We start from the raw sequence: 72,089 nt of genomic DNA on the forward strand, positions 1-72,089 counted from the left end.
CCAGAAAGGGGAAAAATATTGTGCTCATGAGCTCTTTGCACAAAAATGCCGAAATAAACACACGAGAGGACCAGAAATCAACTGTGATCCTAGACTACAATGCCACCAAAGGGTGTGTGTTGGACAACTTGGACAAAGTCATGGGGTCCTACAGCACCAAGCAAATGACTGGCTGCTGGTCAGCTTTTACAACATGACTGATGTATCAGCCTGCAACCCATTTGTCATTTGGACGGAGATCTCTCCTGAGTGGAACGTGTCAAAGCTGTAGAAGAGGCACAGCTTCCTTGAGGGGCTGGGGAAGGCGCTTGTGGTACCGCATATACAACGGAGGCAGCAAATGCCAAGGACCCCAGCTGCAGCAGCTACAGTGAGGGAGGCCCAGGAGAGGACTTCACCTAGTACATCAGTGCGTGAGGGAAGTGTGTGTGTGTGTGTGTTTTGGGATACACAAAAAAATCATAGTAATCATCATCATCTTCATTCTAGTTTGCTGCTGGGGGACAATGGAAGAGGAAGAGGTGCCAGGTCTGCAAGCCTTCTGTTGATGTCAAGATGAGCATGACCTGTGTGAAATCTGCAAAATTCATTTGCACAAAGCACGCTGTGATGATATGTCCCTCACGTGCTGGGTACAGATGCACACACATACACCTTGCTCATTTCCACCGATTAATTTTTTGTGTATTTCTGGTTCTAAACATTGCATAGGGTTTACTATCAGAACGTGATGACATGTCACTCGTGTGCTGTGGAGACTCACAGACACACGCACCGTATTCATATTGCTAATCTCTTATTTTGTTGTATTATTTTGGTTCAAAAACAGTGCTTTAATAAAGTTTACATTCAATTCAAATCCTCATGACTCATTTGTCTTGATTTTAAGCTAATGGGTCAACCTGACCCCGAACTGAGGAGATGTCTTGTGTTAATTTACATAAAAAGAAAAAAAAATCAAAATGTATGTAACCCCCTTGCACCACCATTCCTTTATCGGTATGCCAGGAACCTGAGCTCTTTATAATGGTGTCGCCACCTCTTTTGTTGGCAGGTACACTATAGTCCACCTTCAGCCTTTAAATACATAAGTCAGTCACTGTTACTCAGATATTAAGAAAAACAAAACTCTCTTTACTTAACTGAAACATGAACAGTTTTCCAAACTTGAGATATTTACAAATCTATACACAATACATAAAACACAAACACTAAATTATTTATAACTATACATATATCATATGTCCGAACCGACTGGTGGGCTCACCCGGACTAATTTCCACAGTCGCCAAAAAACAAAAGCAGAAACTGGCACCTTCACTTGAAAATTTACTCAAACCTCTTTGAAATAAAAAAAAAACACCGACCTTGTCTTATTTATTCCTCTTTATACTCGGGCACCTCCTTTAGGCCTCTAGTCTCCCTCTTTCTCAAACACCCTCTCTGCCCGCTGATCGCCATTTCTTCACTGGTGTCCTGCTGTCTTTCACTTTATCACCCAACTTCTTTTATGTTTTTGCCATTTGCTAGTTAGTTCTTCTTTCTTTCCGTCTTGTTTCGGCGTTTTGCCTCAACAGCGCCTCTCTTTTCTCTTTCCGTCCTGTTTCGGCGTTTTGCCCCAACAGCGCCTCTCTCTTTTCTTTTCTCTTCTCTTTCTTTCTTTCTTGTTTTGGTTGTTTTGCCTCAACAGCGCCTCTCTTTTCTCTTTCTTTCTTTCCATCTTGTTTCGGCGTTTTGCCTCAACAGCACCTCTCTTTTCTCTTTCTTTCTTTCCGTCTTGTTTCGGCGTTTTGCCTCAACAGCGCCTCTCTCTTTTCTCTTTCTTTCCATCTTGTTTTGGCGTTTTGCCTCAACAGCGCCTCGCTCTTTTCTTTCTTCTTTCTTTCTTTCTTTCTTTCTTTCTTTCTTTCTTTCTTTCTTTCTTTCTTTCTTTCTTGTTTCGGCGTTTTGCCTCAACTGCGCCTCTCTTTCTTCTGACACCACCCCCGCCCCATCAGGCAACACTTATATATATATATATATATATATATATATACTAAGCTTTACCCAACCCCCACAACTGGTACCCCATTTCACTCAATAAACTTTATTTACACAAACTCGCAGTTATGTATTCCTTTTGAAAACCTGACCCAGGTTACACCTACAATAAAATAAAAAAAAATCAATGTCATGTAAAACTATTGTATTTTATGTGTAGGTGTTTCCAATGTACATTCATAAAAAAAAAAAAAATTAAATGCATTTTTTATGAAAAAAACGAGTGAATTATTCACATTGAACCATGATCTGTGAGAGGCTAAGAACACCATTGCACTAAATATTGATTGAAATGGTTAGTAATGGAGTTAATAATGAGATATAAACAATGTTTATTGGGATTTTTTGGTTTCTGACACTTTTGGATAAGTAAACATACCCCAGGTCAAACTGACACAGGAACATCATTGCTGTTTCTGAAAAACGAACATAAAACGTAAGTGCTCTGCTATTTAGATTAGATTAGATTAGATTAGATTAGAAATTCAAATGCATACAGCAGTAGAAACATAAAAAAACAAGAATACAGACTCACAGGGCAGATAATAAAAATAATACTCTAAATCATTCAATCAATCAAGTGAAGATTGTAGCATTATTCATTTAATTAACTGGTGTTACCACAGCACAGACACACAAGCCGGACACCCACCTGACTCGCCCTTTATCCCTCTAACACTCTTCTTATCACCCTCACTCCTTTATCACTTTCTCTTTCTCCTTTTAACCCCTCAGACTCCATGAAGATGACAGATTTAGAAGTTACAGTTGCCACTTTGAGGCCTGTAATGCAGGCTGGAGGGGCTGTCAGCCTGGGCCTTCATTTTCCTCTTTGCACAGACTCATGCCAGATGACATGCTGTGCCTTCAGTGGTCCTGAGGGACTTGTAATTTAATTCTGGGAATGTGTGTGTCAATGGAAAGATAAAAGTGTTCACACGTATAAAATCTGATTTGCACTTTAAACGACAATAGTGATGGTGAAGTCAGTCAGCAGACTCATCTCCTCGAGTTTGGGTGACAATGACAAATCTGACACAAGGAAGGAGAAGAAAACAAGATGTCTGTTAAAAAGACAGCACTGTAGTCACTTCTGTCACTGTGTGTTTCTACATATGCAGTAGTCACTTGTCAATGACTCATGACAGTTTGTGTGTATAGTGCCTTTCAGTAGTGTTGCCCATTCAGGGTAACATACCCGTCTTACTTAACAGGTGATATTAAAATGACATTCAGGAGTCAGAGAAGTTGATAGAATGTCTGCCTGAAACATGTGTAGCTGTGAATCAATACTGACCCCTGCTGGTCAAACTAGTACTTGTAGGACTAAACTGTCACCACCCCTTACTATGACACACAGACATATATCTGATTGGCTACACAAAGATTAAATAAAACCTAATAATAATAAATAAACCATGATGAAGATAGTGCCTGTGTGTGGAGCTGGCCGTCTGTGTTTGTTTTGGTCTGTTTTATTTTTGATTGTACTGTTTACATCTCTTTTTTGCTCTTCTATAACTGTTACATTCTTTAAAACATATGAGCAACAGTTCATGACATTTTTAAATATGATCAAGCAGGCCAGAATACTTGCTCTCCACCTTTTCTGCCAGGTATACCAGCGTACCTGTGCTGTAAGCTCTGCCTAAAGCCCTAAAGGGAGTGCCACAGAAGATGAGGGGCACATCGAGCTACCTGGCAGCTGATCATCACTGCAGTTCGTCATACGGTGGTTTCCTTCTGCTCTCTAAAGCCTACGTATGAATGGATCCTGCCTGTTGATTCGCCTCATATCTACAGGAGTTGAATGATAACTAGGAACCTCTGCATGTTGTATTGTGCACCCCATCTGTCTGGCAAATTGATTTGATTAAAAATGGCACTGGTCAGTGCTAGATCTCTAGCAAACAAAACATTTATGTGAAATTATTTCTTCACCTCATAATGTTTGGATTTTTTATTTGTGACTGAAAATTGGCTGGCCGTCGGTGAGTAAACCCCTTTCACTGAATTAGCACCAGATTGTATGTTTTTTTACTTCCTCTAGGCCTGTTGGTCAGAGTGGTGGATTAGTGACGATATTTAAAAAACGTTTTTACTGTCAGCAGTTGACAATTGAAACTTATTCCAGCTTTGTACTCCTGGTGTTTAAAATGGGCAAATTCATCCATTCATCCATTATCCAACCGGCTAATATCCTAACTACAGGGACACGGGGCAGCCAGCATAGGGTGCAAGGCAGGAAACAAACCCCAGGCAGGGCCCACAGCAACAACATCCTGTTTTGTGTGCAGTGGTGTATCAACCACCAGCATTTAACAAGGACTTTCTCTGAATTTCTGGCACTAAATTATAGCAGTCTTTTACATCTTGGAGATTTTAATATTCACGTGTGCTGTCTGAGTAAACCTCTGGTTAAAGACATTTTCATCTTGTTGAGTTTATGAGATGCCCAACACATGAACTTGGACATTCATTTGATCTTGTTTAATCGTATGGTTTGCTAGTTTGTAACGGTGAAATCAGTGCTTTTGTGGTTACATGCCTGTTATAACTGAGGCTTCCTTATCCTGCCATACAGTCAACATCTGTAGTCTGACTAAGTGAAACTTTACTACTGCTGGCAAGTTCTCCACAGCTTTTATGGATGCTGTGTGATTCTCCCCACCTCAGTTGAGCCCTGACATTTTGGTTAATGACATTTTTTCTATATATTTTAGACTCTGCTGGTCAATTTAAGGTCAAAACCTGAACCTTAGCCGTGATTAAATGATGTCCTCCTACTCTCAGGTTGGCATGTAGGTAAGCAGAGCGTAAGCAGAAAACAGACAAGCTTCAGGTGTCTTTTTGATGTTGTAGTGAGTGAAGTTGGGCTGCGGTAGGTGGACAGGCTGGCACACCCCTCTAGTTATATTGTGTATTAAATATTAAGAGTTACACTGTAGAACACATTAAACTTTATATTTGAGTGTTTGGAGGCACTGGTGTCACACTGTCCGGAATGCGTACATTTCTGTTTTCGTTTCGTGATCGCCATACGGCACTTCCCTCTTAGGACAATTCGCTCTAAACAGTTTCAGCCAGTCAGTGCCTTCCAAACATGCAGCAGGACAGTGTGAGCCTTCATTGTTAGCGGCGTTAGACGGTGTGGAAGACCGTTCTCTTGTACTAATTCATGTCTGAGAAGTAAGCTTTACAAAACCAAGTAACAGCATGCTTTGTTTTAGCAAACAGAAAAATGTTTGTGCAAAGGACTCAAGGTCTGAGCAGTCCACACATGAGTCTGCCTTATCACGTTGTCCCTTAGCTTACATCTGAACGCCATAACAAAAGGAGCCAAGAAATCAAGTTTTACAGGGGATGTTAAAAGGGCTCAAGGTTTGTGTATAATAAATGTGTTGACTGTTACATTTTATAATGATATTAAATCACGCATTCTAGGGGTATAAAACTGGACCCCACCCAACAGATGGGGTTCAGAAGAGCCCTGACGCTGTCATGTACATTTGATTGTCTGCTTTTCTGAAACTCTTCTCACCGTGACTCTGAAAAATAAAGCTGCTTTATAACCATACCTGCTGTCTGGTCTGAAACCTTCGTCCACAACGGGCTCTTTATTTCATTTGCTGTATTTAGTTTGAGTTGTTAGACTATTTACTGTTAAGTACTGTTTGAGCTACCGTTTACTACAACATGTGGCATACTTAGTTCTTAAATCGATATGGAAATGCATACACATGCCTCTTAAATGATATACTGAAATGCCTACATTTATAGTGTCCGTTTTAGGAAGCTGTAGTGTTAACTTGTTCCCGTTATTATGCATTATAATTCCTCACTGTCACATAGTTTTCGTTATACTGTACTCACGAGTCCCGCTTCACTGAGATTTATGCTGTATACGTAAACATTTTAAAGGGAGCATTTATTGAACTGACTGTAGTAGTCCTGTCATCTTCCCAAAATGACTCAATTTATATGATATTGACAGTTAATCATAAGATCAAAAATAAAGGAGGCTGTGAGTTTGTATGGACTGTGCTGTGTTTTTTTTCGTCACATCGTCTCAGTAGAGAATGCGTGCCGTTAACGGAAACGGCAACCTTCCGATTGCCAGTGCTTATCTCTAGCCTCAGAGCCACCACTCTACCCAACCTACACTTGGCGTAAAGCCACGCACTTTTCCACGGTACCTCATACCTTGTCGTACGCAAGTTCTCCACTCGGTTTTGCAGACTGGCGGCACCCAGCGTCAAAGCAGTGCTACTGTTCCTGTGTGGTTACTCTTTTATTTTCCTGGCGCGGCTTTATAAATACACTAAAACTAACCTCATTTTGTTTATTAGTGTAATGCATCTGATTGTAATCAACTTGTAACAATATAATGATCCAGAGAATAGCCATCGTATTCCAAATACCATAACTGCTTTTGCGTTGTTTCTCTCACTGCACCTTCTTCTTTCAGCTGCTCCACTCGGAGTATTTATATCACTGTATCTGAGTGTGAATCACAGCAGCAGCTGATCAGAAAGAGAATTATCGGTATACAGCTTCAAGGACACGCTGTCTCAGCCACGGCAAAACGTTTTAAAGCCTTTCCTGTACGGACCTCGCGGTTCAGAAACAGTTTCATCCCAAGAACTTTAAATGCACTCAATCAATTGCTCCTTGTAGTCCTGTTAGGACTTATAAGTACAATCACCCCACTGTAAACTTGCACTACAGTTATAATATCGCACAACCTGAGCCACTTTGTAACATATGCGCGATATCATTTTTAAGATTTACATATGATATACAGATATCACTTTTTAAGATCTAAATGCAGTCAAAATATGTTTGTGAAATTTCAATGTTCCTTAAACGTTTTGAAGAATCGGCGCTAAGCTTACAGATGGCTTAACGTCTATTACAGAGCTGATTGTGTGGCGATCAGTTATTTGGAGAATATTTTGTGCCGTTAATAATGTATGCTGTTCTGAATGACAGCGCACCAGCTTTTTTGATATTTCCTAGGCCAGTGTGTCTCAGTTTGTTCATTAATATATTTTGACAGTGTTTAATTTTAATTCTATCAGAATTAGTATAAACATACTGTATTACCCATGTTCATTTCCCGTGTAGATATGTAAAGTTTGGATAGAATAAATTTAAAAAGTTACAACACATAAAATAGTTATGGTGCGTTGATTATAATTAACAAAATTAATCCTTTGTCTGAAATGTTCTACTTTGTATTTTTACATTTGGCAATGGAATTCTTCAGTTTACAGTCGATTTATTCCACTCCTGCAGGTTCATTGTAAGTATTCATTGCATTTGCCCCCAGTGTAACGCATGTCAGTGTAACTGAGGGGCGGCAGACAAGCTCACGTAACAGGAGATAAGACACCTCATCACCTGGATGCCAGGCTCTTCCCATAAATATTGCCATCTTGTGCTTTCTCTCATTATTGCCATGTCACTACTATTATTACTGAACACGTAAGTAGAGGAAATGTGTGTCTTATTTTATGAATGACAGGAAGGACAGTAAAGCCTTGAATGAAACTCAGTGTTGATGCTTTGGGTAACACGACAGGTAAGGAGCAGAGAACGTTAAATGTGTCAATGACTGCAGGGGACTGCATAACTGGAGGATGATTTAAGAATACAAAAAAGACAAAAATGTAGTCTTTCAATAATTCTATTTATATTAATGATTTATTCTGCTGTGCAGATCGGACGACTCCTTCTTTACTGATGAGCAGCACACAAAAGACAGCCAATGTGCATTATAAGGCACACAGGCTTAAGAGACAATTTATGTGGCATTGCTACAAACTGGTGCATACATTGGAGTCAGCGCAAGTCTGTCAGTTAGCTGGCACACATGTTGAATTCAGTTGGCACACACTGGATTCATTACACCTCAATCAGTCCGCTGGCGTGACCACTGCATTGAGTGCAGCTCCCTTAGTCAGAGGGGCGGGCACGAGAATTGGATTCTGCCAGCGGGCACATTGGACGGCCTGTGCACTCGCATTGGATTGAGCACCACTCTGTCAGTTTGGAATGTAAAATTGCACACAAGTGAGCGTTAGACAGCCTATATGTGCAGAAACACAAGGGAAAAGAAATATGAAATGAAGGAATTCAGTATAGATACAATAATTTTAAAACAACTTGTTATTATTCATTTTAATTGTCTGTATTTTAAATGACCAATCAGGAGCGTCTTATTAAAATGTATGCTTAGAGGACCTCACTGCTTTCGGACGACAGCTTTACAGCAAAAGGCCGAGTCTGTTGTTTTGATTTTTTAAAAGATTTATGAAGAGAAATGTATTTTCTTCCTCATATGCTTATTTGTAAATAGGTTATACCTGATATGATTAAGAGTTTAATGATATCAAACCAAAGTCAACACTAACCTCTGACTGCTAAAACGGAGAAGATATAGTTATTTCCATCTTCACTCACAGCCCTGACATCATTAGAACAATCTGGATGAGAAGAGGCCATTCAGCCCAGCAAAGCTCGCCAGACCTAACCACTCAACTCTTCTGAAAAAGCATCAAGTCGAGTTTTGAAAGTCCCTAAAGTCCTACTACCCACCACACTACTTGGTCACTTATTCCACGTGTCTGTGCTTCTCTGTGTGAAGAAAAACTTCCTAATGTTTGAGGGAAACTTACCCTTAACAAGTCTCCAGGGGCCTCATGTATAAACGGTGCGTACGCACAGAAATGTTGCATAAGAACTTTTCCACGTTCAAATCGCAATGTATAAAACCTATAATAAATAATAATAATTTTTTGCATTTATATAGCGCTTTTCTCACTACTCAAAGCACTGAGCAATTGCAGGTTAAGGGCCCAACAGAGCAGAGTCCCTTTTTGGCATTTACAGGATTCGAAGCGGCAACCTACCGATTGCCAGTGCTTATCTCTAGCCTCAGAGCTACCACTCTACCCAACCTACACTTGGCGTAAAGCCACGCACTTTTCCACGGTACCTCATACCTTGTCGTACGCAAGTTCTCCACTCGGTTTTGCAGACTGGTGGCACCCAGCGTCAAAGCAGTGCTACTGTTCCTGTGTGGTTACTCTTTTATTTTTCTGACGCGGCTTTATAAATACACTGAAACTAACCTCATTTTGTTTATTATTGTAATGCATCTGATTGTAATCAACTTGTAACAATATAATGATCCAGAGAATAGCCATAGTATTCCAAATACCATAACTGCTTTTGCGTTGTTTCTCTCACTGCACCTTCTTCTTTCAGCTGCTCCACTCGGAGTATTTATATCACTGTATCTGAGTGTAAATCACAGCAGCAACTGATCAGAAAGAGAATTATCGGTATACAGCTTCAAGCACACGCTGTCTCAGCCACGGCAAAACGTTTTAAAGCCTTTCCTGTACGGACCTCGTGGTTCAGAAACAGTTTCATCCCAAGAACTTTTAAATGCACTCAATCAATTGCTCCTTGTAGAACTGTTAATACTTATAAGTACAATCACCCCACTGTAAACTTGCACTACAGTTATAATATCGCACAATCTGAGCCACTTTGTAAAGCGCGTATTTACATATGATGACGGTATCATTTTTAAGATGAAATGCAGCAAAATATGCTTATTACATTATACAGATAAAACTTTAACTTCATTTAAATAATCTATATTCTTCACTGGGACTGTCGTGAAGGATAGAATAATTAAACATGTACTACGAAGAAATTTCAATGTTCCTTAAACGTTTTGAAGAATCAGTGCTCTAAGCTTACAGATGGCTTAACGACTATTACAGAGCTGATTGTGTGGCGATCGGTTACTTGGGGAAAGAAAAGCAAGGACTGCAGTGACGGCTACGCCAATATATATTGAATATAAAACAGAAAGAGAAAATAACAACACAGCTAAAAACGCAGCAACAAATTTCGGCAAAAGTTAAATGCTTGTGTCATGAGCACGATGTGGCCATCCACCGTGCATAAGCTACCTTATTGACATTGATTCTTCCTCTGCCCAGTGCCACCACAAGCCTAGAGCCACCCATGAGTACTGCTGCATTAAATTATTTCATCGAAGGTCGCGCACAATCACTGCTCCGTGAAAGCCATGTTTAATAACGTGCTTTAACTTCTATCATCATAAAAATGATATCATGTATAAATCTCAGTATTTTAGTTATTCAGAGAGCTGTAATATCATGAATGTCATGGACTCTGTGTCCAGTTGGAGGAAGAGAGCCAGTTTAAGAAGCACGTAGTGATTCACACTCATAGAGCACATAGAAGATCAAATACAAAACAAAGCATTTAACGTGCTACTTTAATTACGATGTGATTTGAGAAACTGGTTAATTAAACGATTTTAAGATGAAGTTTATGATGTTCTACTTTAATGACAAAATAAACTACGTGATTAAAGTGGAAATGTCGAGATTGAAGTTGACTTTTCGTGCTTTTTCCCCACTGTGTGCCTTTTTTTCTCTGTACCCTAATAAGCTTTCATACGACACTCAGACAGTGGGCTACAACTCGCCTTTTCACGGCAACTTTGATATGTGACTTCTTTTTTATTTCCGGCACTGTGCGATTTTGTGAATGTGAGCTTTCAAGTTTCTCCAACACGCTATGTCACTCGATCAACTTCATTTTGTTGATTATACCACGGTTTATTTGAACAAATAGTATGTTTTTCCTTTGCCTCCACTTGGTATTTGCTGAAATTCTTATATTTTCCTCCGTGCTTTTCCCATTTTCCGGAGCTTAAGGGCAATTTATATTCATTTGCATATTCAAAGAGGCGTAATTCTTGGAGGATTTGGGGCGTTACATAAAGCGCGTGCACAAGCGTTAGTTTTCACGCTGATCGGGATTTATGTAGCGGAAGAACATGGAAGTTGGAGTACGCACAGATTCCTGCATCTGGATTTTTCTGTGCGTAAGCACATTTCGGCTTTATGTGCTTACGCCATGTTATAGTGCGAGTTCTACGCACGGCGTTATACATGAGGCCCCAGGTGTGTCTCTGTATTCTTGATGAACTTATCTACAGTCTTGATCCACTGAACTAATTCCCTTGATAATTTTAAACACTTCAATCAGGTCTGCTCTTAATCTCCTTCTGTTCAAACTGATAAGGTTCAGCTCTTTTAATTTTCTCCTCCTTAGCAATCCTGGAATCAGGCTAACCATTCTCCTTTGGACTTTTTCCAGCACTGCTGTGTCTTTTTTGTGGTGTGAAGATCAAAACTGCACACCGTACTCCAGCTGAGGCCTCAACAGTTTGCTGCTCAGCTTCAGCAGAACCGCTTCGGACGTGTTACTCTTCTGTGGACCACCTTCAGTGCTGATCTTCTAGCTTTTCCCTGCCTTTTCCAAAGATGTGTCCTGTGTGAGGGTGGGTGTGAGTCTGAGTCTACACTGCAGTGGGCTGGCATCCCATCAAGGACAGGTTTGTGCACCCTCTGCATCTGGAGCAGACTCCATCTCTGCAACACCTCAATTTATTATTATTATGTGGATTTGAGAAATTGAATTTCAGAAATAATTTACTCATCCATCCATCCATTAATTTTCTAAAGCCACTTTTCCAGGAAGAATCGTAGAGCAGCTGACGAAAATTTTTGGACTTTATGGACAAATTCTGTGATAGGAAATTTGTATTTCTATTCTATTCTATATTTTTTTTATTTTGAATGACTTTTTTACTAATCATAAGTTGGATTTCATGTGCCTGATGGAGACTTGGCAGCTCGATTCTGATTTTACTAATCTGATAGAATTGTGCCCCGAGGACTGCTCTTTCATAAGCACACCGCGGCACACTGGCCGTGGAGGTGGGATCACCGTGGTTTGTAAGAAGTGTCATTCTGTTACTACCATTTCATATAAGACTTTCGAACTTCATATTGTTAAAGTTGGGCGTGCAACCTCAATATGCTGTATTTTAATTTATCATCCACCTGGTGCGTTTAGTTCTTTTCTTGCTGATTTTCAAGATTTTGTATCCACCATTATTAAGCTGGGTAGAATACTAACGCTTGGTGACTTTAGCATCCATGTGGATGATATTTTATGTAGTGTGGCTTCCAAATTTTTGTGTATCACCGACTCTTAATTTTGTACAACATGTTGTTGGCCCTACCCATAACGGGGGGACACACATTGGGTTAGTTTATCATATGGAGTTACCTTGAATGATGATTCTATTTGTGATGTAACCTTTAGTGATCATAAGTGTGCTTTGTTTGACCTGTCCTCTAATTTAGAGTTGTCACCTTCTGTTAGCTCTAGGTATACTCATTTCATGAATGAGTCAGCGATTAATCAGTTTGTTGATTTGTTTGTGCCATCTGATACAGGTAGTAATGTTGATAATGTTGAGTTAGCAGTTCAATGTTTTAATGACCATTGTACTGATATTTTGAATTTGATTGCTCCTTTTAAAATCAGGCAGCGTTCTGTTACCCACTCAGTTCCTTGGATGAATGACTTCATTCATAATCTTTAGGTGTTCTTGTCGAAAAGCTGAGTGCCTATGGAGGTCTACTAATCTGGACGTTCATCATTCTCACTTAAAGGAATTACTTACTTCTTTTAATTCTTTGGTTAGGGATGCTAGAGCAGTTTATTTTTCTAATCTAATTCAGAACTCACAATCGTAATCTCAAATACTATTCACAATATTATTTCCCCTACTTGCTCTGTCATTCAGGTTTTTTTTCTGACAGTGACTGTAATAATAATTTTCTTACATTTTTTATTGACAAGGTTAATGTTGTTCGGGCTCACATTGTTCCAGCTGCCTTATCTAGTGATCTCATTCACTCTGGTTCTGAGTCTTTTGTGTTGTCAGATATTTCATTTTCTGATCTTTCGGACTTGCTCAGAAAGATGAAACCTTCATCCTGTTCTTCTGACCTGTTGCCAATATCACTAATGTTAAAAACTCTGGCTCTGCTTTGGACTGGTTCTCCTCTTATTGGTTGGATAAGAGTTTCTCAGTCGGTGGAGCTGGTTTTTCATCTGACTCTGCTCCTTTGACATGTGGAGTGCCACAGGGCTCGGTTCTTGGTCCTGGACTTTTCTCTTTATATTTTCTTCCCCTATCACAGATTCTTAACTCTTTTAAGGATCTCTTGTATCATCTATATGCAGATGATATACAACTTTATTTTTCATTTAAACCTAACCAAATTAATACATTGGCCACTTTGGTTGATTGTCTGTCTCAGGTTGACGCCTGGCTCAGTAGTACAGTGGGATGCAAAAGTTTGGGCAACCTTGTTACTAGTCATTATTTTTCTGTATAAATCGTTGGTTGTTACGATAAAAAATGTCAGTTAAATATATCATATAGGAGACACACACAGTGATATTTGAGAAGTGAAATGAAGTTTATTGGATTTACAGAAAGTGTGCAATAATTGTTCAAACAAAATCAGGCAGGTGCATAAATTTGGGCACCACAAAAAAGAAATGAAATCAATATTTAGTTGATCCGCCTTTTGCAGAAATGACAACCTCTAAACGCTTCCTGTAGGTTCCAATGAGAGTCTGGATTGTGGTTGAAGGTATTTTGGACCATTCCTCTTTACAAAATATCTCGAGTTCATTCAGGTTTGATGGCTTCCGAGCATGGACAGCTCTCTTTAACTCACACCACAGATTTTCAATTCTATTCAGGTCTGGGGACTGAGATGGCCATTCCAGAACGTTGTACTTGTTCCTCTGCATGAATGCCTTAGTGGATTTTGAGCAGTGTTTCAGGTCGTTGTCTTGTTGAAAGATCCAGCCCCGGCGCAGCTTCAGCTTTTTCACTGATTCCTGGACATTGGTCTCCAGAATCTGCTGATACTGACTGGAATCCATGCGTCCCTCAACTTTGACAAGAGGCCCAGTCCCTGCACTGGCCACACAGCCCCACAGCATGATGGAACCACCACCATATTTTACTGTAGGTAGCTGGTGTTTTTCTTGGAATGCTGTGTTCTTTTTCCTCCATGCATAACGCCCCTTGTTATGCCCAAATAACTCCATTTTAGTTTCATCAGTCCACAGCACCTTATTCCAAAATGAAGCTGGCTTGTCCAAATGTGCTTGAGCACATTTAGTTGTCCCACGCACTTGGCTATAAACCTGTGAGGATTGTGCTTTTCAGTCTGTGGCATCAAGAGTATGGAATAGCCTGCATTATGGTCTGCGTGCAGCTGAGTCTGGTGATTTTTTTTAAAAAACAACTGAAAACATTTCTTTTTTAAACAGGCTTTTAATCAGTGCTGAGTAGTTCCTGTTTGCTAATTTATTACTAGCAGTTACTAGCATTGCCCGGTCTTTTCAAATCAAAACCTCGTAGGAGAGAGTATACTGCATTTCATATCCTTTTTACATTGTAAGGCCCATTTTTGGCCATCTTTCTTTTGAGGAACCCTGGACATAAAAAGTTAACTAAAATTTTAAAATTACTTACATTAAAAAAATAATGGTTGTGAGTGTCAAAAAGAGGAAAATATGATTAAAAAAGTAGAGTAAAATCATTCCCTGATTTAAAAATAATTTTGAGAGAGAGAGAAATTAGTTCAGCTAACATGTTATTGCAATCCTTGATTGTAAACTACATTCTAACTTTCCTTTCCAGGTGCAAAAATAAACACATTTTTTGGGGAACCTATCCTTGAACATGCAACATACAGCTGCCCATGTGTAAAACATGATGATCTTAAATCAACTTTTCAACTACAGAAAGCTTTCTTTGAGGAATTCCTCGTATAGTATTGAGGAACCTCAGGATAAAGCAATGTCCTTGTAAAAGGATCTTTTTGACACAATTAGAAGAATGCTGTCAAACAACCGTAGGGTTGTAAATCCTAGGCTCCGCCAAGCTGCTTTGTTGCTGCTAATGTATCTTCCCAACTGATACTGCATCACTTCATTGTTTTTTCTGTTATTGGTTATGCCAGAAACAGCCACATCACTACCTTTGTTTACATATTTGCAAACATACTTTATTGATTTTACACTGTTACAGTACTCAACGTTAATATATGCCTGGAACAGTTTGGAAAGCAGGGGTGAAAATGGCACAACCCATCTGTTGTCAATTACTATTTCTGTGTTGCCACGCATCTTCAGTTTCGTTGTGAACCCTCCATATTCTAGAGCCCGTCGTCTGTATTGAGAATAACCGTCATCACCAGTTTGTGTTTCTTTAATCAGTTCTCTTGGATGTTTCTGCACTTTCGTTCCATCATACATGGCGAGTTGGGGTTTAGATTTACACATGGTCTATGGATCATATTTTTGGTCACCACTGCGAAAAAATTGGGATCTTCTCTTGGGTTAGGGAGCACAGCAGATATAACGTCATCAATTTTTGTGGGCTGGGTTTTTTCTGCCAACCAAATTAAATTGTATGAGTTTGGCAGTCTGGACTTTTGATATTCAATAGTGTACATCCAGCATCTTGGAGCTCCAAACACATGAGCCTTTGTTATAACATTGATTCATTTCAATTGTTTCTGTCTGAACACTCTCGCAATTAAGTCGTGGCGGTCACAGGGTACTTGACCGTTTGTGAGCATTTCATTTATCTCTGTCCAAGCCGGATTGCACATGAAGGTGATGAATAAGTCCGGTCTCCTGTACTTTCTCATGGTCATAGCATCTTGAGTATATTCGTGCATGTGTCTGGGACTACCTGTGAATGTCACTGGCAGTATGACCAAAGTTCCAATGTCTTCAATATTACTATCATTTGCCACAGCATCTCTCAGGTGAATATATTCTTCAACTCTTAGTTTACTCTGATTTAAATTAATAAAGACGCTCACTCTCAATTTTTGCTTACATATCAACGATGAACGGATGGAATAATTGCCTACAGTTTAATATGTGGTTCTGTTCAGTATCTCGAATCATTAGCCTGTATGCATAGAAATCCATTGCTGAATCTTTCTTGTTCGTTGTTTCATCTGTTGCTGGGTTGACATGCCTTAGGTTAAAATGATGTCCATCTTCACCTCGGGGGAATATCACTGGGTACTGTAGAGCATCATAAGATCGATGTGTTTCTGAAATGCGCTGCAATGAATCAGCTCATCGTTGGATGAAAATATCACGTTGATGAAATTCGTCGCCTGATATAAGCACTGCAACTTCGTCTGCTTGAGGTGCATTGAAGCATCGTTCGTGCTCACCTGCGGGTCTTTGGTCTGCTCTAATGACTACTTTATATTCATCGTTTGGCAAACGTTCCAATGCTGTTTTAAACATCTTAATAAGATTATTGTGCTCATGAAACATCCTTTGTAGGTTCAATGCAATCTGACGCCTTGCTCCCAGGATGTAGTTGCATAGTTGATCAGCTTCCAGTTGTTCATCTCCAATAAAATACAGTTGTAAGAATTTTGGGGCTTGATCAGGGAGGGGCAATGATCCCGCCTTGTGGTAAATCTGACCTTTCACAGTTAAAGTCGATGGAAAGCCGGGCCATTCAACTATTGACGTGGCACCAAAAGATGTCATTTGGAAACATGAGTTGAACCTTCTGATGTAATTAAGGAAATGCTTTGACTCCGATGTACAGTATCTTATAATGTGTAAGACAAAAGTTCATCTGGGGGTGATTCCAATCGGGATAGTTTCACTTTCCCATTTTTGCAGCACATTCCAGGAAACTCTGACTTAAACTTATTGGCTTGACAGTAACTACAAACTATGTCCATTTTCCCGAATGTAACACTTGTATGTTGTGAGTAGACCTTATGCTGGTCATAGTGAAATCCTTCCAACAGCAAGCTAAAATGTTCGGCAACCCTGGTCATTCTGGCTCACCCTCTTATGTGTAAGGCGAATGTCACGTTGTTGTTCAGTTTCTAAAACTCTAGATGTAGTAGCTTTTTCCCTCATCTCCTGAAGTCGACCCTCACACTGTTGTGCTGTCTCTGAAGTTCTTTAGGCTCTCTCTCTCTCTCACATTGTCGCAAGACGACCACTCCGCTCCTCGGGAGTTTCTTGTCTTCGCAGTTCTTTCTTTACGTTTCCTTGCAAGCATTTCAAAATCGCAGCAGCCGTTTGGGGGGTTTGTAAAAGTTGTAAAATAGCCTATCTTTTTTTGGGGTCCCTTAAACGTATCTATGCCAAGTGTCATCAGAATCGCCTCAGCCGTTTGGAAGGTTATCGGGAACATAGCAGAGCTTCCCAAGGGGGTGCGAGCAACTGTTACTGGGGGTGCCAGAATTCATCGAGGATGAAAAATGAAAAACATTATTTGTACAAAATCTTAATTTATCTATCCATTCCTAAATAATTTAATGGGCAGGTTATTTTATATCAGTGCAATACACTGCTTGTTAAAACGGATGACTTCCGTTTTTACGTGCACTTAGTGCTGCATGGGTATTATGAACTATCGTATCTGTTCAAGTTCTATTTAAATTTTAAATATAAGTAAGTTTTATTCAGTCGACAGAAATATCTTTGGTAGGAATGTAAGTTAAATTTAGTCATCATTGCATACATTTTTCTTCACCATAGAAATTTAAAGACTAAATTCAACTTACATTCCTACCAAAGATATTTCTGTCGAATAAATAGAACCTACTTCTATCCAAATAGAACTTGAAAAGATATATTTTTTCAAATCTGACAGCGCATTTTAAATCGACTTGACGCGCACTACATTGAGCCCGCGTGCTATTGTGCTCTCGCCTGCCTGCCTCAATAAGTCACCGTTGCTTCGCTCTAACTTTTTTTACCATTCGGTTAATCATGGCTAATCACGAAAAAATTAGAAAATGGAAGGAGGATAACACTGAGTATGGCTTTACCAAAACAATTATTGATGGAGAATAAAGTATCCATTATTCATAAAGCTTCAATTGGTGATCTGTTTTTCTGCGCTAACCTCATATTTGTTTCATGCTTCTTCTCAAACCAAGGGGGTGCGAAATCGGCCTCTTCCGTCACAGGGGGTGCGAGGGTAAAATTAATCGGGAAGTGCTGATATATACACACGTTGACGTTTATATATAGAGATTTTTTATTTATATCTATATATACTAACTGTGTAATCAGCACGGGATCCAAGCAAGTATTGAAATAGTCAGAACTACTCTGGGCATCTCTCTTGTAGGAGAATTTGTGTTGCCGATGTGATCGCATCATTTGTTTATTAGCAGCTAAGCAGCTGTCTTTCTTAAGGGGTTTTGTTTAGCCGGTGTGCTGGCCTCGCTTCCCTGTTCTCGGAGCTGGAGCCCATATCGCCCTCTGGTGGTCATTCCGAGGGTCAACTGGATGACAACACACATACAAGACTGCAAGATCACCCCCAGCCTACCCAGAAGGGGTTGGGTTATGGCTGATTTCACCCTACAGTATTTTTGGTCGACCATTAAAAAACATGTATTTCATGAAAATTGCTCCAGCTGTTCGGACGTCATGCTGGAACATACATACACACATTGACTTTTATATATATATATATATATACACACTGCTCACAAAAATTAAAGGAACACTTTAAAGAAACACATTAGATACATCAGATCTCAATATGAAGTTGGATATCTATACAAATAACGACAGGGCAATGTCTTAGGAACAAAAGGATGCCAAGTCTTTTAATGGAAATAAAAGTTTTCTGCCTACAGAGGGCTCAATTGTGTAGACACCCTAAAATCAGAGTGAAATGAAGATGTGGCAGGCTAGTCCATTTTTTCAAAAACTTAATTTCTGCTACTCAAAATGCTTTTCAGTATCTTGTGTGGCCCCCACGAGCTTGTATGCATGCTTGACAACGTCGGGCCATGCTCCTAATGAGACGACGGATGGTGTCTTGTGGCATTTCCTCCCAGATCTGTATGAGGGCATCCCTGAGCTGTTGTACAGTCTGAGGAGCAACCTGGCGCCTAATGGACCGAAACATAATGTCCCACAGATGTTCTATTGGGTTTAAGTCAGGGGATCGTGAAGGCCATTCAATTGTTTCAATTCCTTCATCCTCCAGGTACTGCCTGCATACTCTTGCCACATGAGGCCGGGCATTGTCGTGCATTAGAGGAAACCAGGACCTACTGCACCAGCGTAGGGTCTGACAATGGGTCCAAGGATTTCATCCTGATACCTAATGGCAGTCAAGATGCTGTTGTCTAGCCTGTAGAGGTCTGTGAGTCGCTCCATGGATATGCCCCAAGATTATCACTGACCCACCACCAAACCAGTCATGCTAAACGATGTTACAGGCAGCATAATATTCTCCACGGCTTCTCCAGACCCTTTCACTTCTGTCATGTACTCAGGGTGAACCTGCTCTCATCTGTGAAAAGCACAGGACACCAGTGGTGGACCTGCCAATTCTGGTATTCTATGGCAAATGCCAATTGAGCTCCCCGGTGCTGTGCAGTGAGCACAGGGCAGTAGACATTTGGGCCCTCAGGCAACCCTCATGAAGTCTGTTTCTGATTGTTTGGTCAGAGACATTCACACCAGTGGCCTGCTGGAGGTCATTTTGTAGGGCTCTGGCAGTGCTCATCCTGTTCCTCCTTGCCCAAAGGAGCAGATACTGGTCCTGCTGATGGGTTATGGACCTTCTATGGCCCTCTCAGCTCCCCTAGAGTAACTGCTTGTCTCCTAGAATCTCCTCCATGCCCTTGAGACTGTGCAGGGAGACACAGCAAACCTTCTGGCAATGACACGTATTGATGTGCCATCCTGGAGAAGTTGGACTACCTGTGCAACCTCTGTAGGGTCCAGGTATCGCCTCATGCTACCAGTAGTGACACTGACTGTAGCCAAATGCAAAACTAGTGAAGAAACAGTCAGAAAAGATGAGGAGGGAAAAATGTCAGTGGCCTCCACCTGTTAAACCATTCCTGTTTTGGGGTCATCTCATTGTTGCCCCTCTAGTGCATCTGTTGTTAATTTCATTAACACCACAGCAGCTGAAACTGATTAACAACCCCCTCTGCTACTTAACTGACCAGATTAATATCCCATAAGTTTCATTGACATTATGCTATACTCTCATTAAAAGTGTTCCTTTAATTCTTTTGAGCAGTATATATATATATATATATATATATATATATATATATATATATATATATATATATATATATATATATATATATATATATATATATATATATATGATGATAAGTCCAAAGTTGGTCCATTCATCAGAGAACTTATGAACACTGAACTGCTTATCAGTTTTCGAAATATAATTGAACTACAGTTATGATCCAGAGGAAGTCCCTGGTAATGTCAGTCCCAACCTTACTTTACTTTGTGAAGCCTTCTAAGGTTGATCATTTCCCCATTTTTGTGGTAACCAATGCCAATGCCTACATAATAGTCTTTAAAAGCCTTAGTGAACATGGTGGAGAACATCAGGCTTAACAGCGTCAGCACCAAGACACAGCCCTGCTTAACTCCATTTAAGAGAGTGAAGGACTCCTGTGCATCACCATTGTCTTGAACTTTAGCTTGATTAATATCAAGAGAGTGCCACACCATGGTAATGAATTTCTTTAGTCATGATTATCAAAAACCTCTTTCTGCTAACAGTGTGGATAGCCTTAGTCAAACTGATACAGCAACAAAACAAATGAACATTTTGCTCCTGTCATTTCTCTTGTAGCTGCCTAACAGCAAACACCATATTGTCAGCCCCACATTCTTCCCAGAATCTACACTGAGCCTCTGGAAAGAGTTCCCGGTTAAGATGTAAAGTAAGGTGATGAAGAAGCCTGAGGAGAATCTTAAATGTGACAGACAGTACTGAGGTTATCACAGAACTAATGATGTTCCTTGTGTGACTGATGCCTCTTTGAAGTTTTGTGGATTTGTATCTTGCTCCCACATAATTTGGAAAAGCTGTTCTCTTACCACTGCACCACCTTCTCTGTAGACTTAAGCAGGTATTGCAACTCACCAAAGTACTTTACTTACTAACCATACAGAGGGAACAGAAGGGAGGAAAAGGGAGCCCACCTCCTTCAAATAATCATTCATTGCCCCCCTGTCACCAAACGTTTGTTGCAGACCTGCCAGTAGAGCTTCACTAGGCTGTGGACACCTGGTAAGAAACTGAGACTGAAGAAGTCATTAGATGACCACACATTTCCCACAGCAAACAGCAGTCAACTTGACCACAACAAAGAAACTCTGTAGTACTTCTACCATGAAACACTGAATGATGCAAAGAAATGTCAAATTGAAGTTCATCTTAAAAAGAACAGCTCATTCAGCCTTCATCAAATCCACCTAAACCAGTTAAGGCCTGTGGGAGTTGAAGCTCATTTCCTGACAGGCAGAAGTTATTATTATTATCATCATCATTCTCAAGGTCACTGAATCCAATTCAGGATCACAGGAGACTGGAGCCAATCCTGGCAGTAATGACAGTTTGTCCTTTTTAATAATTATTAAGCTGTATTAATTTATTTGACATGAACTGCTTGGGCCATTGGAAATCAGTTATAAATGATTCTCCTTCCGTCCAGTAGATGGCAGTGTTAACGAGCTTGACATGACTTTTCTAATACCAGTCCTACGAGTCGCCCTTTGATGACTCGTTTTGTTTCTTTAATTTCGGTGGCGGGCTGCTCGGACTGCCATTTGAGACAAAAGCGAACTGAAGAAGTGGAGAAAGAAGGAAAACTGAAAAGGAAGATAATCGGTAAGCATTAGGAGAATAGAACTGGAAAGGGGCGATGAATGCTGAGAAAGGGAGATAATAATGAAATAGAGACGGAGGAGAGAGAACGTCGCGGCAGTGTGCGGATGTCCGTCCGTTTTGGTGATGAATTATGAGGGCCAAAACAGGCCATAAGTCATATTTTGTGCTAAAACTATTGGTATACATGTGAACACTTTTGGTTTATGAATATTTTACTCACGGTTTTCAAGCGTGCAATACTGGTTTCATTGTTATGAACTATATTGTTTCGCGACCGTATATTATCGGTTTGTGCGTATGTATATGAATCCCACTAGTTTGCATATGAACTATATTGATTTGCGTGTGTACGTCACTGGTTCCAGTAGTTTGTTATTGGTTTGTGGGTAAACTGCATCGGTTTGCGTATGAATTATATTGGCTTGCGTTCTGTGCCGGTCTAAAAATGGACTTGTGTTTGCACTGTATTGGTTTCATGAACGTCATATCGCGTGGATAACATGTCTTTTCAGCGCTTGAACTCTATTGGTTGTATGTGTGGTCTATGTCGGTTTCTCATACGAAACGTACTGGTTACGCGTACGCACCCTATCGTATCTTTGCTTATGAACTCCATCAGTTCAGCGTGAGAACTATATTGATTGTTGACGAGATCTTTAACGGAAATGGGAGGGGCCAGAAGCAGGAACTCAAGGGCCGATACAGTCATGGAATATGAGGAGAAGCGGACAGGGAAGGGATCTGCGTTAAAACCGCGCAATACAATACGTCTGTAAAGTACTTGGTGGTAATTATTACTGTTTAACAGAATCGACCCATGAGTCTGAAATGAGCACAAGGCTGAAGCTAGCTGCGTATTCGGCCGTTTTCTTATTCGCTCCCAGCTACATCCTTACTGTACATCTTACTTACAACTTACATCTCGCGACTATACCTTTTCACACAACTCTTTCAAACAAGATACGTATTATAAAGGCAAACTTCAGCATTTACGACTGACGCCTTTATCCAACATTTAGATGCTACTGGTTAAATTTTTTTTCTCCTATCGCCTCCACACTGACAAGTGAAATGACTTGCTCATGGTCACACAGTGCCAGTATCATGACTTGAACCCACAAACGCAGGGTTGAAAATGCCAAGCTGTAACCACATTGCCACAGTGTTTGCACATCTACAGCAGGTACATGATGGTTGACATCAACGCGTCCATTCTTTGAAAAGCTAAGTACTCCACTTTTAGAACCAGCATGGGTGAGTTACATCATATTGAGCCACCTTACCTTTCACAATTTTGTGTTAAGACAGATACCTTTGTTAAAATGCAGTCGAGTTTTGCCCTGCCCAGTGTGGGCACCTGGGTGAAACTGACAAAGTATTATGACTGCAAGATCTAATAAATTGGATTCACTGTGATATTTAATGGGCACTGTCAAGGGTTAAATCATGTTGGGCCACCTTCATTTTCACAGTTTTGTGACAAGACCAATTCCTTTGTTAAAGCTGAGTTAAACATTCTCGACTTGTGCAGGTCCAAAATGTGGAATATTTTATTTTCAAATAATGGATCAGTTTGTAATGATGACAGTTAATGTACACGCTGTAGTCCAGTGTTTTCCAACTTCGGTCCTGTGGCCCCCTGTGTCTGCAGGTTTTTGTTCCAACCAGCTTCTGTTTTTAATTGGACTTGGGCTAATTAAGTGATGTGATATTTCCCAACTTCTATGTTTTTGGAACAATATAGAAATTGGAAAATTAGAAAACCAAGTTTGGTATATCAATCGATCGATCGATAGATGGAGATCTATCTATCTATCTATCTGTTTCTCTATCTATCTCTATCTATATCTATTTATATCTATCTATCTATCACTTTCTTCTTGGCTGGATTTGTAGAGACCCTCTGTGTTGGTGGGATGGCACCTCTGGTCAACAGTTTTCAAACAGTGCCACTGATTCTCAGTAAGGTTAAGATTAGGGCTTTGAGTTGGCCATTCCAAAACATTCACCTTTCTGTTTTTGAGCCATCCCAGTGTCACTTTGGCCTAATGCTTAAGGTCATTGTCACATTGAAAGATGAATATTCTCCCAAGCTTTAGATTCATAGCAGACTGGAACAATTTCTCCTGCATTATTGTGCAGTATTTGTGTCTATCCATTGTCTCTTGAACTCTGATAAGTTTCCCAGTCTTAGCACATGAAAGGCATGCCCATAGCATGACACTGCCACCATCATATTCCACTGTAGGTATGTTGTTTCTTGAGGCATGGGCAGTGTTAGTGTTATGCCGCACATACCTGTTTGAAGTTGTTGTGGAGAATTGCACAGCATAGGAAACCATTGCAGGGCACATAATGCCTGTCTTTTGAATTGAAGTGAGCCCCCCGATTTATTTAAATTTTTGTCACAAAATGTTCTCAATTCACACCATTTCCCATCATCTACTGTACAGGATTTCTCATGACGATGACCTCGCTCAGCAACTTTTCTTATACATGAGGCCCCAGGTTACTGTTATAAATGGTGAGTATTCACAAAAATGTTGCGTACAACCATTTCCATGCACACTTCGAGATGTATAAAAACTAAACGTGCTGTAAAGCCATGCATATTCTCACGCCAGCCTTAACCTGTGTGTGCACAAGTTTCCATTTGGTTCTGCAAACTGGCGGTACCCAGCGTCAAAGCAGTGCTACTGTTCCTGTGTGGTTTCCCATTCTTTTTTAGATTCACATGCCTGATGTGGCTTTATTAAATTCACTGAAATTGACCTCATCATTTATAAATTGAAGGCATCTGATTGTAATTAACCTGTAACAATATAATGGTCCACGGAATGGCCAAACTATTCCAAATACCACAACTGCTTTAGCATTGTCACTCTCAGTGCACCACTCAGAATATTTTAACACATTTTATGTGTGTGAGGTATCACAGCTATACAGCAGCTGATCGGAAAGCTCTACGGCAGATTGTGTCTAGAGCTCAGAGGATTATCTGGATGACAAGCCTGAGTGTTTACCCTGGAGAACATTTACTAGAGTTTCTCAGATCCCATCGTAACCATATTAGCACATTAAATGCTTTGTTTTGTATGTGTTCTTCTATGAGCTCTATGTGTGTGAATCACTACGCTCTTCTTAAACAGGCTTTCTCTTCCTCCGACTGGACACAGAATCCATTGCATTCATATTACAGCTCCCTGAATAATTAAAATACTGAGATGTATACTTGATATCATTTTTATGATGAAATAAATGAAAGCATGTATTAAACATGGTGGCGCAGTGGTAGTGATGAGCTGGTGCCCCATCCAGAGATTGTTCCTGGCTCCTACAAGATGCTTGCTGCGCCGTGCACAACCCTCGATGAAATAATTTATTGCAGCAGTACTGTCTCTCTCAAACGTACTAACCGCCAATTCCTGTCCTTTCTTTTCTTCCTCCAAGTAACCAATCGTCACACAATCAGCTCTTTAATAAATGTCAAGCCATCTGTAAGCTTAGAATGCCGATTCTTCAAAACTTTTAAGAAACATTGAGATATCTTCATAGCACATGTTTAATTATTCCATCCAGGGTCTCACCAGCCTCAGCAAGAATACAGCGTGAGGCAGGGACAATCCGTGAACAGGGCGTCAGCTCCTTGGTACTGTTGTGGCACTGTGCCCACACGTTTCATTATTAAAAGTATACATTATTTAAATGAAGTTAAAAATTTATCTGTATAATGTAGCAATGCACCAATATGGAAATTCCCAGTGATACTGATAACTGATGTTTTTATCCATCTTTGCCAATACCAATAACCGATGGCCGTTATTTATTTATTTTTATTTACTTCAGGTTTGAATGTTTTAGTTAGGCTGAAAATGTATTATGCAATATCAAAGAAACAACAGTAGCACGTGAAACAGAGATGAACGTTTTTGATTAACTTGTTGACTTTTAGGCTCTTCTTAATTATAGATATAAGCAGCCAGTACTTTCTGCATAAAGAGTAAGATGTACAGTATCTCTATAGAAAAAAAGTTCCTACTTAATTAAATTCCTCCAACTAGCCAACCCGCGGCATACCATACGCCGCATAATCAGGCCGGTTTTTTAATGATTTTTAAGCACAGGTAGAAAATTCACTATAGAAATAGAATGAATATCAGCCGATAACAATACAGTTCCCGATATAACGTGCATCTCTGGTATAATGTAATATACATACTTTAAATGCATTTATCTTAAAAATGTTATCAGATGCTCCAAGAAAATAGCTCTTGGAAACCTAAACTGACTTGGAAGACGGTCGTCATAATCTGTAAATACGAGCCCTCTTCTATTGATTTGAATCAAATTCCTTTATCGTTATTGCATGGTATAGTGAGATTGAATTTGCAAATCCTCCATTAACTTATTTTCCTATAAAGTGGTAAAAAATAAACAATGAAAAATATACAATTTCAAAGCATAAGTGCAATCTACATGTACAAATAGTGCAGATTGTGCAAATGGTTCATAAGGTGGCTCAGGTTGTGCAATATTACGTTTGTAGTGCAAGTTTACAGTGAGGTTGTTGTAATTTTAAGTACAAGCAGTTCTACCAGGAGCACTTGATGAACTGATTGAGTACATTTATAGCACTTGGGGTGAAAGTGTTTCTGAACCTCGTGGTCCGTGCATTAAAGGCTCTGAATTGTTTTCTAAGTAGAAGAGGTTCAAATAGATTGTGCTCATGGCTGAGGCAGCATTGATTTGAAGATTAAGTTGACAACGTTCTGCTTTAATGATAAAATAAACTATGAGTTCATAGTTCGCCACAGTGTCCCTATTTTTTTTTTCTCTTCTCCGTACCCTAATACGCTTCCATATGACACTAAGACAGTGGGCTGCAAGTTTACTTTTCATGGCAACTTTGATATCTGACCACTTCTTTTTATATTTCAAGCAATGTGCTTCTATCTGAATTTGAACTTTCGAGTGTCGATCACTCGATCAACTTCCTTTTGTTGCTTCAACCACTGCTTAAGCCAACAAATAGTACGCTTGTCCTTGCCTCTACTTCGCATTTGCTGAAATTGTTTTTTTCATGTGCTTTTGCCATTGTTTTTTTAACCAAACACCGAATGGTGAACGTGATATTTGTATTGATTTGCATTTTAAAATATGCAGAATTCTGGGAGGAATCAGAGTGGGATGGCAGGCGCAGGCACATGCGTTACTTTTCACTCTGACCGGGATTTATGGAGCTGAAGTGCATGGAAGTTGGCTTACGTATGGTTTTGTGCATCTGATTTTTTTTTGAGTGTACGCACATTTCCACTTTTGACCGTATGCCATGTTTCAGTGTGAGTTCTATACATAGTGTTATGCATCAGGCCCCTAGTGGTGCAGATTTTTACAACTTAACAATTTCCTTGCCCCCATAGACTTCCCCTCAACAATCATCTTCCCAGTAGACCTTCCCATAACAATTTGTCCTTTTCAGTCTGTCTCCTCATAACAATTCTTATGGCCCAAAGGATATTTTAGCCGCCTGGAGGGGAGCATCACTGATTACTCTTCCCTTCCTTCTCCTGTCCTAATCTGGAGATGTTAAAGATTGATGGCCTTTTGGTTAATCAGTTCTCTCAATTAAGGTGGAGTCAGGAGGCCCCACATGTGAAAAGTGGACTGCTCAATTAATAATTCAAATAATGATTGTTGCACTAGCATTCCTTATGGCTAGAATAACAGGCAGCTGTGCCAGTAATTGATAGCGCTGTGCTTCACTTATAAGGACCAAGCTGTGGACGACCTTGACAGAGTGCTTCCTAATTGCTTGACAGAAAAGAAACATGCAAGCCTTTAACAATTGATTCTTAAAGCTAAATAATATGTTCTGCTGTAACTTTATTATCATTAGATATATAAAGAAGCACTGATACATGAACTTAAATGCTAATCTAAAATATCTGTATGTGTGCTAATGTAAAAGACTGCAAACACAGACAGCTGCGCCGTTAATCGGTGGCACACAGCGGCACAAAGGCTGAGCCACTGATCACTTCACAGGCATTCATTTGCAAAGGAAAAGTCCCCAGCCTTCAGTAATCATCTGTTAAGCTGCTATATACTGTAGCTCAGACTAACTAGGTATCATAATGCATTTTACTTTATGTTTATTGCCTAAGGTATCAGTGAGCCCTAATATATAAATTTAAATGCCATTTAAGTTCTTATATGTTTATGCACTAGCTTAAAAGCTTGCCTAGTACTCGCACAATTCAAGGCCCTGAATGTTTGCAAAAGTTTTAGTCCTCTGTCAGTGAACGCTCCAGCACCTGTGTTCCCAAAACAAAATCTTCCTACTTGTCGTTTCATCTCCTCCAGAAAAACAATATTGTCCTTGACTCACAGAAGTTCAAAACAAAGCAAGGAGAAAGGCAAGCAGGCTTGGGGCCCTTCTGTTAAAATAAATGGTGTCCTTTTAAGCAGACTCAGGCCTAAGCTTTTCATAGCTAATAGCACTAAAACTAATAACGAAGCATATTGATCCTTAATAGAAATTCTCAACAAAGTCTGGCCAAAAAGTTTTGTTTTGGTCTCATCTGACCATGAAACCTTCTTCCACATCTCAACTGGGTCGGTCTTATGCTTTCTGGCAAATGTCATACGTGCTTTTTGGTGGAAATTCTTAAGGAATGTCTTCTTTCTTGCTACCCTCCTGCAGAGGCCTATTTTATGGAGAGCTATTGATATTGTGGACCCCTGCACCTTCACTCCAGTTTCAGCCAAAGAGCATTGCAGACTTCTGAGAGTTGGATTTCTAGTCGCCTCTCTCATCAGTCGATGTCTAACTCTGATGTTTAGTTTTGAGGGACGGTCTGTTCTAGTAAGTCTGGATGCTGTGATGAACGTTCCACTTTCTGTTAAAAGACTGGGCGTGGCAGTGCTTGACAGGACATTCAAACTCTGAAATGTTTTGTAGCCATTTTCTACCTTGATCATTTCAATGACTTTGTTTCTCATATAAGCAGAATGGTCCTTTGTCTTCATTTTTGCAGTGATTGACCAACAAAGACTATGACCTTTACAAAAGGGGCTTCTTATATCAGAAAGATATAAAGAACTCGCAAGGAATGTGTGATTATGTTTAATTATGACTTTTACCTTTGTGTCTTTTGTGATTAATTTGCCATTTGTGTAAACCTGGAGCTTCCAAAGCTCAGAAGTTTACTTATGCAAACAGTGACTTTGGAGTTTTTCTTCTTCAGTTATACATACATAAAAAGTTTTACTTTGACTTTGTAAATGTATTGTGTTAGGTTTGTAAACTTTTTTGTGGCTCCCCCCAATGGGCCAACATGCTGAAGAGTGCCCCAAAGTGTGAATACCGCGTTTCTGGAAGACAGCCTATCGCTTGCTTAGGCACCTGAAGGCTCCCAGCGCTGTAGCAACTCGCTGCAAAAACAATTCCGTAAAGATCACGGTCACGCTATCAGCACCTGCCATCAATGGGTGATGCAAGAAACCTTATGAATGCCAAAAACAGGATTACTTGGTTATTAACCTGGTCACGACCCTGCCTGTTTGTTATGTCTGTGTACAGGAGAGTGGTAGATCCTGCTGTTCCTGTTTCAAGCTAAATAAAGCTGGTTTTGCTAAAGTACCGAGACTCAGTCTCGTGTTTTGGGGTGCAAGACAGAGACTCGCATAATACAAATATATATGGGAGATTGCATCAGAAAGGACGGGATATAAAAGAAAATAATTTCAGGAGATTAATCCAAATTTGAAATTAAAAAAAAAAGCCAAAACAGAAAAGCAGGTTTGTTGAAGTTTTTTTTGAAATGCAAGCTGTCTCACCAGTTTTTATGCGTGATCTTGGAATAAAAAGCAAAGCAGTGTTTGAGAAGCTAAGAGTAAACTGACAAATGTAGGTGGGCAGACACTCCATAATACGAACAGGGTCTACAATGCTTAAAGTCTTCTATACAATTACTATTACTTATTAAGTAATAATATGTGTTAATTATTACTTAATAATTACTATTATTACTTTGAAGTCATTTCTACATAAGCAGATAGCCAGTGCAATGAGACTGAGACATTTTTCAGAAGATTTATAAGGAAAAAAGCAATAATGAAAACGACCAAAATAAAATGAAATGGTCCAATTTCTCTTGGAAAAGCTACAGTAAATGCAGACCAGAGATTTAGATGGAGGATTCTGAAGGTGCCAGGCAAGAGGGCCACAAACAATTTCAACATGGCACACAACCTGTTTAAGTTACCGTGCTTTGTTGTTGGATTTTGAAAGAACTTCATTATACTGTATGTAGCCTCACTTTTTACTTTTATATTACATACTAGCCGTCCCCAGTGGCTCTGCATGCGTAGTAGTGAAACAGGACAGCGAGGAGTGCCCTGTCTGGCTCCCCACTCCTGACGTCGCACTTCCCCCTCATCTCAGCCCGCAGCCTCTGCCTTAGATTAGCTCGAATATATCGCTTCTGCAAGGGAACTATGATTTGTAGCACTATGAGAGAAGTTGCATAATCAACTGGAATGTTCAAGCAAATTGTATATAAAAAAAAAAAACACAATCTAAATCTGTTAAATAGTTCTCTCATTCGCTAGCTAAGAGGAGGTAAGGTACACACCCCTAGGTTGGTACTTGAGTGAGGAGAGTCCCTTCCCCTTCCTATCGGCCCGCTGCGTCTCTCTCGGATTCGTGCAGATAAATCGTACCGCAGGTGAACTATGATACTTAGCGCAATGAGAGAAGTCACAAAGTCAACCAGAATGTTCAAGCAAATAATAGAAAAAAAAAAGATCTAAATTAATTAAATAGTTCTCTTGTAAAAAGCAGACAGACATACAAACAGACAGACATTGGATTATATATATATGTGTGTGTATATATATATATATATATATATATATATATATATATATATATATATATAATGGATTAAATTCATTTTTTTCCTCAGAATTCTTCACACAACACCCCACAATGACAACGTGAGAAATGTTTACTTGAGGTTTTTGCAAATTTATTAAAAATAAAAAAACTGAGAAATCCCATGTCCATAAGTATTCACAGCCTTTGCTCAGTACTTTGTCGATGCACCTTTGGCAGCAATTCCAGCCTCAAGTCTTTTTGAATATGATGCCACAAGCTTGGCACACCTATCCTTGGCCAGTTTCGCCCATTCCTCTTTGCAGCACCTCTCAAGCTCCATCAGGTTGGATGCGAAGCGTCGGTGCACAGCCATTTTAAGATCTCTGCAGAGATGTTCAATCGGATTCAAGTCTGGGCCACTCAAGGACATTTACAGAGTTGTCCTGAAGCCACTCCTTTGATATCTTGGCTGTGTACTTAGGGTTGTTGTCCTGTTGAATGATGAACCATCGCCCCAGTCTGAGGTCAAGAGAGAAAAATTACTATAAAGGGGCATTGTTTTAGTAACTGCAGCTATAAGAAGTACGTTATTACTAATGAGCAAACCCTCTCTATTATATTCAGTTAACTGTATGTGCGTGTACTCCTCCTAAACCACCAGCTTAAACAATTAGCTAATGGCATGTGACACCCTTGTCATTGTGCCACATCAGAAACACGCCACAGTTTACTGATGGCTTTGGAGGGCACACTTTACACCGGTCAAGTGTTCGACGTGCTCTCCTAATTTTATTCTGAATTCGACACCTAGATTACATTGTTTTGCTTAATTTAAGGACAATAATTGTGGACAAATGTTTAAAAAAAAAAAAAAACATACCAGCAAATGTTAATAGGGTTTTACAAAAAATTAATTTGTTAACCCTAATATGGAAAACATTTAGGGGAAATTGTTGTCATCCCGTTTTTCATGAGAATCTGCCAACACACTCAATGCGTTGTCGTGATGCATAAGCCACTCACCTAATTGCTGCAATTCAGGCCATTTTCTCCACACTCAATTATGCAATAACTTGAGCACTTTCAGGGAAAAACCCTGGCCTGGCTCAAAGCTTCTTCTTTGAAAACCTCTTGAAGCATCATGACAGCTTCTGCTGCTGTTTTCCCCAAAAGTAAACCGAACTCGATGCAAAGACATTCTTTCAAGTCTGCCATCACAAAATCGGTGAAGACGGTAAAAGAGACTCGAGATAAAGAATCACTCTGACCTTACAGACCTTTCTGCAAGGATGTGGCTTGGCCGGATGATGCAGAGGGCAGTCTAGTACACGCACCTAGCAGACAAACATCGGAACTGAGGCCCTTCCAGTTTCCAGAAAATTTTTTTTGGGTGTCCCGTCGTAATAAAAGTAATATCTGCAAGTGCAGCTTTTTTATGTAAAAGGATTTCACTCAGCAATGACCTACATGATATTACTCTAAATGTTCTGAATCTGAAATTCTAATAAATAAATATAATAATAAATATGACCAAAGAAGGAGATTGTAAATGCTTTACCTGGAAAAAAAATTCTGTGGAGCTGCCTTCAGAGGCAGTGTACATACATAGACCCACGTTATTTATTTTAAATATAAAGTGCACAGTCGGACACCAGTTTATATTAAACTGCTTTACAAAAAGTTATTTGTACTTTATAAACGCACAATATCAAGAAGCAATTAAACTAACCGTATTTAGATAAAGACCATTTAACAGCCCCACACCATCTACAGGTAAAAGTGAGTATCCTAAAACAAACAAGCAAATAAATTAAATAAATAGCCAGTCACCAAACTACTGAGGTGCAGATCACTCGATTTTACTCAGACTCCTTTACATCGTCTTTATTGTCACAGTTGCTCAGGACCTGGCCTTGGTGGCACAGTTTTGGTTTTATCAAGGACCTGTCCGTGTCCTCCTGATACTAAAAATCAAACATTAAGATGTCTCAAACAGCTGATAACTGATGGTTCCTGCATGAAGGATGATAATAACATGACACCAATGTCACTTATTTTCGTGTGCCAGCTACACAGTACAGTGTTGCTTATTTCTCGCCTTAGAATATCACACATCTGAAGAGAGAAGATGGGTGTTTTGTACTTTTTTTATTCGTATTTATTCATTCCTTTTTCTGTCTTCAATAATCGCCTCGAATTATCAGGTTGCTGTATCTATATTTTTGGAAGAGTTTGGACTTTATTATAAAGAAGATGGAAAAAATAAAATGCTATTGCCATAGAAACTGTTTTCCCCCGTGTTTGTGTGTTTTTGTTTTTGGTGAATTTTATTATGTGTCATTTCTGAGGAAATATCACATCAAATGTTGTTTTCTTAATGTTTTTTGCGTTAAGCGATGTAACAACATATAACAAGCACTCAGGCATGGATATTATATAGAGATATTCCACCATCGTGTATGTATTCATGTCCATGCCCTATTGAATTAGAAAGTCCAAAAACTGAATACTCAAACTTAATGATAAATGAGGTGTGCTGGTTGTAATAAAAACAAGCCTGTGCTTCAGCCATTCTTCGGATAAGCAGTAAGCTCTGCATTTCCACCTACAGCACGGGAGATCTCTCTGAGCTGAAGACTGCGCCTTGGACAGTTTCTTAAACTCTGTTGTAAGTACAGACTGCAGCGTCCTGCTGTGATTTCCTATCAAAGGTGCCAATTTTCACGGACAGACTGTGAGGTGAATGGTTTCTAAGACCCTCCTAAAATAACAAGATCAGGTTATATAATTTAATGAAGAAAATGTAAAACAGGCGACTTGAAATATTAAGGGTAAAAAGTGTTTTCACTTTTAGGTTTCTGTTAAAAATTCAGTGTCAGTTTTGCAGTTTGCTTCACTGAATATTAATTTTTTTCCTCCTATTTTCTCATCTGCTTCTCTTCACACTTTGTGTGTTTCCTTCTGGTTTCCTCAGCTCAGACTTTGCAACTTAGAAACACATATCTGTTCTACATAGAATCTAATAATACTCCAGAAGGGTTTCTGCTCACTGAATGACGTTGCATGAATGACTCAATCTAATTGGCGGTCCAGTGGAGCACCGCTGTCTACGCGTTCTGATTTGTGGTGTCGCGTGTGACACAGACTTGTTTTGATTTAGGCTCCACCTCCTTTTTTCCTCTCATTCTCTAAGCACGTGTATGGCGTTATTTCAGTGCCACTATTCTGAGCGCACGTAAAAAAAGATTGCAAGTGCAAGTGTTGCATTTTGAAGAGAAATTTATTTTGAGCGTACAAAAGCTGAATTTGAGTGAACAAAATTCATTGCTGCGTGCAAAAAATGTATTTCAGTGTTTGCGCTTATCCATATACACACACACAATAGCACCCCCTCTCGCTCAGTTTTTTCATTTGCGCTTGCTCGCAATGTGTTGCTTGCGCTCACAACATTCTCTGTGTAAATGGCATAGAAGGGCACAACAACAACATTTATTTATATAGCAGATTTTCATAAAACAGTAGCTCAAAGTGCTTTACATAATAAAGAATAAAAAAATAAGACACAATAAGAAAACAAAATAAATCAATATTAATTAACATCTAATAAGAGTAAGGTCCAATGGCCAGGGAGGACACAATAGATATGAAAGTGCTGTAGATGAGTGGCTCATAGTGAGCCGAGTCTCGTACACAAATAAAGAGCCGTCCTGCTGACTACATCCGTAAAGCACATATTTAAAATGACAGTTGCAAAACAACTTGTGTCTACAGATATTCACAATAAAATCTGATTTTTTTACCAAATGTTTAACATCAATGTAACACCCATTAACAAAGCACCTACCCCAAAGTATTTTGGAAATATGAAAATACAAATCTTAATGTTTCTAATTACTGCATTAGATGAATGTAATGATGATGATAATAATAATCCCCACCAGTGGATGTGTGTCTTGGGCACTGACCCTGTGATGACAAAACTTTTGCTCAAGTTCAGTTTTCGACTCGTCAAATTCACCTCTTCACGTGGTCGTTCAGTGATTTAACATCCGTTTCTGTCTGGTTTGAACCTTTGGAACTTCTCAAGTCCATTTTAGGGAAGTTTGACGTAATCTGGTGTTTTAATAAATAAATGCCGAAAGGCAACAGCTAGATAGATATGGTGACCTGTGTGTGTTCGTCTCCTTTGAGCTCTAGTGACACCTCTGTAGTATTAGAGTTTGTGATTGGTGGTCTTCAAGTTGAAACTTAACCAGTCATGTCCTACTGTGTAGTTTGTTTGCTCCAGTTAGTTTGGTAGCCTTTCAGTAGCAAAGCAGACAGTTTTGCTCTTGCTGTTCTTTAAGTGTATGTGTTTCAATAAAGTACATAGATTACCTTAAACTTCTGTATATAGTGAGTCACACTTGTATATAGGAGTTCATAGCCTATTTGAATATGCAAATCAATATAAATCGCCCTTAAGCGCAGCCTTCTGTGAAAAGACAATGGGAAAAGCACGGGAAAATATAAGAATTTCAGCGAATACCAAGTGGAGGCAAAGGAAAAACATACTATTTGTTCAAATAAACCGTGGTATAATCAACAAAAGGAAGTTGATCGAGTGACATAGCGTGTTGGAGAAACTTGAAAGCTCACATTCACAAAATCGCACAGTGCCGGAAATAAAAAAGTCACATATCAAAGTTGCTGTGAAAAGAAGAGTTGTAGCCCACTGTCTGAGTGTCATATGAAAGTTTATTAGGGTACAGAGAAAAAAGGCACACAGTGAGGAAAAAGCACGAAATGTCAACTTCAATCTCGACATTTCCACTTTAATCACGTAGTTTATTTTGTCATTTAGTAGAACATTATAAACTTCATCTTAAAATCGTTTAATTAACCAGTTTCTCAAATCACATCGTAATTAAAGTAGCACGTTAAATGCTTTGTTTTGTATTTGATCTTCTACTCGTATGTGCTCTATGTTTGTGAATCACTACTTGCTGTTTAAACCGGCTCTCTTCCTCCAACTGGACACAGAGTCCATTACATTTGTGATATTACAGCTCTCTGAATAACTAAAATACTGAGATGTATACGTGATGTCATTTTCATGATGATAGGAGTTAAAGCACGTTATTAAACATGAGTTTCACTTCGATGAAATAATTTATTGCAGCAGTACTCAGGGCGGCTCTAGGCTTGTGGTGGCACTGGGCAGAGGAAGAATCGGTGGCTCCTTCGTCGGCCAATGTCAGTAAGGTAGCTTATCACGGTGGATGGCCACGTCCGTTGCGGACACTGCATAACAGCCTCGTGCTCATGACACAAGCATTTATCTTTTGTTGAAATTTGTCGCTGCGTTTTTAGCTGTGTTGTTATTTTATCTTTCTGTTTTATATTCAATATATATTGGCGTGGCCGCCCCAAGAGTCCTTGCTTTTCTTTCCCCAAGTAACCGATCGCCACACAATCAGCTCTGTAATAGGCGTTAAGCCATCTGTAAGCTTAGCCAATTCTTCAAAGCGTTTAAAGAACATTGAAATATCTTCGTAGTACATGTTTAATTATTCTATCCTTCACGACACTCCCAGTGAAGAATATAGATTATTTAAATGAAGTTAAAGTTTTATGTGTATAATTTAACAAACATATTTTGCTGCATTTCACCTTAAAAATGATATCGTCATCATATGTAAATACGCACTTTATAAAGTGGCTCAGGTTGTGAGATATTATAACTGTAGTACAAGTTTACAGTGAGGTGATTGTACTTATAAGTACAAACCGTTCTACAAGGAGCAATTGATTGAGTGCATTTAAAGTTCTTGGGATGAAACTGTTTCTGAACCACGAGGTCTGTTCAGGAAAGGCTTTAAAACATTTTGCAGTGACTGAGACAGCGTGTCCTTAAAGCTGTATACTGATAATTCTCTTTCCGATCAGCTGCTGCTGTGATTCGCACTCCGATACAGTGATATAAATACTCCGAGTTGTGCAGTTAGAGAAATATGGAAAAAGATGATCCGCTGTGGCAACTCCTAACGTGAGGAGCTGAAAGAAGAAGAAGAAGAAGAAGTGAGAGTAACAACGCTAAAGCAGTTATGGTATTTGGAATACTATGGCTGTTCCCTGGACCATTATATTGTTACGAGTTAATTACAATCAGATGCATTACACTAATAAACAATATGCGGTTAGTTTCTGTGTATTTATAAAGCTGCGTCATGAAAATAATGAGTAATCACACAAGAACAGTAGCACTGCTTTGACGCTGGGTGCCGCCAGTTTGCAAAACCGAGCGGAGAACTTGCGTACGACAAGACATGAGGTACCGTGGAAAAGTGCGTGGCTTTACGCCAAGTGTAGGTTTTATACATCGCAATTTGAACGTGGAAAAGTTCTTACGCAACATTTCTGTGCGTACGCACCGTTTATACATGAGGCCCCAGGTCTTTGTAAAGTATCGAGGATTTGAAGGACTTTCACACAGTGTTTAATGCTCAGAGTATCGTCAGAGTATTTAGGATTATTAAGTTAATGCTAATTTTTATTTATTTATATATATAAATATATAATATATATATTTTTTTTAAATAGTGATTTATATCTGTAAGTGAATTTTATGTTCTGTTTTTTTATCTGTGTTGATGGTAATTCTCTTAGTGTGCCATCTAGTGGATTTTCAATTAAACTGTTTTCTGTCAGAGTTGTGTTGTCATTTCTAACAGACATTAACAATCTAGGATTGAACTGTTTGTAATAGCTAATATTATCTTTATTATTTGTTGTAGACCATACCATCATGGTAAGTGAATTTGAAAAGGAATTAAATATTTTGGACATCTTAATTTATCTCTTACTGGATGCATGTAGTGAATATAAATTTATTTGAACCTTTTCTTCACAAGTCTAAATATTAAATCGCTGGTGTATTAAATGCATTATTTTAGTAGCCTAGTTAGTGGCATGCAGTTGTAGCCTGAATTTTTTCTTTTTATATTATGATCTTCACTTGCAGTGTGTTGGTTTTCTGTGTGCTCGCCTTCACCACCATGACACAACTGCTCCTCAGTGCCCACCTGCAGTGCTGAATTGTGCCAAAGTTCTGCTTGCGCTTGTCTCTCTTCTCTGTGCACTCTCTAGCATATTTATTGTAAATCAAAAATACTGTGGGCCTTATTTGTGTTGTACTCAAATCTATAAATCCCAAAGCTCCGGTGCCACCTGCTAAATGTATTCTCGTGTGGTTTGTAAATTTGCATGTTGTCCTTGTGTATTTGTGAATTGATTGGCATCAGTGAATGTGCTTAACAGCTGAAGAGTACCAGTTATAACACTGAATACTAGAAATGAGTCAGTAATACTTCTTAATGATCAAAGCAGGTTTAGTCCTTAATGTGCTGTAAAGTACATATCTGCCACCCCCTTTTACCATCTCCAATCTGAACCCCCGAAGACTCGACATATGAACACTGGCCGCTGCATTACCAGGTCACACTGGTTCAGAGTATCTGTAGTAGCGGATAGCTCAATCAACGCCAGACTGATGTTTTATGGGTGTCGTTTACTGGATTGCACGCTGCACTCTGCTTTCTGATTGACTCTGTGGTTCACCACCACGTGTGCTTCTATCATGACACCAGTGCTTCTGAGGTAACCATTGGCACCTTGTGACCCCAAACTGGGCCGTTCAGCATGTGTATGATTCACTTTGTATGAATAGAATGTCTATTTGGTTCTTGTCACTTGATTGTACACTGTGTATGTCAGGGGTGGGCAAAGTCAGTCCTGGAGGGCTGTAGAGACTGCAGGTTTTTGATCCAACCTAGTTGCTTAAGTAGAAAACAATCCTTGCAAATAATTTAATTTCATGGCTTGTTAGTGCTTTAACTCTGCCAATACAGGCCATTCTCATATCCTAGATGTTCTTCCCCTTTGTAAGGAAATCATCCAAATGATTTGAAGGCTAAAATGGATGAGCAATACTCAATCTTTCATTTTTTTTCTCTTCTCTTTCCTTCCAAGTATTTAATTAAACCCAATAGTGCATGATAAATACACACTCGTGTAAATGGTTACAAGCTAAATGGAGAAAAGCTGCTTTCTTTTGTCATTTGAAGCTTATTGCTAATAAAAAGCCATTAAAAACCAAGAGAACAGCTGTTTAAGACTAAAACAAGCAATAAGGGTTCAGAATCGTAATGAGCGAGACAACTAAAGTGAAGCACAAGTGTTACTTGAGCAATAAGTGCTTCTTAAGCAACTGGGTTGGAACAAAAACCTGCAGCCACTGCGGCCCTCCAGGAATGGCTTTGCCCACCCCTGATGTATGTTCTTCACCTCTCCGTCAATAGCTAAAGCTAGGTGACCAGAGCACATGCATGTACTGTACAATGAGAGTGACCACAATGACAATATCTTTACCACTGTCCTGCTGCACCAGCGCCAGATGATAAATGATGGACCTTTCAAGTGACCATTTGTTGGGCCTTCTGCTGTATAAAAGTGTTTATCCAACGGAGGTCTACTGCCCACTTCACTCTCAGTCAAAGTTGTGCTCTTGTCCAGTGACAGTGTGCTGTTGGTGGCGGTGCCATTGCCTGTCTGTGGTTAGTTTTGTGCTTTCCAGATGAGTTTTTCTTTAAAAGAAAAGAACTCTTGTTTATCGTAGATGAGTGTGAAAGAGCAGTGAAGAGCCACACCAGCTCATGAGAAGTGCTGTGAACAGACCTGTGTGTGTCATTTGACTTTACAAAGAGACACTTCAAGATCGGGTCATCTACAGATTTGTACCTCGTTAGTGTATCTCGTATCCGCTCTATGCAGATGATATACAGTGGTGTGAAAAACTATTTGCCCCCTTCCTGATTTCTTATTCTTTTGCATGTTTGTCACACAAAATGTTTCTGATCATCAAACACATTTAACCATTAGTCAAATATAACACAAGTAAACACAAAATGCAGTTTTTAAATGATGGTTTTAGTATTTAGGGAGAAAAATCCAAATCTACATGGCCCTGTGTGAAAAGTAATTGCCCCTGAACCTAATAACTGGTTGGGCCACCCTTAGCAGCAATAACTGCAATCAAGCGTTTGTGATAACTTGCAATAAGTCTTTTACAGCGCTCTGGAGGAATTTTGGCCCACTCATCTTTGCAGAATTGTTGTAATTCAGCTTTATTTGAGGGTTTTCTAGCATGAACAACAACAACAACAACATTTATTTATATAGCAAATTTTCATACAAACAGTAGCTCAAAGTGCTTTACATATTAAAGAATAGAAAAATGAAAGACACAATTATAAAACAAAATAAATCAACATTAACATCGAATAAGAATATGGTTCAATGGCCAGGGGGGGACAGAAAAAACAAAAAAACTCCAGACGGCTGGAGAAAAATAAAATCTGTCGGATTCCAGACCATGAGACCGCCCAGTCCCCTCTGCATTCTACCTAACATAAATGAAACAGTCCTCTTTGGATTTAGGGTTCTCACGGAAGGGCTTGATGATGATGATGGTCACGTAGACTCCTGCCTTTTAATCCGTCCATCATTGTTGGTGCATCATGAAGCTTTGAGTAGGTGGTGGTGGCGCAGGCCACCATCACAAAGAAACCGGAAAAAGAAACAGAAAAGAGAGTAGGGGTCAGTAGCGATTTTAGAGCCACCATGAATAGTTATTTTGAGGAAATTGAACATATGGAGTATCAGGATTAAGTTAAATTAAGAATAAAATGAAGTTATAAAAAGGCCATGTTAAAGTAATGTGTTTTCAGCAGTGTTTTAAACTGCTCTACTGTATCAGCCTGGCAAATTCCTATTGGCAGGCTATTCCAGGTTTTAGGTGCATAACAGCAGAAGGCCACCCGCCTCACCACTTCTTTTAAGTTTTGTTCTTGGAATTCTAAGGAGACACTCATTTGAGGATCTGAGGTTACGATTTGGAATATAAGGTGTCAGACATTCTGATATATAAGATGGAGTGAGATTATTTAAGGCTTTATAAACCATAAGCAGAATTTTAAAGTCAATCCTGAATGACACAGGTAACCAGTGTAGTGACATCAAAACTGGAGTAATATGTTCTGATTTTCTTTTCCTAGTTAGGATTCTAGCAGCTGCATTCTGCACTCGTTGCAAACGATTTATATCTTTTTGGGTAGTCCTGAGAGGAGTGCGTTACAGTAATCTAGTCGACTGAAAACAAACGCGTGAACTAATTTCTCAGCATCTTTCAGTGATAAAAGAGGTCTAACTTTACTTATGTTTCTTAAGTGAAAAAATGCTGTCCTAATGATCTGATTAATATGTGATTTAAAATTCAGATTACAGTCAACAATCACCCCTAAGCTTTTTACCTCCGTCTTGACTTTTAATCCTAATGTATCCAGTTTATTTATAATAGCCTCATTGTATCCATTATTGCTGATCACTAAAATTTCAGTTTTCTCTTTATTTAACTTGAGAAAATTACTATTCATCCATTCTGAGATACAAGTCAGACATTCTGTTAGTGAATCAATAGAATCAGGGTCATCAGGTGCTATTGATAAGTACAGCTGTGTGTCATCAGCATAGCTGTGGTAGCTCACGTTGTGCCCTGAGATAATCTGACCTAACGGAAGCATGTAGATTGAAGCATGAACTGCCTTTTTAAGGTCATGCCATAGCATCTCAATTGGATTCAGGTCAGGACTTTGACTAGGCCACTCCAAAGTCTTCATTTTGTTTTTCTTCAGCCATTCAGAGGTGGATTTGCTGGTGTGTTTTGGGTCATTGTCCTGTTGCAGCACCCAAGATCTCTTCAGCTTGAGTTGACGAACAGATGGCCGGACATTCTCCTTCAGGATTTTTTGGTAGACAGTAGAATTCGTGGTTCCATCTATCACAGCAATCCTTCCAGGTCCTGAAGCAGCAAAACAACCCCAGACCATCACACTACCACCACCATATTTTACTGTTGGTATGATGTTCTTTTTCTGAAATGCTGTGTTCCTTTTACGCCAGATGTAACGGGACATTTGCCTTCCAAAATGTTCAACTTTTGTCTCATCAGTCCACAAGGTATTTTCCCAAAAGTCTTGGCAATCATTGAGATGTTTCTTAGCAAAATTGAGACGAGCCCTAATGTTCTTTTTGCTTAACAGTGGTTTGCGTCTTGGAAATCTGCCATGCAGGCCGTTTTGCCCAGTCTCTTTCTTATGGTGGAGTCGTGAACACTGACCTTAATTGAGGCAAGCGAGGCCTGCAGTTCTTTAGACGTTGTCCTGGGGTCTTTTGTGACCTCTCGGATGAGTCGTCTCTGCGCTCTTGGGGTAATTTTGGTCGGCCGGCCACTCCTGGGAAGGTTCACCACTGTTCCATGTTTTTGCCATTTGTGGATAATGGCTCTCACTGTGGTTCGCTGGAGTCCCAGAGCTTTAGAAATGGCTTTATAACCTTTACCAGACTGATAGATCTCAATTACTTAAATCTGTTCTCATTTGTTCCTGAATTTCTTTGGATCTTGGCATGATGTCTAGCTTTTGAGGTGCTTTTGGTCTACTTCTCTGTGTCAGGCAGCTCCTATTGAAGTGATTTCTTGATTGAAACAGGTGTGGCAGTAATCAGGCCTGGGGGTGACAACGGAAATTGAACTCAGGTGTGATACACCACAGTTTTTGAACAAGGGGGCAATTACTTTTTCATATAGGGCCATGTAGGTTTGGATTTTTTCTCCCTAAATAATAAAACCATCATTTAAAAACTGCATTTTGTGTTTACTTGTGTTATATTTGACTAATGGTTAAATGTGTTTGATGATCAGAAACATTTTGTGTGACAAACATGTAAAAGAATAAGAAATCAGGAAGGGGGCAAATAATTTTTCACACCACTGTACAGCTTTATTTCTCATTTAAACTCAATCAAATTAATTCTTTGGTTGATTGCCCATCTCTGGTTAATGATTGGCTCAGTAGTAATTACCGGCAGTTGAATTCAGGAAAGACTGAGGTACTCATTGTTGCTCCTGATTTTTCCATTCTGAGATTAGCGTAAAATGATCTTCTATCTCTCCTGCTGTTAAGTTGAGTCTACGTAACCTTGGGGTTATCTTTGCCCAGTCCCTGATGCTAGATTCATGTGTGAGATCAGCTGTTCGTGTTTCTTTCATTTTAAGAAATCTTTCTACTATACACTAAGAACTGCAGTTTCAAAGTCAGAATTGGAGATGCTTGTTCCTCCTTCTCTTTCCCCACCTCTTGATTACTGTAATGCTCTTTATGTAAAGGTCTGAGCAAGTCCTCTCTCACACGTGTTCAGTTAGTCCAAGATGCAGCCGCCAGGCTTTTCTCTCGCGCCAGCCTGACTGATCCCATCATTCCCACTCTGCACACACTGCACTGGCTCCCAAGGTTTTGTAGAATTCATTTTAAAATATTGGTACTTCTTTACAGAGCCTTGCATGGACATGCTCCTGAGTACCTAACCAGCCTGCTCCATCATTATACAGCTTGTCCGCTCTTAGATCTGGGCAACAGGGCCTTTCAGTTGTTCCACGCCCTCGACTGAAAACCCGTGGGGATTGTGCTGTTCAGTCCATGGCACCAAGACAATGGAATAGCCTGCCTTGTGTTTTTGCGCGCAGCCAACTCTGTTGATTCTTTTAAAAAGCAACTGAAAACATTTCTTTTTAAACAAGCTTTTAATCAGTGCTGAGTAGTTCTTTGTTAGTGTAGGTTTTTGTTCTATTTGTTCTGCTTTGTATTATATTGCTGTTCAGCGCTCTGTGACCCTTGTCTGTGAAGGGCGCTATATAAATTAACTACAGGTAAGATTCCGTTACAACGAACTGCCAGGGACCTAAAAAATATTTGTAATGGAAAATTTTGTTGTAATGAGATTCTGTATTTGTCACTATAGTGCTTTCTTTCAATTTTGTCCAGACCTTTGCAATCATTTCAATAGCTTCTTTCATGTTAATTTTAATCTTCTCCTTTTTTCTCCCCATTTCCTTGAGATGATACACTTTCAGGGTGTAAATGATGCTCAAATCCAATGGCCGAAGCAGTGCTGTTCAATTGGGTGGGAGGAATTCAACGTGAACATTATCTAAATGTGGAAGCATGCTGTCAGCAGCAAAGATATCAGTCAGAAGCTGAAGCATACTTTTCTTCTTCTTCTTCATATTGTGAGGTGTATGAACTTTTTTGGGTTTCCCCCAACCCCCACCCAACAGGGACCAAACGGGCTGAAGTGTGTCCTGAAGCGCGATTGCAGTGGCTGTGGAAGATTGCTTGTCCGTTGCCAGGGCAACAGCCGGCTCACCGCGCTGCAGTGAAGCGCCACAGAAGCAACTCCTAAAAGATCGGGTCGTGCTGTAAGTCACTGTCTTGCACCCCAAAACGTGAGGCTTAGTCTCAGTAATTTAGCAAAACCAGCTTTATTCAGCTTGAAACAGGAGCAGCAGGGTTATTTGTTGTAGCGTGATCTGCCACTCTGCTATACACAGACACAGCAGTCAGACAGGGTTGTGACCAGGTTAGTGGCCAAGTAATCCTGTTCCCTGCATTTACAATGCTCATTGCATCACCCATCGAGATCTTTTCTGTTTGCTTCGGTGTGAGCCTTCGGTTGCTCCGCCAATGGCTAAACGGTCTTCCACAGATGCGGTGATTGCACTTTGGGACGTGGCGTGTTGTCTCAGTTGGAAGAGGTCCCAAGAGAGTTTAGAAACCTCACATTTTCTTGAATGGGTGCCGCATTAATAGGAATGTTTCTTGAACGAGTGTCGCTGAACCACATAAAAACAGCTTTTTCGACGTCTTCAAATGTCGCAGTTCGCATATGTTTGTAACCCGATGTTTTTCTTCTTTTTTTGCTGGGTCTTTCAAGAAAGTTGATAGCGTCGATGGCGAAATTCCAAATTCACTGGCAACATCATTTTTTCTTTTTGCCGTAATCGAGAGGTGCAATAATTTTTTTTTTTTCTTCTAATATGAACTGTTATCGTTTTTTCTTGTCTGCCGTTTCTATAGAGGGTGACAATGAGTTAAATTCCAATGAATGTTTTTCAAATGTTGACGAGCAAAAGGTATCACTGAAAACCACTGAATTCAAAACAGTTCGAAGAAAGAGAAATAAAAATTACAGTGTTTCTGTTTAAGAATCATTGTGTACAACTGAGCTGCGGCCACAGAACTAACTGCTCTGTGGATGATTCTTTCAGGCGTTTCAAGGTCACTTCATTGTAATAAAAATCTCTGCTGAATTTTTTCCGTAGTAACAAGATTTCTATAGACTCGTGTCATATGGGGAAACAGTTGGGACCATAAAAGTACTTTGTTGTAATGAAAATTTTGTTGTAAAGATATTTGTTGCAACGGAATCTTACCTGTACTACTATTACTACTACAGTGATGTCTTCCTGAGGCTGTGCCCGTGTTAACCCTGAGGACACTGCCTTGTCTGTTCAATGCCTGACTAAGCTGTGCGAGTTCAGATCACAAATGCCACTCCAGTCCAGCTGACACAGATATAATGGAATGAAAGCCACAACTGTAACTGAGCCAGCTACTTACAGTCTGTCATGGAGGACTCTGTCCTGATTGGTCTAAGTGTATCTTGCTATTCAGCTAGTCAAGCCAATGCCTGTTGCAATCTGGACTCGACTCTCATGTGACGTGCCGAAACTTAACTCTTTGAGGGCTGAATATTTTTTCCAAAGAACTCAGTTTACTGAAAAACACACAAAGCAGTGGTTTCACACAAGTCAATATAAAACGTCAGTTGCTATGTGCTGTGGCTGCTGTTGGCACATGTTTGGCACCTCTGGTGGCAGTGGCTGCGTTGGGGGCGCCTCAATGGTCCGCAGGAATGCATGGTGGGCAGCTGCCTGCCTGTCTTCGCACAGCAGGTAGGTGGCAGTGGCAGTCGCAGTGTGACGCAATCTGGTTTGTACCTTTTGTCATCATAAGTGATGGTCCTCCCATGCAAACACTGCTGTGGGCACATGAGCTACATTAAAGTTTTCAGCACCACGATCACCTGGCGATCGATCAGAAGATGCTGGTACCTCACTTTCACTTTTGATCTCCATCTCCAGATCATTTGCATCAAATTCGGGAGTCAAAAAATTACGTAAAACATCCATGGAGTATTTTGCTTGGCACAGTCTCTCGCCAGGTGTCGGTGCCATTTTAAAGGATGTTTGCTCTTCGCTAATCATGCACACGTAGGAAATCGATGTTAAATCAACAAAGCTATGTAACTTTCCTCCTAACAAAGAGAGTCAAACTAAAAATGTAAGGGCAAGTTTTGTTACAGTTTACAGCCGATTACCGTCCTCCTGTATTTTGACAAAAGTTGACATCAGCCCTAAAAGAGTGAATGTGTAACATGGGAGCCAATGTGTCTGTGCTTATATGGACTCGGCTCTTCCCTTTACATACATTCTACATGGGCTTCACACTTTTGCACAGTATTCTCGGCTGAAAATGACACCTGGGGGCCATTAAAGAAGTCTCCATGCGAGAAGTTTGTTGCGTTGGGAATGGAGAGGAAAGCTGTAGAGTGGGGTCAACTGGCAGGAATAAGAGAGATGAATAGACAGGGAGGAAGAGGAGTGCACCTGAAAATGGAGCAGTGGGCAGCTGGTAGTTGGGGGCCATTCAGACAGTCCCACTGAGGCTGGAGGTGGTCTTAATGACAGGCAAACGTGACTCAATATGTTTTATTGCTGAATGTGTATTTCTGTTGGTTTCATTGTAATTAAGGTTTGAAATATCAAGATCTCACAGACAGAGTCTCTTTAAAATGGCAACCTTAGTTTAGGTCAAATTTATCTTTGGAGCTTTCACTGTTGTGTTTGTGCCAGCTTAAACAGTTCAAAGGTATAAAAATAATACATTTTTAAAATGTTGCCCTTTTCCTGTTCTCCACCTTTTCTTGATCGTTTGGACTTTATCTCCATATTAAGTAGGTTTTCAAATCTGTTGAGATCTTCATCCCAAAGCTAAGGTGAAGGGTTCATCGCATTTCAAATCTCTGATAAAAGCTTAGTCAGTAGCCTCTTTGTGTGTAGTTAACCTTGAAATGTGCACAAGTTATTTTTGACAGTTTTATGAAGTAAATATACGTCTTTTATTTTGACAGATAAAAAGAAGCCTCCATCCTAGTTCACATGGCAGTGCCGGGAGATGTCTAATGGCCTTCAGGTAAGGGCTGTCTATGTGAAAACTACATCTTAAAAGACAGCAGCAGACACTTGTGGGTAGAGAAGAGTTTCACATAGAACATGGAGTTAGCCAAAGAGGAGAGCATTGGTGAAAGACTGGAGCTCATTAAACAAGAAGACTGTGATTGCAGTGCACTGGAATATTTGTGTGGGAAGGTGGAGGATTGTGAAAGAAGAATTTCAGTTTTTAAAGAGGAGGCGTACAAGGAGAAGATTATTGAAATTAAAGTTGAGAAATCAGATGATGTGTCAGTTAGTCTTGAACTGCAAAAGCACAAAACTGGGAATATATCTAAGGAAGATGTTTGTGAAGAATCTCATTGCCGTTCACAGCCTTCATTCACTAATATGGGACAACTGACCACCCAGCAGAATTTTGTGGAGTTGAAATCTGAGCTAAGTGAGTGTGAAGAGAAAATCGGTGAAGGAATTGGGAAAGGAGCAGATGAACAGAATTCACCTAGGAGTATGGGAAGAAGTAAGTAATGTAATGACGTAAAATTTACCTTTCACCTTCTTTTCCAAGTTCTACATGTTGTGGTGTTTTTAGTCGATGGAAATGACAGTGAGATACACAAATAGAGAGGAGCTGCTTGGGTGCAGAACTACTAACAATAGCTGACCTTACAATCTGTTAAATGTAAATGTTTGTGTGAACTCCAAACAACTGAAAGTCTCCAGTATATTGATTTCCTACAACGAAGTCTACACCAAAAAAAAATCCTATAGTTCTACCTATGCAGCCAAATCTACTGGAGAGATTTTGGTCCAAAGTCTTCATTTTCTAATGCTGTTCAGGTTCCATTCAGATGGAGTGATTTGTCCGTGGTGATTGTGTCCACAGACTCTCCTCCTCACACAGACATTTACTTCATAAGTGGATTTGTTAAACACAGCACTGACATTAGGCTGATTACTGTGTAATATACATATATATAGCATGTGTGGGGAAAGTGAAATGATTTGGCATACACTTAAGACTACAATATATACGTAAAATCCCATAATATTCTCAAACACTGTTAATTCAGTTCAGAGTCGCACATGGAGGAGGAGGAGCAGCAACATCAGACAGCAGGCCTATAGGGGTGGCAGTCCAGTCCATCTTAGGCCCATTTACCGCCCACTGACACCCACGATGGACCAGTCCATGTGACCTGCACATTCTCTGAGATCCTGAGAGAAGAACAGTGGTCTCCTGTGGATGACTTATGAAAAGATATAATGAGAACATGTGAGGTCCATGCGGGCAACATATTGGTGTAGAATTTGACCCCAGAATCGTGAACCCATGGGATAGCAGAGATGTTGAATTTAAATCAGGTTTCTGATGCATCAGAATTGTTTCAAATCAAACAACGATGGAAAACCCAAATTCATGTGCCAGATTGCCATTTCTTTTGATCAGCTGTCTACTCGTCCCCTCTCTGTCACTCCATCATGTTGGAGGTGAATGTCAACAGAATAAGATGAAGGGAAATATTAGAGAAACAATAAGAAAATTTAAAATTAGGAAGAGCACTGAGAATAAGTAAGAGTGAGGGGGAAATTGTCACCACTGGACATGGAGGGGCTTAAGCTTTATTTTCGCTGAATTCACATGACAGACACCTTTGATTACCTCTACTTATCAGATCCTTCCATCCGTTTTCTTCACTTGGAGTCTCATTCGTACAACTTGGTGTGGATTTTTAAAATCTGCTGTGAACGCATTTTTGCCCAATTTACACTGTATAAATCATAATCTTCTTGTAAATGTGCGTTCATGACACGTCCACCCTGAAATGACCATATGTGGACCATACAAATGAAGCTCATACATATGCAACCAGGATGATGTAGACCTTCATTAGCTGGTACTGCAGCTCACAAGGTGCATCCCATAGGGTGAGACAGAAGCTCTCATCTTTAAATTAGAGGCACACAACCAGCCTTTATTTTGTGGCTTAAGTGTGGGAGTCAGAAACCAACAAATGCAGCAGAGCGTGCGAATATCCGGAAGAACAAAAGCACATGTGCACTCTCTGATTGCAATCTGCAAATGGTGTCTGTACTTGGAGATGCCATTTTCTGTTTCATAATGAGTGATGATTGCCACAGATGCGTTAATAGAATGAAACTGAGCACATTTAACAGAAACAGCTTTATTCTCGCTAGGTGCCTTTCTTGGTGCAGTCAGTTGTTTTGATTACATTAGAAGTACCAAAGATTGCTGCAGATCGCCTGTTTATGTTGACATAAACCTGTTAGCTTTTATGTATGTTCACCCACAGCATACAAAAGTCGGATGTAGTGCCTTGCCAGTTGGTCGATGGACAGAGTGAAGCTTGGCTGAGAGAGTTCTGGATTATCCGCCAATGTCCTGAGAAGGAACAACAGGTAGCCGAAATAAACTGCTGAAAATCAAAAAAAGAAAAAATTACTGCAAATACGCTGCATAAGCCATCTTAAAATATAAATAAAACAGTCTCTACATCATAATAATCACTTTGAGTTTTAATACATCTTTCATGTCAATGTACATTATAATTGTGGCTTGGTGCATTTGCCTGCTTGATTAAGGGTCTCGTCATTTCTTAGTTTCTCCAAAATGTTGTGTACGGATGGGCCAGAGTTATTGTAAATATACGCATGCTCTCCCATCAAGTTTTCTATTTTAAATTCCAAAGTTTGATGAGGCTGCATACACACATTTTAAACCTCCTTTTGTGCATACGCAAGTTTTATAAATCTGACCCCTGGTCTCATGGACAGCTTACAAAGTGAGGCAGACGTCAAACTTAGCACAGAGGCCAGTCCACTGCAGGGCATAATGTGATCGAGTGAGAGTAAAGATAGTGCCCAGAAGAAACATTGAACCAAAAAACAGTTGAAAGCACACAAATGTGCAGTGGCTTTAACAACAGAAATCTCTGCCGTAGCCTTCTCTAATCTGCAACTGTTGCTATGGAGAATGAATAATTATAGTAATTAAAATACTGAGATGTATACGCGATATTTCCATGATGATAGGATTAAAAGCATGTTATTAAACATAGGAACACGGTGGCACAGTGATTGTTCATGTCTCACGCAAGATGCTTGCTGTGCCGTGTGCTACCTTCCATGAAATACTTTATTGCAGCAGTACTGTCTCTTTCAAACGTACTAACCTCCAATTCCTGTCCTTACTTTTCTTTCTCCAAATACCCAAACACCACGCAATCAGCTCTGTAAATAGATGTTAAGCCATCTGTAAGCTTAGAACGCTGATTCTTCAAAACTTTTAAGGAACATTGAAATATCTTCATAGTACGTGTTTAATTATTCTATCCATTTATCCTTTCAGTGTCGCGTCAGCACCAGCAAGAATACAGCACGAGGCAGGAACAATCCATAATGTTGTTGCATTTTCAGCTCCACTAGCATTTGTTCTGCTTTGTTCATTAAAATATGGTAACACATTAAAAAAAGCTAAACTGGCAATTAAAAGTAACAAGAAATTGTCTATATCATATTTAGCAATTAACAATGTGTAATGCCATTCATTGCCTTTGGACTTTTTGGTCAGCAAGACGCAAAAGGAAATGATAAAGAAATAGAAACAAAAACTGTCTGTTAAGGCGTGTTCTATGAAATGGAAACAGTAAGTTATAGAAAGTCCCAAACACAAAAAAAACAGTGCACAGATATTCACAGTCATGTCATGGGCAAGAAAAATGGCCAACGTCAAGACCTTCTAGAATCTGTTGTGGTGGGCTGCTGTCCATGAAACTACATAGAGCTTTTAGACCACCAGCACAAGTAAGGACATGAGAGAAAGCCCCTTGTCACTGTGATAGACATGACAATGTGTGTGTGTGTGTACTGTATAATAATAAAGAGTAGTATGTTAAATAGATTCAGTTGCACACCTCAGTGTTTGACTGAAGTGGACCTTGTCATCATTTTTATTATCTTTTTTTTTTTTAATAGATATTAAAAATAGAAAACATTGTATATTTTAAGGTCTGACAGTACAATAGAAACAGTATAAAAATTGTCATGTCCACTCATGTGCGGACCTGCACAAAAGGTCAATTTGCCTTCAACAGCCCATGATGTGGCCTTTCCTAGAAAGTCTAATGAATGAGGGAGCTTGGATGGTCCACAACAAATATTGTTAAAGGTTAGCAGAAACCCCATGGCGTTTACTAACAGCTATGGGACTGGTGTGAAGTCAACTCACTGCAGCAAATGCTTTACTTTAACACAAATTGTTTATGTCAATTCGATTTCTTTGGTTTTTACTCCTGAATCCATGTAGGTTCAAGGTTGCTTTATTTAATGCTGTTTACACAAGAAAACGTGAAATTTGTCGTCTCAGTTGCATCTAATAATAAGACAGAAAGAAATGAAACAAAACGGAGACAAGACAGGTTAAGGCAGCGCTTCCCGATTCATTTTACCCTCGCACCCCCTGTGACGGACGAGGCTGATTTCGCACCCCCTTGGTTTGAGAAGAAGTATGAAAAAATATGAGGTTAATGCAGAAAAACAGATCACCAATTGAAGCTTTATGAATAATGGATACTTTATTCGCTATCAATAATTGTTTTTTTTTTTAAAGCCATACTCGGTGTAATCCTCCATCCATTTTCTAATTTTTTCGCGACTAGCCATGATTAAATTAACGGTAAAAAAGTAAGAGCGAAGCGACGGTGACTTATTGAGGCAGGCAGGCGAGAGCACAATTGCACGCGGGCTCGATGTGGTGCGCATCAAGTCAATCTAAAATGCGCTGTCAGAATCAGAAATAATATATCTTTTCAAGTTCTATTTGGATATAAGTAGGTTCTATTTAGTCGACAGAAATATCTTTGGTAGGAATTTAAGTTAAATTTAGTCTTTAAATTTCTATGTTGAAGAAAACTAAATTTAACTTAAATTCCTACCAAAGATATTTTTGTCGACTAAATAAAACTTACTTATATTTAAAATTTAAATAGAACTTGAACAGATACGATAGTTCATAATACCCACACAGCACTAAGTGCACGTAAGAGCGGAAGTCATCCGTTTTAACAAGCAGCGTATTGCACTGATACGAAATAGCCTGCCCATTTAATTATTTAGGAATGGATAGATAAATTAAGATTTTGTACGAATAATGTTTTTCATTTTTCTTCCTCGATGGATTCTGACAACACTACCAAAATCAAGAAGCGCTGGGTTAAGGTAGGGCAGTTAGATAATGCATATTTACACAAAAATGATGACAGCATACATACATATCTATCAAACCTTAATCATTTTTTCCGATATTCCTTATTAAAAAGTCATATGGCACGAGGAAGAATAATTTGTGTGGGTTTTCAAAGCGACTGTCCTTCCAGATTTACTGAAGTGAAGTTGTACGTGTAATCGATGTCTGTTGTCAGTTGAGATTATTTCTAGTTTCTTTAGCGTCGTCCTCTGACACACACTTGCCAGATCATCAGTCCCAATAACTTTAACTGCATACTTTGTAATCTGCTGGAGCTTTTTTTAAATTTTGGTTGGTTAGACCACTAAACCAGGCAATGAAACGGAAAGTGATAAAAGATTGAATCGGACTGTGATAAAAGGACAACATGAGGTCCTTGTCTACTTTAAATAGTTCAAATTTACGGAGGAGAAATAAACGCTGATTTCAGCCATTGTAATCAGCCATTGTGATGAGCGCAAACTAATCAGCTTTCTTTTTGGGTGTGTCCCGAATCCCAATAGTAATTTAATTACTTGACACCATGTTTGTTTTGCTTCCGTGACTTCATTGCTAACTGCAACATGAGGTTTCTAGTGGCATGGCCCCGGAAGATGAAGCTGCCCTGACTGTATAACATACATGATTGGATTTAATAATTCTCTGTCCAACATTGTAGGCACCTTTAAATAATTCTAGTATGTGTTACTTTTTGATTGATTTTTTTTTTTGATTTTTTTTTCTCTCTCTATGATTTTTGTCTCTTCCTTGGGTTTTTCCTGCACTTCATTACCATTTTCCTGTGCCCCTGTACTTATAGCCTGCCTGATGAAGGGGCCTGAGTTGCCTAGAAAGCTTGCATATTGTAATATATTCAGTTAGCCAATAAAAAGTGTCATTTTGCTTGACTTCACTGTGCTCCTGTTTGAATTTCCAGGTTCAGCGCATCTCAGTTCTACACCTTTTTGTGTCATAACCGATTGCTAAATGTGCGATATACACTCACCTAAAGGATTATTAGGACCACCATACTAATACGGTGTTTGACCCCCTTTCGCCTTCAGAACTGCCTTAATTCTACGTGGCATTGATTCAACAAGGTGCTGAAAGCATTCTTTAGAAATGTTGGCCCATATTGATAGGATAGCATCTTGCAGTTGATGGAGATTTGTGGGATGCACATCCAGGGCACGAAGCTCCCGTTCCACCACATCCCAAAGATGCTCTATTGGGTTGAGATCTGGTGAATGTGGGGGCCATTTTAGTACATTGAACTCATTGTCATTTTCAAGAAACCAATTTGAAATTATTTGAGCTTTGTGACATGGTGCATTATCCTGCTGGAAGTAGCCATCAGAGGATGGGTACATGGTGGTCATGAAGGGATGGACATGGTCAGAAACAATGCTCAGGTAGCCCGTGGCATTTAGGCCCCTTAGTGCCAATTGGGCATCGTTTAAAGTGTGCCAAGAAAACATCCCCCACACCATTACACCACCACCACCACCAGCCTGCACAGTGGTAACAAGGCATGATGGATCCATGTTCTCATTCTGTTTACGTCAAATTCTGACTCTAACATTTGAATGTCTCAACAGAAATCGAGACTCATCAGACCAGGCAACATTTTTCCAGTCTTCAACTGTCCAATTTTGGTGAGCTCGTGCAAATTGTAGCCTCTTTTTCCTATTTGTAGTGGAGATGAGTGGTACCCGGTGGGGTCTTCTGCTGTTGTAGACCATCCGCCTCAAGGTTGTGCGTGTTGTGGCTTCACAAATGCTTTGCTGTATACCTCAGTTGTAACGAGTGGTTATTTCAGTCAAAGTTGCTCTTCTATCAGCTTGAATCAGTCGGCCCATTCTCCTCTGACCTCTAGCATCAACAAGGCATTTTCGCCCACAGGACTGGCGCATACTGGATGTTTTTCCCTTTTCACACCATTCTTTGTAAACCCTAGAAATGGTTGTGCGTGAAAATCCCAGTAACTGAGCAGATTGTGAAATACTCAGACCGGCCCGTCTGGCACCAACAACCATGCCACGCTCAGAATTTCTTAAATCACCTTTCTTTCCCATTCTGACATTCAGTTTGGAGTTCAGGAGATTGTCTTGACCAGGACCACACCCCTAAATGCATTGAAGCAACTGCCATGTGATTGGTTGATTAGATAATTGCATTAATGAGAAATTGAACAGGTGTTCCTAATAATCCTTTAGGTGAGTGTATGTCTGCATATAAATGAATGTACTAGTAATTCTAAAGGATGTTCTTTTATGCAGTTTTCACTTGTCACATTGACACTGAAGTTGTCATTGTTTTAAGAGGTTGAGGTCTGAAATTATAAACTAGCATGTTTACAAACAAACTGGACAAACAAAAAAATTTGTATTTGAATAATGATATTTAGTTATGAAGTGCAGAAATACAGAACAGTAATGTACTCAGGCATTGGTCTTCAATATATTGTCTCATAGCTTCTATTGCTTTCTTAATAGCAAACTCATTTTTGTCTGTTATTATAGATCAAGTGCTTTTTCTTGTTTAACTGCTAAAAAGACAACCACTGTCCTTGTTACTTGTTCTTTTTCCCCCATGATACAACGTGCATCCCATCAGATTCACACTTAGTCACAAATACTCAACCTACAGATACTGCACTCTCCTCCATGTAACTCTGAGCCCTCACACTATCTGGGCTGTTTAAATTTTACAACTGCTTACAAAATTAAATGTTTTTCCTCAGCCCGTGTTGAGGTGACAGTAAAGACTTTGCATGTTTAAAATTGATTGGGCCACAATTTGAAAATAAGGCTCATTCAAGTGACACTTAATCAGTCAAGTCTCATTTTAATAAACACTCTTCTTTGCCTCACCCCTCAGTTGCATTCCTAGGGTAGTCTGAGACGCCAACCATTGAGCACCCAATTTCATGTTAAGATTTTATTTATTTAAAAATATTTCAATTATTTGTTTCATTGCAGATTTATGTGTGAATGTCAGCTTCTCTCCATGTTCAACTGCTCAGCCCCTTCTTGACTGCAGACTGGAACAGAAGCAAGACAAAGAGAAGATGAAGAAATTGGAGAATTTGGCAACGGCCTCTTTCCAGTGTAGTTCTCTTTTTGTAAGAGAAGCTGACACATCTGACCAAGAACAAGCACATAACACAGATCAAGAGGCTTTGTGCAGTGGTCAAGCATGTGGAGAAAATTTTAAAAACAAGTCTGAATGTAAAGATAAGTCCATTCATTCAAAACCAAAGCCATATTGTTGTTATGGATGTGGCAAAAGTTTTCCCTCTAACTACAATCTTCAAATGCACATAAGAATTCATACTGGAGAAAAGCCACATTCGTGCTCGTATTGTGGCAAAAGGTTTAGCCAACTTAGCAATCTTCATACTCACACAAAAAATCATACTGGAGAAAAGCCGTATTGCTGTTCTGAATGTGGCAAAACATTTATCCATGCTTCAGATCTTCAGCGTCACGCAAGAATTCATACTGGAGAGAAGCCATATTGCTGTTCTGAATGTGGCAAAAGTTTCCTCTTTAACTACAAGCTTCAAAGGCACATAAGAATTCATAATGGAGACAAGACATATTGCTGCTCGAAATGTGGCAACATATTTAGCCAGTTTAGCAATCTCAGGAGTCACCCGTGTGTTCCTACTGGAGAAAAGCCATATTGCTGTTCTCAGTGTGGCAAAAGATTCAGCCAGAATAGGAGTCTTCGGAATCACATAAGAATTCATAATGGAGAAAAGCCGTATTGCTGTTCTGAATGCGGCAAAAGATTTAGCCAGGCTACAAGTTTTCAAAATCACACAAGAATTCATACTGGAGAAAAGCCATATTGCTGTTCTGTATGTGGCAAACGATTTGTGCAGAGTAGCAGTCTTAAGAGTCACACAAGAATCCATCATGGAGAAAGGCCCTGAAGGAGTATGTTAGAGGGGTGAAGAAGCAGAAAGAATGGAAGAAAAAGTCAAAAGGTCACCTTTCCAGTTACTCAAGTGTTGATGAGTACTTTCAAGAGGTGGCCTTCTTTGTAAAGAAGTGGTCACTTGAAGATAAAGATGAGTTTGTGTACTGTGACTTTTATGCAACAAATCCCAAATTTCTGACTAAAAGATATGTAAAGAGGGCTTTGTACAAAACCAGAATCCTGGAAAGTAGTATCAGTGTCTAAATTAAATAAGAAAACTGATGCAAACCTAAGATTACTAATCTGCATGATTAAAGAGAGAGAGCCAATAAGACAAGAGAGATTAGAATACTTATTAGAGCAGATAAAGTAGAAGTTATACAGGAATAAAGGCAAGACCTCAGGGTTATGAGAATAGAACGGGCAATGACCTGGGAGGAAGAGAAAAGGAGAGATCTCTTATGGTGTGGTATCTACAGAAATATAACAAAGTATCAGCCACCAAACTTGGTAAAAAAGAGGAAACACTCTGAACTAAACATCCAAATATGAACAGCAACACAAACAGAATGCTTACTACTCAGAAATTCAATATATTTAAAAGTAGCCAATTCTCAAACAAAGATATGCAAATAATAAAGAAAGTAGTTTTAAAAGAATTAATAATGGAGGGGCAACAGTCTGAAAGTGACAACAAGAACCCATGTGCCACAGAAACTGACAAGGACCCCGAGAGAAGTTGACTCCAAATATTCAAGATGCAGAACAGCCAGAAATAGAAAAAAACTACAAAAACACCAACAAAAAAATCAACAGAATACCAAAAAGAATAAGACATCTGAAGAGCATACCCTGAAAGAATCAGAAAAGGTACCATCAATAGAGGAATAAAGAAATTAAGGAAATCAAGGAAGAGCTGCTAGACTTTGTTGATGTGGATATCTAGAGAAGAGAGAGGTGACCAAGAATATCAGTAAACACCACACGCAGTGTTAGAGCTGAGGTCAAATACTATGGAAAAAAAACTCATCAGCCTAAAACTAGCAGAGCAGAAGAATATTAGGATAAGGAAAATCGGCAAAACTCCATTCCTCCATGGATGAAACAAACTGATTGAAAAATAAACAGAGGGGTTTATTTAACCAAAGCCGACATGGAAGGGGTGATGTCCTAACTAAAATAGACAGCTGAAACTACGGTACTGTATATCAACACGGGGACTTGAACTTCACAATAGCCAACAACAAACTCAAAATCCTGGCAGAAATTCAGAAACTAAGAAGGTGCGAACAAAAGCAAAATGAAAATAGCAAAACAGATTATTCAGGGACGTTGCAAAAATGTTTTGTAGAGCGTTAGGTGGACACAGTGGAAGTAACTACACCACCAGAGCAAAAAAGACATTAAAACATTCTGGAGAAACGTATGTAAGAATGGCCAAGAGCACAATCAAGAAAGAGGCCTGAGTAGCTGCTGAGGAAATGGTAAACGCACTTAAATTTGCTGCTAATTGGAAGACACTCGTCCCTAATGCCTCATCAAACTTTTTGGGCTCAAACAACTGACAGCGCTGCAGCAAGATATGACTAAATATAAAAACTCATCAATGCAGGAGCCACAGAGGATACCACAGTGCCTCACTACTGGAACAACACTTTTAATTTCAAAATTGGGCCCAACCAATGAAACAAAAAACTACCGCCCTATACCCTGCCTATCCACAGTTTAAAACTCTTCGAAACAATTGATGATAAGAGAATTTATAGTCACCAGGAAGACAACACCGTAATGGCAGCAGAAGAAAAAGGAAACAAACGATCCTATAGAACAAAAGACCAGCTATTGAAGAAAGCTGTAAAGGAGTTCAGCACAAAGGGCAGAAGCCTGAGTGTTCCTTTGGTGGATTACAAGAAAGCTTTTGACAGTGTGCCACAATCGTGGATACTCAGATGTTTGGAAATGCACAAAATCCAACCTGTTCTCATCATATTCATTTCCACCACCGTGAACCACTGGCAGACACACTTGCAGCTCCACCAAAACAAAGGAAAAATGACAATTCCAAATATACCAACCAAAAAAGGAATTTGCCAGGGAGACTCGCTTTCACCACTGCCGTTGTGCCTAGCATTAAATCCATGAAACACCCTTCTCAATATCCTTTGTCATGGATTCAACATCGGCACCCAGAACCAGCCAGACCCCTGATTGTCACACGTCTTCTGTTTTTAGATGTTTTGGGAGTAAATGAAGTTGCAGAAATCAATCGCAAAGATTTACAGAGGAAAATTGCAAAAGAATGCATCTGCCGAACAAGGGTGGTACTCAAACCTTCCCATATGGCTCACAATAAAATCCAGGCTGTAAACCAACTAGCCATCCCCATCCTCTTACAGCTTTAGTATCGTAGGCTGGCCTCAAAATGACTTACATAACCTGGACATACACGTGAAGTGTATAATTAGGGTAAACCTACTAAGACTGAATTTAAATCGGTGTGTCTTCCTTGTGGACGTGCGCGGATGTTGTTAGTTTGGCTGGTGTTTGTATTGCAGTTCTTTTTCAGTTCGTGTTTTTTTGCATTGTTGAAAGTAAAGTATTTCACATTCAAACTGGTGTGCTTATTGAAGACTAACACCCAGCACCATAGGCATCATCTTCTTATGGGATGTCGGTAGTCCTGTACCGAGAAGGGTCAGAGTCATTTATTATAAAAGCAAACAATTAAAATATTCAAATGTGCATCCAATAACCATTTCAATAAAAGTGCCCTCAGGTGTTCCTTAAATGAATGAATAAATAAAGATTTATTTATTTAAGGGTTAGCTGCGCTCTCCCTGTGGCATTCGAGAGCCTCTTGGCCCTTGATCTTCGATAGTCATAACCGAGATGAGCCGGACAAATAACGACACACACATCCAGACATGGAGTAGGTGGTGCAATAGTGAATTAGTGTTTTTATTAATAATCAGTCCTAAAACAGGCAGTGCAGTGCAATCTTCAATAAGTAAATAATCAATTAAAACCAAGGTGAATGTGGAGGTTTAACACAGACCCAAGAAATAATCCATTAAAATGAGTTTAAAATCACGTGGCAGTACACAGTCTCTTAACACTCGGCCCTAATTTAAATCAATGGCTGCTCTCCTTACCCCTCAGCAGATCCTGCAGACAGAGGAGATGTCCTAATGACAGGCACAGCCCTCTTTCTGTTCCAGGTTCGGGTCCCTTCAACCGTCTGTGTCCCCAGCAAGGCGCTGCACTGCGCCTCCCCCTCGTTGGTCTTAAGCTGAGAGTCCTTGACTTGACTTGACTAACAGGTCACTCCAGCTCCCTGATCACGCTCAGCCAGAGGGATCTTCTTCATCCCCCTGACCATCGAACCCACACTTCTCTAAGGAGCTCTGCTCACCGCTCTCTGCCCCCTTTCCTCTGCACCAGAGCTCTCCTGTTCCGCCTTTGTCTCCCTCCATCTTTTCTTCCTCTGTTCTTTTTGGTATTTTTTCTCCCCTCTTATATCATTCACGTGTTTGTGTGTGTGAGACGCTGCTCCCTCCAAGGTAATAATGAGGCACTTGTCTGATTCTCGGATTTGCACGTTTGCTTAGCCAGCCAGACACCCCAACTTGTCCCTGGAGTGAAGAGCATTCGCACCTCTGTGCCCAGTTGGAGCCAGCACGTCACGGGGGTGATTATTTATTTAAAATCAGCACAGCACCATGGACTACTACTTATCAAAAAATTCATCAAAAAGGTGCAGAGATGGTTTTCATTTCTACTCTTGTATGCACATTAAGAAGTTTAGTGACCCCAAGTTTGTAGCCCGCTCCTTCCTGTTCTGCCACGTCAGTCAGTCTCCACTTCTCACACGGATGCCTTGCCAGTCACAATGGATGCCACCATGCCATGGATCCTCCCGCCTTCAATAAGCTAATTTGCCTCTTTGTCTCATCTGCTCCCTTAAATTGCTCACAGACTCGATACCTGCTATGACACCTTTGTCACAGCCCTCGGTCCTGCTTTTGTGAGCTGCTCACTAGGCTGACTGCGCACAATACTGTTCTCTGTCTCTTCTCATAGACACCTCTCCAATTCCCTCTGTGTGTGCACCTTAGGTGTGTTGTGTCCTCATAGACTCACAGCATATTAAAGTTGTATGCTGTCTACTGTCTTAACATTTCCTTCTATTCATTTTCTCTCCTGATACCTGATCAGCTTACTGGCCTGTACTTAGTAGTCTGATAGCTTCCAGTCTTTAGATATTTGCTCAGTCTGCAATGAGCTCTAAAAAATAAGCTTTAGTGTTTGTCATTTGTGTAATCACAAACCCACTTAACAGCTTGTGATAAATGCTACCTGGTCACATTAAATTATTTGATTTAATATGATTTAATCTAATAGCACTTGTCTTTCTTGGACATCTCTGATTCACTGAGGACCTCTTTAGTACTCCCTGGAGTGAGATGATTCTGCTCAACTGGCATGAAGGACCTGCAGAAGATGGAAAAAGGGATCTACAAAGTGTGTCAGGAGTGTGGAATGGAATCAAAGTAATGCTGATTAGCAAGGAGAGAAGAGCTTAGATAAATATAAAGGTGGAAGGTCAACAGTTTAAGCACCAAGAAACACCTGGAAGCTGAACTACATAGCAAGGGGAGAGGAAAAGAAGAATGAGTAAGGTAAAGAAGAACTTCTGGGATTTCCGAGAGTTACTGAGAAAGTCTGAGCACTGATCTTGAAAAGAAATAACAGAACATACAGACGTGGACAAATGTGTTGGTCCCCATTAAGCTAACTGACTAAGTGCCATAGGCCTCCTGAAAAGTGATGAAAAGAAAAAGCAATTATCCCCTGTACAGGTGCAGGCCTTCGATGTCACATCAAGTAAAGCAAAGCGAGTGTGGAAAGAGATCAAGTATCGCTTATTCTACAAAGAGATTCTAAAATGGCCTGGACACATTTGTTGGGACCCCTAGACAAGACTAAATAAACAGATTTGAGTAAGTTTTCAAACTCGCTGTTTTCTTGAATTCATATTACACATGTCTCCAATCATGCAGTCAGTCATTGAGCTGATTTAAATGGAGACAAGTCATCACTTTGCTGTTTGGTATCATTGTGTGTTTCACACTGAAAATGGACCAGAGAAGGCAAAGGAGAGGGTTGTCTGAGTAGATCAGAAAGAAAATGACAGACAAGCATGTTAAAGAAAAAGGCTACAAGACCGTCTCCAAGCAGCTTGATGTTCCTGTAACAGAAGAAGTTTAAGGTCCATGGCACTGTAGCCAACCTGTCTGGATGTGGCTGCAAGAGGAAATTCGACTCCTGAATAGGCAAAAGGATAGTGAGAGTGGTGGACATAAAGCCAAAGACTCCCAAAGAGAGAGAAGCTGAACGCCAAGGTCAAGGTTTGTCAGTGTCTGATCACTGCATTCATCACTTGTCGAGGGACAGTGGGCTCAGTGGAAGACGACTCAGGAAGTCTTCACTTTTGAAAGAAAAACATAAAAATGCCAGACTGGTATTGCGACAATACATATTCACAAGAGACAATACTTCTGGGAGAAGGTCCTTTGGAAAAGCGAGACAAAATTGAAGCTTTTTGGCAAGTCACATCAGCTCTTTCTCCACAGATTAAGTAGATGAAGCTTTCAAAGAAAAGAGCAGCAGACCTACTGTGAAACATGGAGGAGGCCCAGTTATGATTTAAGGCTGCTTTACTGCATCTGTCACAGGGTGCCTTAAGTCTGTGAAGGGCAAAATGAAATCTCAAGACCACCAAGACATTCTGGAGTGAAACATACCGCCTAGTATCAATAATGCTCTGTCTCAGTGGCAGGTCATGGATCTCCCAACAGGATAAGGAGCCGAACACAAATCCAAAAGAACCCAAGAATGGATAAGAACAAAACATTGGACTGTTCAGAAGTGGCCTTTTATGAGCCCCAATTTGAATCCTGTAGAACATCTATGGTAAGAACTGAAACGCACAGTCAGGAGAAGACCCCCTTCAGACCTGACACAGCTGAAGCAGTTTGCTCGGGGAGAGTCAGCCAGATGACCTCTGGACGGGTGCAGAAGTCATATGGAGAGCTCCAGGATTTTCTTGTTTGCAGTAGTTAAATTCTCATCAGCGGTTTAGTTTGCTTACTTCTCCAGACAGGAGTGATCATCACTCTTGAGTCCTGAGGTTTGCTTGTTTTTCTGCAGTGATGTTTCCACTGCTGCTGCCTTTATTCTGTTAGATTTGCTGCCAGGTCTCAGCATAGTCCTTACACTGACCCTTATTGTGCTTCCTGTTGTGGTAGAAATCAACATCTTAATTTGAGAAAGAAACTCATCCTCAAACAAGACAAGTCTGATCAAACCTTCTTTGAGTCGGCAGTCATTCAGGAGTAAAGATCGTCCATCTGCGTCATTTACTTCACCTGAGGAGGGAGCGTTCTTTACAGCGGTCTGTTACAGCCTGATGAGAGCGGTCTCAGAAACGGAGGATAGACGTTCACTTTATAAACTATTGAATTTACATTCAGTGTCAATCAATGCATACATGTCGTACTCTGATTGGTTAAAAGACTTGAGGTGTTTAGCATAGAGAACAACCAGCCTAAATAAAACTCTTTCTCCATTCAATCCTTGTACTTCAGTATTTCTTAATTTAGACATTCCCCTTGAAATCTCTGTGTATGTGAAAATTGTCCAGTTTTATTGTTTATATGACATCTGCTGATCTCTTAATCACACATTTGGTGTATCTCATCAACCTGCTTCTGGTATCTTCTTGTCTTTGTTGTTCTCTTGACCGTTATCTGCCTTCCTGATATGCCTGAACAGGTTTAAAGAACATCTAAACACATCATCGTACATGACAATGTGACCCCTGAGTCTAATTGTTTCTTCCCCACTGTGTATTCTCAGGTGGATATTCAGATTACTTACCTCCAGGAAATGCTTGTCACATTCGGCCTAGCACGGAGCCTTGTTTGAAACTAAATGACCTAAAAGGCATTACCGTGATTTTGGATGCATATGTTTTAAATGATTATCACTTTAAGATTTTTGTGCTGAGCCCATTTTTGCCAAATGTTTACTGCATGTATACTTTTTTTCTTTTAATTTTATTTTAGCATTACAGGGAAATGGATTCTCACACCACATGTCCCAGCTGTATAAGTGTCTCCTTCACCTCATTATTCTTCTTTCGGCTACTCCCGTTAGGGTTCGCCACAGCGGACCATCTTCATGCATATCTTCCTGTCCTCGTCCTCTTGCTTTGTTACATCCATCACCTGCATGTCCTCTCTCACCACATCCATAAACCTCCTCTTATTCCTCTTCCCTGGCAGCTCTATCCTTAGCACCCTTCTCCCAATCTACCCAGCATCTCTCCTCTGCACATGTCCAAACCAATGCAATCTCGCCCCTCTGACTTTGTCTCTCAACTGTCCAACCTGAGCAGTCCCTCAAATGTATTAATTTCTAATCATGTCACTCTGCTACCTCCAGCTCTGTCTCCTGTGCCATTGTCTCCAGCCCATATAACATAGCTGGTCTCATTACCATCCTGTAGACCTTCCCTTTCACTCTTGCTGATACCCGTCTGTCACTATGAAAGGTATATTTAATAAGTGCAACAGAATTCTGTTAAGAGATGTTCATTGGTTTTAATCGCCCAGTTTCAAGTGTGCAGGTAATATTCTGGACAAATGAAATGACAGTCATGAAAATGAGCTACCTGTCTATTTACAGAAGTGGGGATGGCAGGGAAAATAATAAATGACTTTGTGCTAATGAGTTTTAAATAAGAATTTCAACGGTTTCATTCATCCAGTTTCAATTGCTCATTTAGTAAACTGAGGAAATTCAGAGGTTCTTATTATTTCATTAGAGGAAACAGTTTTGTTCCCAGAAGAAAAATGCTGGCTTCCTTGGCAACAATATGAAAACTTTTTTCACATTAAACAATCATAAATAATGAAAATTGATGGCTTTCATTAAATCAGGGAAACTGATTGAGTAAATGTTGAAGAGCAAAGGGACAGTATATAAAGTAAAAGTTAGTGAGGGGCAGTACTATTTCAGTTCTGATATCAACTGTAGTTTTAGTTTTTGTTTGTTTTATTTTATAAAATGAATGTATATTTTTATTTCATTCTAGTTTTCAGTGAAGTCAACCATTTTTATTTAGTTCTGTGTTTAAAATTTTTGTATTCTATTTAGTTCTGGCCTTTTTACATAATATTAGTACAATTTTATTTATTTATTTTTTCTGTTGCAAGACCACAAATGCCAGCCTACACATATTTCAATGCAAGTCATGTTTCAGCTTGACTATCAACAATCAAACAGATGAAGTGGCCCAATGAGTGTAGTCGGCAAGATCAAATGTTTCAACCCAACAAGCCAGTCTGTGTAACCTCATTGCTGTGAAGCTTTAAACAAGCACAAGAGGTTTGTTCATGTCGCAATGACGTCCGTTACAAAGATAGTCACACAGTGAAAATATTCGCTTGACGAGCGCCTGTGATGCCATTGCACAGACGAGGTCCTCGGCCACTGGCACCAGCAGACTGCATGTTGAAGATTTCTGCTGCCAGTACTGAAGTGCATTCCTGATGCCAGAGAAGTGCTGGACCTCCACTAAGTGAGAACTCATCCAGCTTGTCCTGCACTGAAACTGAGACTCTTTTCTTCTTCTCATATGCTACATTTGCTTTTTTTTTAATCATGTGCACTGTAATTTAAGTATTTCCACGTTACTTTTTCACTTTCTACCCACAAACATCTGTGCAAAACTTGCCATCGTCAACCACACATGCTTACTGCTTCAACCCGACAAGCCAAATGTACTCACCAAACAAACAAACGGTCCTTTACAGAAGTTGCGCCACGTGACTACAGTAAGCCCTAGTTACAAGATCACCGCATAGTGAACAGCGCAACATAACCAAACGCTCAGGGCGACCTACAAACAACTACTCTGCACGATTGAGCCAGATTAAACCAAAATGCTACTGCTGTTTTTTTACCCAATTTTCATTCTCGTTTTCATTTATTCACATATCACTGATTTTTGTTTAGTTTTAGTTTCTCAGTTTACCTTAATTTCAGTACTCTTCCTTGTAAAACAAAAAACAATATTTTTAGTTCTCGTTATGACAATATCACTCTGTAGGGCTCAGGCATTAGGTGTTATTAACAACACTGAAGACAGGTGTGCCGAGACAGAATCTGTTCAAGAACATTGGAATGGGACTGACGTGCACTGAAATGAGATTTTATGATCACTTCATTGTCCTGCACCAGGAGGCACTAAAATTCCACCAAACGTTAATACCTGATGTGATTGCATGTTCTCCCCGTGTCTGCGTGGGTTTCCTCCCACAATCCAAAGACATGCAGGTTAGGTGGATTGGCGATTCTAAATTGACCCTAGTGTGTGCTTGGTGTGTGGGTGTGTTTGTGTGTGTCCTGCGGTGGGTTGGCATCCTGCCCAGGATTGGTTCCTGCCTTGTGCCCTGTGTTGGCTGGGATTGGCACCAGCAGACCCCCGTGACCCTATTCGGATTCAGCGGGTTAGACAATGGATGGATGGATGGATGTTAAGCCAGTTTTCACACCAAGTTCATGTTCAATAAATCCCCACTATTGCATGATGAATTCTTTACGCATATTTCTGAGTGCAGTGGAACCTCGGTTTGCGAGCATAATTCGTTCTGGAAATGTGCTCACAGTCCAAAGCACTCATATATCAAAGTGAATTTCCCCATAAGAAATAATGGAAACTCAGATGATTCGTTCCACAACCCAAAACTATTCATATAAAAATGATTAATACAAAATATAAAGTAAAAATACATAATACAAATTAACCTGCACTTTACCTTTAAAAAGAATCATGGCTGGTGCAAGTTTCTAAACTCATGTGGGATTCCACCCGACGGGACGACACGCAGAAGAGCGTCCCAAAGCAATCACAGTCTCCCAGCGCCGTAGCAGTTTGCCTTATAAGCGCATCCAAAAAGATCGCAGACATGCTATAAGTGCCTGCCGTCGATGGGTGATATAAAGAACATTATAAAGATCCCGCTACAATAAATAACAGCGCTGTTGCTGTTTCAAGCTGAATAAAGCTGGTGTTAAAGTACTGAGACTGAGCTTCGTGTTTTGGGGAGCAAGATGGGGACTCGCACTTCACAGCAAACACGTGCGTACGTAAACACACACACACAGTCACAATGCTGTAGTAAACAGTATATGCTCATGCGGATGTTGACTGTATGAGTGAGGCACACAGACTCAGACGGAGAATAGGAGACATTGAGAGAGAGAGAGAGAGAGAAAGACACGTGAGCAAGAGAGAGACGCACTGTGCACGAGCGAGAGAAGAACCATCAGCTCAGTTGTGATCACATGACACTCAGCAAAGTGTATCCATACTACTCATATTGCAAGACATCGCTCGTTTATCAAGTCAAAATTTATCAAAAATTTTTGCACGTCTTCCAAAACACCCTTAAACCAAGTTACTCGTAAACCGAGGTTCCACTGTATATGTATGTTTTATATGTGAGGGCCCTGCTCACAAATAGCCATGAAACTCTGACATGACTTCAGTGCTCTCTTCGTCGATCCATAACTGAGCTCCTGAAAAAAGTGTCGGACATTATTAAATCTGAGTTTCTGAAGAGAGGAAAAAACAATAAACCAAAAAAAAAAACAAAAACTTTTTTATGTCTAATGAAGTGATGAACATAAAAATCAAAACTAAATTAAAAATAATGAATGAAGTCAATTTAAGATTATACATAGAAGAGCACCGTATGAACACCTGTGAGACGACTCGCATTGCCGATTTGGAACCAAATTTGAAAAAAAAAAAAAAAATTAAGGCTGTTTCTAATTCTCGGATAAAGAAAATAAAAACATTGAAACTGAAGTTATTCAACTCTGTCAATAAGAGAGAAGAGATAAAGAAAGTGAGTGAGCGAGAAAAGAGATTCAAGGAAACAAAGAAAAGTTTTGGTTTAAACTGAAATGAACGCTAAGCTCCCAGACCTTGTCAATCCTGTACATGGACTTGGTAAGAAAGGCCCAAACAAATGCTGGACAGTAATAGTTGCACTGACCTCTCAGGATGTGAGGGATGCGGTGTGGAAGGCTGCAGAAACATCAACACACTTTCAGAGCAACGGGTTGAGCTTTGCAGAGAATCCTGCAGCAATTGATCAAGAAAGAAAAGCGTTAAAGAGGCACGAGAGGTAGGAAAAGATGTTTATTTCAACTGTGCTTTTGGTTTTATGAGTGAAACAGAAATACTCCTACCAGGTGTCTCCTCAAGATGGCCATCAGAAGACTTCAAGGGTTCTAACATTTCAAAAATGATACAATTTATTTTTGTACAACCCAAAATCACGCAAGAAATGCCACGATGAGCTTTTACAGGCCCTGCCTCTTGACAGCCCCCCAACCTTGACTCTTTAAGAAGACAAGAAAAAACTCCCCCAAAAAAAGCCCTTGTAGGAAAAAAAATGGAAGAAACCTCAGGAAAGGCAGTTCAAAGAGAGACCCCTTTCCAGGTAGGTTGGGCATGTAGTGGGTGTCAAAATGAAGGGGGTCAATACAATACAATACAGTACAATACACAGATCAGAACAAATCCTCAAAACAGTATAAAAATGAACATTTTACAAGGGTACGGAGCAGAATTTAACAGTAGATAATATCACTTAATATGATTTGGATTTGTTTAGAGTCCTGGAGACCTGATTCATCAAGCTGCCTCCCCCATTTGGCCATTCCACAGCTGAAACAGAGCTGGGCCAGCCAATCCGATGAAAGGACCCCTCTACCCCACAATTCTTGTGATCCTTCATCAGGGATGACTTTATCTTAGGCAGGCAAAACAACTTGGCAGGTGGTCTGTGGCACCGAGTGACACATTTGAGTACCGAGAAGAGAAACAGAATAGATGAGGGTTAATATGAAATTCTAACTATCATGTTACTTATGTTTTAGTGCTAATGACTGACAACAGAGATGCAGTCTGCACAGTTAATCAGCAGCTCTTGTCAGGATATGCTAAACTAAAGTAGTGAGTCTTCAGCCAGGATTTAAAGGCTGAGACTGAAGGGACATCTCTTATATTAGCAGGCAGACTTTTCCACAGTTTAGAGGCCCTGTAACTAAAAGCTCGACCTCCCACTGTTATTTTATTAATCCTTCGAATTATAAGCAGACCAGCATCTTGAGATCTTAATGTGCGTTCTGGTTTGTAAGTCATGATAAGTTCAGATAAGTAAGCCGGACCTCGGCCATTTAATGCTTTATATGTTAAAAGGAGGATTTTGAAATCTGCCCTAAACTTAACCAGGAGCCAGTGTAAGGATTTAAGAACTGGAGTTATGTGTTCGTATTTTCTTGTTCTTGTAATAATTCTTGCAGCAGCATTTTGGATTAACTGGAGGCTGCATAAAAAACAGTTTGAACATCCAGTGAACACCGCATTGCAGTAGTCAATCCTACTAGAAATAAAGGCATTAATTAATTGCTCAGAATCTTGTTTATTTAGAAAGCGCCTTAATTTCCCAACATTTTTAAGATGGAAGAAACATGATTTGGACGACTTTGTAATATGTGCTTTAAATGACATGCTAGAATCAAAGATAACTCCTAGATTGAGGGCTGATTCAGTAAAATTAATGGTGATTCCAACTGAGTTAAATGATGACAGAATATTGTTGTTGTAGCCGCCGATGTATAAGGCGAAGTCAGGCACGGGTAAGACGCGTGTCAAAGAAATCTCTCAGTCCAAAAGTTCGTTTTAAAAATATTTAGTGAAAGTTAAAGGCAAATAATCCATACAAGAATAAAAAGAAAAATAGTTACACACAAAGAATAAAGGCAAAAGAAGGGAAAAATGTATCTTCTATAAACTTAGTTTTTCTTATGAAGCTTTGGTTACTTCTGTACTTAAAGGTTATTTATTTCTTCTTCTGTATGCTTTAAACATACGGCTCAAAACTTAGATCTTTTCATTTACGAGTTACTTCACACTCAAAAGAGCCTTAGGCCGTTGGCACTTAGATATGCGCCAGGCTCAGTGACGTGCATATGCACGAACACAAGCATAAAAAGAAATTTGTTCAAGGACACGGTTAAAAAACCGTGTGCCTCTGTACCTTACACAAGGCAAGGCTAATCACTTACTGGTGAACATTGTTAACTCATAACTGTTAAGAAATGACAGGAAAATACCAACTCAATACTATTCACGTGGGTTTTAGGAACCTCCCATATTTTATGCATTATCATCTAGTAAATATTCATACATTTCATAGAACTAGAAAAATGGCTCTTACAGTTGTGATCAACGTCATTCCCTCCCACAATTAACATCTCTGTTTATTATCACACAAGGCTATCAATTAGGACATAATAAAAGGTTAGAAACTGTAAGTGACTCCTCTTGGCCATCTCCACTCCTTTCGCTATTACACTTTTTACAATTCCACCTGAGTTTGACATTTTCATCAGTTCTGTTCACGTTGCTTTGTCATTTGATTTTTTGTAGATTTTGCAGGTTATGTCTCTTTCAATATTTTCTGTAAGACAGTAGGCTTAAAAAATATTGTGAAATACAAAGCTCTGTTGTATGCAAAGAGATTCAAAATGGATCAATGACGGGACTCATTCCGTTATGCAGAATGTCACATGTGGAAGTATCAGTAATTAAACAAATTATGGATGAATCAAGTAGAAGGTCCTTGATAAGAAAATAACTGAAGAAGAGATGGCAGACTCCTTTATAAATATGAAAAATAACACAGTAAATCCACTGGCTGAGACGGGCTCTGAATAGAATCTCATAAATGAGTTTTAAAGAACAATATCCTTTTCTCTCTTCAAAGAATGTTCCGAATCTGGAGCCTTTACCTCTACGATGACACCAAGGATGAGTCCCGCTCATTTCAAAACCTAAAAAGATCTGAATTTCAGTGATAATTACCATACTATTTCTTTATTAAATAATGACTATAAAACACTATTTTGGTGCAAAATTTACAAACTTTTCCCAACATAAGTATTTTATATGTAATAATGAGATGTTTTTCTTTAAAATAATTCTATATTGTTAGTAGTTGGTTCAATCCAAATATTTTGTTAGTTACACAATTACTCAAATCAAAAGATACTCTGTCACATGTACTTATTTATCTTGGGAGACTAACAACATTGTGAGGCACAACTGGTTTCTCTTCTTTTGTTTTTCCAGTTGGCGCACAGGCAGGTGAAGTGACTTGCACAGGGTCAGAAGCAGGACCTGAGCCCACCACCTCAGGGTTTGAAGTCCAGAGCCTTACCCACAATGCCACTCTGCCTGCTTTTAAGTTATGCAGGACTGTTAGAAATGCCATCCCTCAAACTGTAATTGTGTGTGTTTTCACAATGCAACAAAACTCACCAGTCTTCTAATCCACTTTTATTAAACCCAAGTAAGATTTCAACAGGGAACGTTTGCTTTCTATCAAGTCCACCATCATGTAGCAAAAAATGAGATCTCTTTTTCAAAGCAATACTGTAACCAATCCGTATGTACTGTCGGACTGGAAGAAAGTTTGGACCACACCACATAAACATCTAATTACAAACAAAGTTACAGAAATGGGTTTGAAACAACTCCATATGTGTTATCACGCTACCGCACCCTACACAATTAAATTTACAAAGACACTGGCCCAGATTGATCCTCTTGTAATGCCTGCGGTGAAACTGCTTTATTTTATTTTTATTGTTTTTGACTTGGTCCTACACTCAAATATTTTAGATACAGTTTTCTAGGTTTGCCAAGAGAAAGGTTACTGGTATCCTAATTGGTTTTAATAAATTTAAAAAATATAAAAAGAAGAAATATTACATAATTAATCTTATAAGATTGACAAAATCTCACATCCAGAAATCTAATGTTATTAAGTAGAACTCTTTCTTGCTTATATTGGAAAATGAAGTTAAATTGTATGTCGAAATACTTCAACTTCAATGAACTGTAAAGTTTTAAAAATGATAAGCATTTGTGAAGTTTTTTTCTGTAATATCTTCTAATTTACCCTTTGCAATTTCTTTTTATTGTTTGTTTTCTATTACTGTCATCGTGATACTTATATCATCATAGTAAGTAATCCTGACTCAGTGTGCCTACGCTGAACTCCAGTGGACACCGACATCCTCAGAACAGGTCAACTACCAGTCAGAAAACAACCACAACACAGCGGCTGCAAGTGAGCGACCACCGCAGCTCGAATTAAACTCACAAATGAGCGACTCGCCGTGCAGCCAGCAAAACACCATAAAGGCGGCCAAAACAATGCGCTCTCTTTGGCTGAAGTTGAGCTACTCATGAGGTATCAGGCACCAATTAATAGTCTGTGATGCTCCTGTATTTTCCCCTGCCATGATTCCCATCTGTGCTCGAGTCCCACATCCATCTTTGTCTTACCTTCTGCTCTTTTGCTTGTTCTTGTGGCAAGAAAGATGTTTGAACACGTGGAGTGGGAGCCGTTAGAATCAGAATCCCTTTATTGCTAGCATGTGAAACACACCGGAATTGACTTTGGTTTGGTGCAAATCATGAGATATGAGACGTAACCAATTCAAGACAACACAATTTCAACCCACCATTAACCCGACACTGGCAAAAAAGTACAACAATTTCTTGAGCAAAACATTTACAAACTTCAATAGCTAACTCAAACTGAGAAACTCTACAAAATAATATGGATATCAAATAGTACAAGTTGAGTAAGTATGAAATTTTTACAAATAAACAGCACAGTTACCAGTTATGCGTTGCACAAACAGTTAGGAGTAACCCCATGTAAGTTTATTTAGGATCGTAATAATCTGAGGAAAGAAGCTGCGGAGATGGCGTATAGTTTGGGTCACAATAGACCTGCACCTCCTATCTGATGCAATTTTATGAACAGTCGGCTGTTGGGTGGGCAGAGTCATCCACAAGCTTTCCTGTTCTGATGATGAACAGATCTTTTAATGTTGGGAGACAACAGCCAATGATTTTCTCAGCTGAACAAATCACCCTCTGTAAATGAGTCTTTAAAAGAGAGGAGGCAGAAGAAAACCAAACGGTGAAGGA

At 39.7% G+C, this 72,089-nt stretch overlaps 1 protein-coding gene across 1 annotated transcript; it reads left to right on the plus strand.

Annotated features, from left to right (window-relative positions):
* The first annotated feature begins 21,626 nt into the window (after positions 1 to 21,626).
* LOC120528120 (zinc finger protein 501-like) lies at positions 21,627 to 58,547 on the plus strand. Its single transcript, XM_039752162.1, has 3 exons — positions 21,627 to 21,721; positions 46,728 to 47,287; positions 54,994 to 58,547. Exons 2-3 carry the CDS (start codon positions 46,870 to 46,872, stop codon positions 55,950 to 55,952), a joined length of 1,377 nt encoding a protein of 458 aa, XP_039608096.1. The 5' UTR covers positions 21,627 to 21,721; positions 46,728 to 46,869; the 3' UTR covers positions 55,953 to 58,547.
* The last annotated feature ends 13,542 nt before the right edge of the window (positions 58,548 to 72,089 follow it).

The sequence above is a fragment of the Polypterus senegalus genome, chromosome 4 (assembly GCF_016835505.1).
Source record: "Polypterus senegalus isolate Bchr_013 chromosome 4, ASM1683550v1, whole genome shotgun sequence".
Lineage (NCBI taxonomy): Eukaryota > Metazoa > Chordata > Cladistia > Polypteriformes > Polypteridae > Polypterus > Polypterus senegalus.

Excerpts from the sequence above, each read along its gene's own strand:
- LOC120528120 (XM_039752162.1), top strand. The coding sequence starts at position 46,870 with ATGGAGTTAGCCAAAGAGGAGAGCATTGGTGAAAGACTGGAGCTCATT. Across the intron at positions 47,288-54,993 it reads ACCTAGGAGTATGGGAAGAA|ATTTATGTGTGAATGTCAGC; the intron begins GTAAGTAATGTA and ends GTTTCATTGCAG.